Consider the following 60,948-nt stretch of genomic DNA (forward strand, 5'->3'; position numbering starts at 1 on the left):
TGTCAGTCATGGTTCAGACTTCTTTATATATCTTATTAGTCTCAAATACTAATACTTTAACACTGACTTTTACCTGTTGATTCAGTTGATTAACACAATTAACATGAACTGAAAAAATAATACGTCAAATAAAAATTACAATAGACATTTACAGAAGAAAAATAATAATATATTTTTCCAGTTAATAATTCTATTGTTTTCTTATATAGTCTTTAAGTATTGAATTATTAAATGAAAAATATATTTTTGAAGGATTTAAATAGTAGTAAAAGAACCAAATTATTGCACTAAAAGCCTCGTCAATCATCATTCAAAGACTCGTTGAACATTTAGAGTTTATAAGGAATCATTTTCAAATGTCAGACGTTACTATCTTTCATTGGTTCTTACAGTTTTTATTTGTGTCACAGCTGATGGACATGACAATAAATACAGAAACGTATTAATAATGGAAATAAATATTAAAATGTCTGTTGTAACAAATTGATTTGTGTTTTCATTCTCTTACAGTACCAGAAGATATTAGAGACCAAGACCTGTTAGTGAGTCATCCAGAGAATAATGTGATTCTAGTGACCTGTAAATATTATGGTGCACACAATGGACATAAGAAGGAATTCAGAGCACGTCTTAATAATGGTGTAATGTTTGAGAAGCGCGAATGTCATTTTGAATTCAGAGATCTGAGCTACTCTACGAGCTACACAGTGCAGGTTAGTTTAATATTACTGTTTGGTTTCAGTAGAATACGATCATTTCAGTCCTTTCCTTGAATGCTGTAATTATTAATGAGTGGACTTTCTGCTTTTTCAGGTGACTGTCTGGAATGGAGTCCATGAGAGCAATCCCAAAATACAAAAAGTGGACACTTACTGTACGTGCGACACAAATACCTCACATTTCATTAATACACTAATTTCTACACATTTTATCTTTGACATAAATTCTACTACTTTCCCCATTGTTTTCCAGATAACGACAAAGCTGTCATTGGGTTTCTGGTCTTCCTCATCATCCTCACTTCTGTGGCTCTGCTTTTGGTCCTGTACAAGATCTACGTTTTGAAACGCAGAAAGTCGCAGTAAGAATCCTTTGCCGTCGTCCGTTCACTGTACATTTGCTTTGATTGACGCAAATTAACCTGCATGGTTGTTTATTTATTTATTTATTTATTGATGAGGCAATATCTTTTCAAATGTACAAAGCAGAACTGCATTCATCTTCACTGTTTCTTTGCAGCGACCTGAGTGAACAAATGCAGCTCATTAATACAGGAAGTGAGTGAATTTTTATTCTAAATTAAAGACTGTGTTCTAAGTTTTTTCTTGGTTTTACGTGTGTGATATATGGGTGCAAGTTAGCGAGGTCCATCCACATATACACAATACATGTGATGTAATTTCAACCATGAACAACGTAACAGTGGTCACGTACATGTGAGCAAGACCAAAAGATAAAAGTGTAACTAACTACGTTACGAGAACATGAATATTTTGGCAAAAACCGCAACCAGAAATAAAACACTTGATCACACCGTGCATTATTATGGTTGATTTTTCCACCCTTTAAAAGGCCCGATTAGTTCTTCGTTGTTTCCTGTAGTCTTTTTCACTCCCACAGTATCCACATTTAACAGGAAGCAGTAAGATTGTGTGTCGTACTAACTCCATAAAAGACAATTACACTGCAAATCACAGGTGATGTTATGAAATATAACTATAAGTCTTTGTACGCTGTAAAAAAAAAAAAAAAAAGAGGTTGACTTAAATAAAACAATTGTTATACTAGATTTAGGATTAATAACTTGTTAATTTTAAGATCAACTTAATTAATGCTGCTTGAATACGTAGTAAAATTAATATTAACTTATTAAATTTGTGTAACTGGAATGCTTAGCTCTGTGATAGCTGATTTTTTTTCCATTTTGTGTCCCACTGCTTGACACAAATTGAACTCTACTTTAATCAGTCACTAACCACAGCTTCAGATTTAGTCATACTCTCTCTATTATTCAGGTCCACTTAGTCAATTCAAATCACATTTTTTTTTTTTTTTAACACCAAAATTCAGGTTAAATCTTGAACACAGTTGGAGGTTTTCCTTTGTTTGTCTTTTAGTTGCGACCAGGAACATTTTACATGTTTAGTACATCGGCGTCTATTTTCAATGCAAATATTTTCCAGCCCTGAGTATTGCACGGACCAGGGCTGGACAATAAAAAGGTGGCATATTGTAATTATTTTAATAAATGATCCCAATATTATTGTTAACATTCAAATCAGCTTAAGATAAGATAATATAATCCTTTAATTTACCCCACGGTGTGTTGCACTAATCAACAATATACAATGCTGATGTTTTGTTTTTTAAAAAGAAATAACATTTAAACTGAATCATATATGCATGCAAACCACAGCTGATGGTGATGAGAATCCTTAGTTTAAACTGATGTTTAAAGAACTTTCCTGTTGTTTGTTGAGTGTCTGTAGATGATGAAGAAAACCTGCTGCAAGTTGAACCGATCGCAGCAGAGGTCCTCCTGGAAGCCTACAAGCGGAAGCTGGCTGATGAGGGAAGACTGTTCCTGGCTGAGTTCCAGGTAAACTCCCTCCTTGGCCTCTTATTACTATTTCTCTTGTTATGTGTTTGAAAGGCTTAGCTGAACTCTTTGCAGTGTAGAATGAGTGTGACACAGTTTGTTCTTGCTTCCAGAGCATCCCCAGAATCTTCTCCAGATACACGGTGAAGGAGGCCAAAAAGGCCTGCAACAGCATCAAGAACCGCTACGTGGACATCCTGCCATGTGAGTCTGACCAGCAACACGCACACACAAAAAAGAAATAAAGAAAACACAGTGAAAAGCACATAATTAGGTCAAAGTGAAATTGTGTTGCTCTAAGATCTACGGTGCAACAACTTAGATGCTAAACTAGAAATATAAACATCTGAGATTAGTGGGACCTAGGTGCCGTAACCTACGTACGTAGCCTACGGCGGTGAGAGGCATTTATACTTGTGAGCTCGTCAGTCTGGCTCGCTCTGTAAAAACACCACCCAAACACTAGTAGGTGCTGTGGCTTTTTGGCCTGTCGGGTTACTTTTTGTTTCTACTTCCTGCTTCACTTTCAACAACGGTGACTGACTCTTTCGCCAAAATTTTGCCGAAGACGAATCGTACAAATGTCTGTATCTCCAAACCTCCCCAGTTAACCTTTCCTTGATGTCTTCCATCTTTATTCATCCAAAACAATCAATTTGAAAATTATGGAGATGGAGAAGCAGCCGGAAATACTAAAGCGGAAACACGCTACTACCATTCGGACCAATCACAGTTCTTGCGGTCTGCATTGCCACGGCATGTAGTTAAATTTCTGCGTAGGTATCTGCGTCGTCACCGTAGCTTTTACGTCAACTTAACGCAGAAGTCTAAACCGCCTGTAAGACACATAACAGACTGAAGTGAGTACAAAGTGGCAAAAAGTAATTAAAATGAACCTGCAATCAGTATATCTGAACGTCAGCTAATATTATATAAGTGAGATAAGGCACAATGATGCATGTTTCCATATCCTTTATGAGTAATAGGCAGTTTATACTTCTGAGTTAAGCTGAAGCAGAGCCTGACACGTGCCTCCCCAGAAACGTGGTGACGCAGAGCACAAGAGCTGTGATTGGTCCGCTTGGTAGAAGCGTGTTTCCGCTTTAGTATTTCCAGCTCCTTCTCCATCTCTGCTTTTTTCGAATTGATTGTTTCGGATCAATAAAGAATCGAAATTCTGGCGAAAGTTTCAGTCGGCATTGTGGCAAGTGAAACAGGAAGTGAAACAAAATGGGTGGCGTTGTCACAGAGCGAGCCAGACGTAAACATGGCTCCCACCGGCGTTGGCTACGTGCGTAGGTTACGCAGTCAAGGTCCCGCAGTACTATATAAGCGCCTTTACATTTTAACTTTCTTAATAAAAGTTCCAGAGAAATTACACACACTTAATATTTAAGGATGTTCAGGGTTTAAATGTTCTCTCTCTCTCTCTCTCTCTCTCTCTCTGTCTGTCTAGACGATTATAACCGCGTCCCACTGACCACAGGGAATGGAGAGGCAGGATGTGACTACATCAATGCCAGCTTCATTGATGTACGTGTAGTTTACACTTGTATATGATTGCTGCTGTTGCAATTCTGTTGAATTAGACAAACAGTTTATTATTAACTTCCTGCAAACGTGCAAATTAAAAGAGTAATTGCAGGGAATGTCTGCTGCAGCATATCATTTAGCATCAAACATTTAACTGATCATCACCTCTTTGCTCCCTGCAGGGATACAATGAGCCCAAAAAGTACATTGCAGCTCAAGGTAAAATCAGGTTTTAATTTCTTTACTCAATCAGTGCACATGCATTACTTCATATAACTCAATATGTATGTGATGTGTGTGTGTTGTAGGGCCGAAGGAGGAGACAGTCAGTGACTTCTGGAGGATGATCTGGGAGCAGAAGTCCTCCATTATCGTCATGGTAACACGCTGTGAGGAGGGAAACAGGGTGAGGATTTTTTTTTTAACTGTCAACATGTTCCCCTATGAACTAAGGAGCTAATTTTACAACAAATGACCGACTTCATTTATTATCTTTAACCCAAGTCTGACACCCAGACAGGATCAAACGAAGACAAGCCCCAAATTCAACACTTGTGAGCACGCTGTGTGCAAAATGGAGTCGTCACTGACCGAGCCCTCTCACCTGTTCTCTCTGCAGGTCAAGTGTGCACAGTACTGGCCGTCTCCCGAGAGAGAAACTGAGATCTATGAGGAGTTCATAGTGAAGCTGGCCTCAGAGGACCACTGTCCAGACTACACCATTCGCCACCTCACCCTAACTAATGTGAGTCTCCTTCCAAGCTTTGACAGACACACAGTTGTAGCTTAATCATCCATATGCAGCATGTTTGCTTTATTAAATATTAACACATGTGAATAGGTGTTTTTATATCATGTTTTTGTGTCTGTAACTATCTCTGTGTGTGTTTGTGAATGTGTGCAGAAGAGGGACAAGAACTCTGAGAGGGAGGTGACCCACATCCAGTTCATGAGTTGGCCGGACCACGGCGTCCCGGGAGAGCCGCACCTCCTCCTGAAGCTGAGGCGGCGGGTCAACACTTTCAAAAATTTCTTCAGCGGCCCCATCGTTGTTCACTGCAGGTAAATGGTCCCATTCTTCAGCCAGTCCCTATTCTCCATTTAGTCATGCAGTAAAGACGCGTTTTATCTTCTTTTCCATCACTTCCTGGTTGGTTCATTGTTGTTTATATTTATCTACATGTTCCGGACTCTTTCCACTTTCTTGTTAGATGTCAGCTTCCGTATCAAAGTGCATGTTCATACGTCACATGTTATGTGTTAAATGACAGGAAAAGTCCAAACCCCAATTTGTAATTCTCTGTCGTGTAGCGCGGGAGTCGGAAGGACGGGCACCTACATCGGCATTGACGCCATGATGGAGGGTCTGGAGGCCGAGGGCAGAGTGGACATCTACGGTTATGTCGTCAGGCTGCGCAAACAGAGATGCCTCATGGTTCAAGTGGAGGTAAAACACCATATCATGTTCATCTGTTTGTGGTTTATGTCTTACACGTATTAATCAGAGTTAGGTTTGGTGGTTGAATATGCTGGCACATACAAATGATAAACCGTATATACTGATAGAGAGAAAGAAATGAAAAGATATATTGTTTATGTTCACGGTTTACGTAGAACTGTGATTTCCTTGATAACTAAAAGTCTGAGAATAATTCGTTGTGTTGCAGCACAGGGGCGTGGTGGTTAGCACTGATGCCTCGCAGCAAGAAGGTTCTGGGTTTGAATTTCTGTGTGGAGATTGCATGTTCTCTCTGCGTGTGTGTGGGTTATAGAAAACAAATGAATGAATATGTGGTTGATTAATGAGTCTCCACGTTAGATAAATACAAGAAGCTATTGCACAATAGTTTCTGCATGCGTTATATCATCATGTAGTCTGTTGAGGCGAAGAAATCATTTTGTTTTGAGATTATTTGCTATTTTATTTTAGAGAAACCGTGCGTCGCCCTCAGACGGCTGGTTTAACTATTCTTATGTCGAATGGTGTGTGGGAAGCGTCTGACTGTGGTGGCTCACGGTGCCAGAAATAAGAACCAAGAATAATTTATGCACAGTGCGTGCATAAACTATTGCATGCGTGCATGTGCAGTGTATTTTTAATTAGGTCAAACGTGGTCTGTAACCTCCACCTCTGCATGAACGCCGAGTGTAACTGCTTTATTAGGTACAACAAAGAAGAGGCCCAGTGTTGTCTAATGTGATAATGTGTATTCTTAACACATTTCTGCTCGTGTGCACGCTGATTGCACAACACATTAACAAAGCAAACTTCTTCTTTTAATTTTTCTTTAAGATGGTGAGATTGATAGAGCACATGCGCACTACTTCCTGGATTTAATCTCTGCCTCAAATCACAAAACACATACAACAGCAGTTTGTCTCTTGTGAAATTAAAAAGCGCGTTTGTCCTCCCGTAGGCCCAGTACATCCTGATTCACCAGGCGCTGCTGGAGCACAACCAGTTTGGAGAGACGGAGATCGCTCTGTCCGAGCTTCACAGCACGCTGAGCACGCTCAAGCAGCAGAACTCAGGCAACGAGCCCACCTTAATGGAGGATGAGTTTGATGTATGGTGCCTCATTATTTAGGTTATTGTTCATAAAGAGCAATTTTTAAGTAGAGGCACTTAAATAAACCGATGGATGATTTCTCGTATTTCAGAGACTTCCCACCTTTAAAAACTGGAGGACCTTCAACTCAGGGCTCACAGAAGAAAACAAGAAGAAGAATCGCTCTTCCTCTGTCATCCCATGTGAGTATCAGCTCAAAACTACACCTGCCTGTCCCCGTGTGTTTGTGCTCGATGCACGTCTTCATGTACAAGATTAAATGCTTTTAATTCCACAACCAATCCGCCCTCCCCTCCGTCCCTCCCTCCCCCAGACGACTACAACCGAGTGTTGCTGAAGCTGGACGAAGGACGCAGCCAAGATAGTGACCCAGATGAAGATGAGGAGGAGGAGTCATCGGATGAAGAGGATGAAGACTCCACTAAATACATCAACGCTTCTCATATTGATGTATGTTAGTTTACCAATGCGTTCAGATTAAAGCGTGACAAAGTGCAAACAACCTAGATGTGTTTTCTTTCCTTCACAGGGTTACTGGGGCCCACGCGCCCTCATCGCAGCACAGACGCCGCTGTCCGACACCTCGGCCGACTTCTGGTCGATGGTTTATCAGAAGAAAGCTTCTACTGTTGTCATGCTTTCAGACAGCAGTGAGGGAGATACGGTACCTGCAGTACACTTCTAACACAATACTGTACACCTGCTCTTGGTGCATATGTGGTAAACGTGCTCTCGCCTCCTCCTCCTCACTGACAGGATTCTGACTCCGTGTACTGGGACAAAGAAAAGAAGACGTATGGGGAAATTGAGGTGGAGGTGGTGAGCACAGACTCCTCCCCAGCTTTCATCAGCCGCAGCATGCTGATCCGCCACGTCAAGGTAACGCTGCAGCTCCCTGGTCTTTTTTATTCCCACATTTATCTGCTCAGTTCATCATCGTGAGGTGTTTTGAGCCAACGACTCTTCTGTCAACAGCGGAAAGAGAGCCGCCCGGTCAAACATTTCCAGTTCCTGAAGTGGGGGAGCACAGACCTGCCGGAAAAACCTCAAGATCTCACAGACATGATGAAGGAAATTAAAAGCCACGGCGGCGGCAAATCACATAGGGGCGTGCCCGTCGTGGTCCACTGCAAGTGAGTCAAAGTCCAGCTTCGTGATGAAATTTAGTGATGAGATAATCGTTTTCCTTTTGTTGCATGAGTCATTTTTCAGATATTTTTAAAGATCTGGTTTAGGCCTCTAACGTCCTTCGCATGAAACAAGCTCCCCACTTCCTGCTTCCTGCATTACGTCAGGTCAAAGAGGTTCAAGGTCGTTCGACTTAAAGCAGCAACTAAGCACATAGAAAGACTCTTAGATTTTTACTGTCAAGTCTGATAGAACATTTTGAAAAACACCAGATATGTTGGATTTGAATTAGTCAATGAAAGATGTGAAGTGAAATAATAATTTAGAGTAGAAATTAGGATTAAGTACCTTGCTGAAAATATATTTTATAAGAGATACACTCAATACGGACATATTTGAGTGCATTGTTTTCCCTCTGGATGGACTGAACTGGAGACGTTAAATAAGTTTAATTATGAAGATTGTGATACAGCTGCACAACAGCTTCTGAGAATTACACATAAGAGTACAATTTAGGAGTACATTTATCAAGCTACTTGTACACTGGAGAACGTTACCTCTCAGCCAATCACATGATTATTCACAAGAGCAAAAAGAAAAAAGAGCGGTAAAGGTAAAAGCAGCACCAATTAAATGTAGGAAATGTAGGATATTCCTGCAAATGTTGGTTTATTCTAGTTAAAATTAAGTCTAATGTGTTAGCGAATGCCCAAGCTAGTATAATAAGGAAGTGGAAACCAAAGAAACTAAATTAGGTCATCATTGTGTCCTTGGCTCATGTTAAAAGTGTCACTTCAGGGGCCCGTGTTAAGTCTCTGTGTGCTCCATCTCCTCAGTGATGGCTCGTCCCGCTCGGGTATTTTCTGCGCGCTGTGGAACCTGCTGGACAGCGCTGAGACCGAGAAGCTGGTGGACGTCTTCCAAGTGACCAAAACTCTGCGCAAGGAGAGACAAGGCATGGTCTCCGGCCTGGTAAGAAAGAGGAACTACAAACATGGTGCCACACGCAGTTTCGCTGCTTTATTAAAGTATTACAGGACTGGGCTGGTCGGGGACAACGTTCTGCAGACATTGCGCTATTGAAATTAGAGAAGTAAACTCCTGTTACTGACTGACTGTGTAGGTCTATTTTGCGTACCGAGAGTTCCCATCACTGGTAGTAATTTTAGTTTTGCTGATGCTGTTGTGAAAGGATGAAAAGGAAAAAGATTATTTATAGTCGGTCTCGTTGTGGTAAAACCCAACAAGGCTTTCTTTAGGTTTACCCTAAATACTTTCTGACTTCTTTACCCTGTCCAGAGCTCATTAGTTTCTACTGAAGATGTAAATCACTTGAATAATGTTCTGTATCAGCTGGGCACTGTAGTTTTTTAGCAGACATGTGTAAAAATGTGTGCTTTAGTGAGCGTTTACAGCAGTAGGACTGTGTTTGTGTGACTTTAAATAAGCTATTGTGTTTTAAATCGTGGCCTACAGTGCATGAATCAACTAGTATGTCAACAGTTTTGATGTTCTTGGAAAAGAAAAGAAAGAAAACGCCTAAAGTGTCTCAAATCTGTGTTTTCTAACAGGAGCACTATGAGTTCCTGTACAGCGCTCTGGAGGGCGTCTTCCCCGTCCAGAACGGGGAAGCGAAAGCCGTTCAGGCCATCGCAGCCGACTCAGTCCAGATAGTCAATGAAACCAAAGCGGCAGAGAAGCCGGCAGAAGAGAAAGCTGAGCAGCCTGCCAGCACTACCAACACTGACCAGAAGGCGGCAGCAGCACCAGCAGCAGCGGCAGCAGCAGCACCAGCAGCAGCACCAGCACCAGCAGCAGCACCAGAGGCAGCAGAGAGCACCCCTCTGGTGGCTGATGGAGGGAAGGAAGACAAAAAGGAGGAGTCCAGCGCCCCCACAGAGACGACACCACTGGAGGACACCAGCAACGGGCCCACCGTCACCGTGGAGGCCTGAGAGAAGCAGCAGGTTTACATCTGCATCCTTTAATACGTAACTTTTTTTTTTGTTTTGTTTTTTTTGTTTGTTTGTTTTCAATAGTACTTCATGAATGTATAAAGTTTGTAAAGCTTTAACACGTGTGGTTTTGGTTAAAGTACTTTGAATTGGATCAATTTTATTTTATAGCCATTTGTCATCAACCTATAATAGAATATAATCTAAGTTATAAATATGTTTAGTGGGAAATGTCGAAGGATGCAAATAGTTACCGTGAGAAAAGTTTACAGCTGTTTTCAAACTGGAGAGGAAGGCATATCTAAAAACAAAACGTTCCAGATATGCAGGAAATACAAGGTTGTTTGATGTGTTTTCAGTTAATTAACGTATTTTTATTTTTATTATTATTATTTTTTTTTCCTGCTAAATAAACCAAAGCTGCAATTTATGAAGTCAACATTTATATATACAGTTCTGCATCCGGTCCAGCTAAATAATTACGTTGTTAATTTCAAAATGCATGTCATACTTTGGCTTTTCATTAAAAGATATTTACAATAACAGATGGGTTTTGTGCAGCTTTATTAGGCTTCATTTTTTTTTAATCTTCTGGAGACCACTAACAAACAGTTTTTCTTAGCTTAGCATCTTATTATAGGCACAAGGGGAGCATGTTGTTGTTTTTATAGAAGTTAGGACAGAATTGAATAGTTCACATGAGACACTGCAATGCTCTTCCCACTGCTTTGAAGATTTATAATATAACTATAGTAAATAACAATATATAACGACGTAACTATAGTACTATAGTAAATTTTATTGCCATAGAAAAATGCTGAACATTCATTCATTCATCTTCTGTAACCGCTTGTCCCCTGGGGGGTCTAGAGCCCATCCCAGGTGTCACTAGGCGAGATCAGGGTGGGGTACACCCTGGACAGGTCTCCAGTCTATCACGGGGCTAACACAGAGAGACAGACAACCATTCACACTCACACCTACGTGGCCGTACAAACAAACTCCACACAGAAAGGCCTCAGTCGACCGTTGGATTCAAACCCAGGACCTTCTTGCTGTGGTTTCTGCAAAGGTTAAATCTATTTGTGGAGGATATGCAACAATCATTTACATATTCAGACATATTCAATTTACAAGAAAGCTTAATCCCTTATAGGCAAGGAGCCACATTTGGTAACTTCAGTGCACAGTTTAAATTGCGCCCTCGTGCCTCTCTGTGAGGTCTAGAAGCATGTGGTTTTCACCCAGCCAATCAGAGAAGATCAAGGAAACGTTCACAGGTTAAATGTGGTCTGCGAGCTCCACTTCTGCACGAACGCTGAGCGTAACTGCTTTAATAGGTACTACGAAGAAGAAGTGTCCTAGTGTTGTCTAATGAGATAATGTGTATGTTGACAAGTGCCTGAATCAGCACTTATGTCCTAATGGTCTAAACACATGTTTATATTTGTTTATCACTAAAGGTCAAGGAACCATATATGGTAACTTCACTGACCTTGATTTTCTACATTTTAAAAAGTGTCCAAAATTTAAAAAGTCTTCCTATGTCCTACAATAACACTCCAGGGTTGTATTTTAATGAGTGCCCTATAAAGAGTTAATATACTGAACCATGTTAATGTCAAGAAGGATGTTTCTGTTCACGTCCAACCCACAATAACGGAATAAAAGTCTCTAAAAATGTGGAAAAATCAGGAGAAAAGATTTGTCGAACATTTCCCAACATATAATAGTTTACTCTGATAAATTGAACATGATTAAAACGGCGGTTTGTCATCGTCAAAGGCAAACAGATGCAAAATGTTAAGACACACGAGATATAAAGTAGACAGTTCTTCTTCAGTCCGGGACAGTCTATCTGCTGAATCTCCGTTTTCAACAGTGTCTATTACACCTGCACATGTCCATCACAAATAAAATGTATAAAAGTATATTCTACATATTGAAATAAATAAAGAAATAAATAAATAAAACATTAGAAACTATTGAATTGTGAGGAAGCTATCAATTCTGTGCTCATTCACGCCCTCTAGTGGTCGGACATAAAAGCTGCAAGAAGGTTGTGAACGGTACAAATACCTGAGCTACTGAAGCACTAACAGGAAGGTAGAGATTTACACAAGGTGTTTTAGCAGTCAAAGAGGAGTGATGGAGGATTTAATAGCTGGTAAAGCTGTCTGCTGACTTACACTCACAATAAACTGTCTGATAGATACAGAATGCTTTGATACGTCGAGGCTGTCAATGAGCTGCACAAAGAAACGTTTCTAAGATGAACTCTTGACCTCAGTCAGACCAAATCAGCATAATACTTGGATTATAGCGAAGGAAACATATTAAGTTTATATACTCATCAGCATATCTTTTAGCATGGAGATACACAATCTGTTTAACAGGAAGCACAGTAACCATTAAAACAAATTAATAAAAACATAGTTTATTGTATTGAGGAAATTTCTCAAGCGTTCAAATTCATTGTCCTGCACTGTCAGCTGGTGGGTTGCATTTACGCCCCTCTTGTATTTTCCAGATGCGTCACCCTACAGGCTTTCTTCTCATGGTTTGTGTTGTTCACATGAGGTTATGACTCATTCCCGATCCCCGACTATTGCTAAACTCACCGGCGTACGCTTGACAGAATAACAATTCCCAGTATATTTTCTTTCACTTCTCTCCTGGTCAGCACTTCTTCATTCTTCCAAACACAATCACAATCATTAGACATTCATTTTAAAATTCCATAGCCACCACGAGCCGGAGGTATAGCTTGTAATTTTGTGAAAATTGAATGCACTGTGCAAAAAAACAATATATAATCGAGGTTTATGTCTACGAGGTGTCAAAGAACAGAAAAAATACACTAATTCTTAACCTATATACTGTTCGGTTATTTTGTGTATGGCAGCCACAAAATACACCCCAAACTATTTGATAGTAAACCTCAAGGGTGCTAACACATTAGATTCTTTTACTGTCCAGCTAAGTTTAGCTGTTGCGTCACATAGTGCAGAGTAACAACCACCAATCAGTTGTTTTGTGCAAAAACCGACAAGAGAAGTCAACATTTATCTCTTCTGCCACTTGGCAGCTGTTCATCTTCACCTTTGCCCTCATGGCTGCATGTGACTGTTTCCATTTCCTTGTCCCGCTTGGCTGTTAAGCATCCTCACAGCAAACCACTTCAAGGCACAACCGTATAGTCCCCTGATGTACGTACTGTATGTCCAGGACCGGGGGCTATGAGTGGCCCATCTTTGTCTTCTTACAATACTGGAGCTCCTTTTCCTTCAGCCTCGCAGTTAACTGACGTCTCTACAGCGTCCAACCTTCACATGTCCATCCGACACCAGCACTAGTTCAGATAAACTGGCCCTTCAGGCTCATCATTGTTAGCACAGACCCATTCAGTTCCTCGGGACGCATACGATTCATGAAAAAAAAAACCCACAGTTGCTTTAATCCTCAGTTATTTTGTGGCTTCTCCTCCGTATTGCCGTTTGATGAGGCCTGCTTTGCAGTCGCCGGCCGGACCTTGGCGGGCTCACATATCGTCTTGGTGTTGTCACTTGGAGCCTTGGCTGTCTCTGGGCGAGCTTTGTTATCTTTCTTTGACGGCGCAGGGGCGGCCGGTTCCCAGAGGAAGAACTCATGCAGGAGCGTGTTGACGGAGTCGGGACACTCCATCATGACCATGTGACTGCCGTCCTCCAAGACCTTCAGGAACGCCATGAGGAGGATCTGACAAAAAGAGTTCAGGGAGAAAACATAAGTTACAATTGTTTTATGGTATTAGCCGTGATGCGGTCCTCTGAGCTGCTATGTGTCAGATAAAACTGAAATGGAAGTGCAATTCAGTCAGATGACTTATTTGTTCAGTCTGAGAGGACCCTCTATAGTTTTAGTGAGATGTGATCCTCCAAAACATCCTGGTAAGTTCACTGAAAGGTGAAGTGATCTGGGCTTCGTTCATTTTCTGTCTCTTCTCAGAGAATGATTCTACACAGACGTCCTATCAGACAGATGGGACATTTTGACAGCTACATAGATCAGGCATAACATTATGACCACCTTCCTAATATTGTGTAGGTCTCCCTTGTGCCTCCAAAACAGTTGTGACTCATCAGAGAATGGACATGGGCCTTCTGAGGGTGTCCTGTGGTGTCTGGCAACAGGATGTTGTTAGTGGGGGACCTTTGAGGGGAGGGGATCTCACAGATACTTGATCAGTTTGGGATCTAGTGAATTTTGGAGGCCAGGTCAACACCTTGTGCTGTTCTTCATGTTTTTTTAGTTGTTCCTAAAGTGTTTTTGTGTGTGTGCCTAGTAGAGCAGTTAAAAAACAGGCCATATAAAAAAATTTTACTAAAATGCTCTATAGGCAGTATAAGTACAGGAGCAGTGATGTAGCTAAGGTTGACCTGTTTCACATTAATATTATGTGACCTTCTTAAATGAGATTCCTAGACTATATATGCGTGCTTTAGGACCTTTAAACGTGTTTTCTTGCTTCCACAGAACGATCTGAAGGAGCTCCATTACCTCGGCCATGCGCTGGTCCTCCTCCACGGGGACAAACTTGTCGTGCATGCCATGAACCAGCAGGATGGGCACCGTGAGCTCAGCGTGGTAGACCTCGTCCCCCTCCGGCCAGTACTGCCCACTCATCATGGCGCGCAGCACAAATGACGACACGTTGAAGGCGTTGTTCTCTTTCAGCAGCTGCTTCTCTTTGGCACCCTGCCGAGCAAAGCCAGCCCTGTAGGAGGCAGAGCAGAGGAGATTCACGACGAGTTACAAGCGGCATTAGAATAAAATCTGGTGACGTTAAACATCAATTTAAAAGGTGAATTAAAAACACAGCATACATATTACACTGGCTTGAATATCTCCTTTGCAGCAGCTTGTGTTAATTTCATTAAAGCTTCAGCAGGTTAAAATTCCCACCTCAACTCTTCAGCCTCACTGACAGAGCTGTGTTATATTTACTCTTCTCATTTTTTTTTTGCAGCCTTACTTGAGAAAGCTCCAGGCTAGCAGAGGAGAGAGGCAGTGAAGCACGCAGGTGGGCAGGTTGAAGATGGAGCAGAGGCTGGGCTCCAGAGCTGTGGGACCACCGCCGTTGATCATCACCATCTTATGGATCTGATCCGGATACTCGTGGGCCAGGAACGTGCAGAACGACACACTGGACGAGCAGAACAGAAGGCCGGTCAGAGGAAAGGCCGGCAGAAGCAAGGTAATCATGTTGACTTTTAGCATGAGTTACTGCAGAGTGTATTTATTCTTCAAAAGATCTGCAGGCAGATGCAGCAGTAGAAACAATAACACATATTTTAATGAGCAACAAATCAGGACATCGAGCAGGAATTACCTTGATTGGCTTTTAATCCTAATTTGATAAATTATTCTACACATTGTGAATAGAAATAGTGACGCTTGTTCATAATCGAAAGAATAAAAAAAACAGTAGATGCTGACATTTGAGAGGCCGAAGAGAGAAAATGTGTTTTGAGTATTTTCCGTGCAAATAGCTCAAATAAATATGCACTGAGTACATTAAACTTTTCATTAATCTTCTGTTGAGATAAAGTCAGAGAGGCCGGGTTGAGATGGAGATTGTTTGGACATGTTCGGAGGAGGGACAGTGATTATATTGGTCGAGGGATATAGGCCTAGGCTGCTGGGGGATGATGCACCGAGCACATGTCCTCTTCTCTCTTCTCTCTCCTGTCTTGCGTCCTCCACTTTCTTTTCTCTGGCACAGAGCTCTTGTCCTCTAACTTCTTATCTACTCATGCAATTCTGTGCTGTTACCGTATAGCATGTTAACTGCTGTGTGTCCTCCTCCCCCTACATTCTACATGTATGCTTTAGTCAGATATCTATGTATCTATGACAGATGTATGTTTATCTTGTTTCTCCTGCTGTTCTCTTCTCTCTCTTGTCTGTCTCTACCCAGCTGGCCATAGGCAGATGGGTCCCTCCATATGAGTTGGGTTCTGCTCAAGGTTTCTTCCTGTTAAAAGGGAGTTTTTCCTTGCTACCGTCGCCTTCAGGCTTGCTCTGGGGGTTTTAGGCCGGGTTTTGTAAAGCGTCTTGAGACAATTTGTATTGTTACTGACGCCATATAAATAAAACTGAATTGAACTGAATTGAATTGAGGGAAGCGGAGGTTAGAGCTGCCGGGTAGGAAGGAGGAGGTCTAGAGGAAGACCAGAGGAGAAGGAGGTTTATGGATGTGGTGAAGGAGGACATGAAGGTAGCTGGTGTGAGAGAAGAGGAAGAGGATTCCCTGAAGGGAACAGTCGAAAAGAAAAGAAGAAGAAGAACTAATTGATTAAACACCTACTTGTTTCAGGGCTGTAATGCATCTTTAACAATGTTTAGTTAATGTATACTTCATGTCATTATTGCACCAATGGGATTCTTCTACTATCATAAAGAACCAAACAGCGATAAGGACTTATAAAACCAATAGGTGATCTTCTTTCTGTGGAAAATTCTGCAGCTTAAGAGTTTTAAAATGCTTTTGAGATTTAAATTTTTGCTGATGAGACTTCCTGAACCCTCCTGGATTTCCTTCCCACTGTGTGAGTGTATTGATCTTAATTTACCCATAAGAATGTCCTATGAGAATATTCCTCTTCCGTGCATATCTCTTAAAGATGAGCCTCATGTCCTCGGCCAGGGCGTAGAAAGTGTACGCTGCAGATATCTGTGGTGCTGAGCTCGCTCCGTGGCCTGCCAGGTCCGGGGCGATCACCTCGTAGCCCAGCCGAGAAAAGAAGTCCAGCTGGCTCCCCCAAATATCCAGCGAGCCTCCTACACCGTGGATGAAGAACAGAGCCAAGTCTGAATGTGTCCCCTTGCAGGCTGATATCTTCCTCTCGCAGTCGATCACCACGGTGCGCTTTGGCTTCCGCCTACGCTTCCTGGGCTGCTGTGACTGATCAGCGTGTCCAGCAGCAGGTGCATCTCCTGCTGCTCCCGTTTCTGACGTCCCGTTGTTTCCAGCCGTGACAGAGTCCGACCTGGCCTCCGGGATGCTGACGGGCGGCGAGGAGTTACAGTCTGTAAGTTCAACCTCGACAGTGCTGTTGGGTGCAGTGTCTCCATTCTGGCAGGTTTTCAGCTCAGCGCTCGCCCTGTCACCCAAGTTCTCGATGAACAGCTGTCCGTTGCGGTAAACCGTGATCTTTCGTTTGCAGCTCACACTCCCACCCTGCCCGCTGGGTTCCTCCGCCACCGGCCGGTCGGGGATGATATGTCGAACCCGGAGGACGCGGCCCGGTTTTACCTCCACAAACTCGTAGCCATCGGCAGGTTCTGAGGTTTCCACGGGAGCCACGACGTTGGCTGACTTTGAGGTGAGGCAGCACAGTATACCCTCCATGAAGCTGGTCAGCATGGCTGCCAGGCTGGAGGGAGCACAGTCACATAAAAACACCTGGAAAGCAGCACACAAAGAAACAAGACTGGTCAGTGCACACATGCACGCACTAACATGAATCAAAACAACATGAATATCTGAGCGATAGCATTATGAATTGAATAAGACTCATTTATCACAAATACAAAGAATGTCTTGATATATATAGAAAATAACATCATTCATTCATTATCTATTTCCGCTGGTCTTCTAGATGGTCGCAGGGAGGGTGGGAGGGAGTCTATCCCAGCTATCATAGGGCGACCTGCCCCAACGTGCATGTCTTCATCGTGGACTGTGGGAGGAAGCCAGAGCAGGACAAAGACGTACAAACTTTCAAGAGACATGTGGTTTGAACCAAGAACTTTCTCGCTGTGATGTGTCAGTAGTGACCACTAAACGTCTGCGCCGCCCTAACTCACAGCAGTTAAAGCAAATTTAGATTCAAGACCAAGCAGACAGTTTAAATAACAGTAAGCATTTACAACATATACCATTAAAATAAGGAAAATATGTTTTAAAAACACACAGATAAGAACTGTTAAATACACCCATCAGCCAAAACATTATGAGGAGAAGTGAATCACATTGATCATCTTGTGGCAATTCAGTGTTCTGTCGGGAAACTTTAGGACCTGGCATTCACTGGTGTGGATATTACTTAGACATGTAGGACCCACCTAGACCAGACCAGGCATCCCCACCCCATAGCAATGACACTCCTTGATGGCAGCAGCCATCCCCAGCAACACAAGGTGTTGACCTGGCCTATAAAATTCACTAGATCTCAAACTGATCAAGTATCTGTGGGATGATCCACAGAGGCCCCTCCCGTCAAAGGCCCCCCACTAACAACATTCTGTTGCCAGACACCACAGGACACCCTCAGAAGACCCATGTCCATTCTCGGATGAGTCACTGTTTTGGAGGCACAAGGGACACCTACACAATATTGAGAAGGTGGTCATAATGTTATGGTTGATCGGTGTATACTGTTTATGCAAAACTAAGAAGATGATAGAAACTTCAGATGAAAATAACTATAAGATGATGCATATGCATATGTATACTGCAGACACTTATTTAATTTAAAGTATTATATTGTTCATTACATCATTATATTTATGTTCCCTGTAATCATCTGCCCCTAAATCACATTCATTCTTGTCAATCATCTGCATCAACAGGTATCTGGGGGAACTTAAGTCTGCCATTCAAAGAGGTAAACAAGGTCTTGTGTCTTTTCAATCCTTTAATCCCTTACAAAATTTATCTACGATACTTAAGTCTGCCATTCAACGAGGTAAACATGTTCTTGTGCCTTTACAATCCGCCATCCAATTACACCTTAAACCGCCGGTCAGACGTAACTCTGCAGCATCTTTCCACGGCGCCGCCTTTAGGGGTTATTATTAGACGTGGACGGTAATAGCTGCCTGAGTTAAAGCTGTCCACCATGTGATCGCTGTGCAGCAGCAGCAGCAGCACACTGCTATACAGGCAGCCAAACCACAGGATGACCAGTCAGTGGTTAAAGATATTTTTTCAGCATCTCAGAGCAAGAGAGTTGGTTGATGTCAATAAAGCTAATAGAGACAGCACACACGCACATACTCCAAACAGAACTCCAAACAGTTTCTTTGGAAAACCTTTTGAGAAAAGTAAACAAAGAGGGATGTGGCTGTACAGTTCAGGCCTCACACTCAATATGAGTAAAGTACAGTGTATCAGCTGTCAGTTGATTATCAGCCATGGCAACGGCAGAGCAGCCGAGCAGGGTCTGCAAGTCTCTCTACTGTTAGCATTATCCTGCTCCCCTCCCCACTGGAGGGGATTATACACTCTGTCTCTCTGTCTAAGTCCACACCACACAATCTGTCTATCGTCCACGGCAATGAAAACTGTCACACTGCACAGAAACCGTTTCATCCTCCGTGTGATTCGTCACATAATTCAATAAACTTGCTTCCCATCGGCTGCTGCTTTCATCTGGGGATTATGGACACAATGCAACACGGCGTTTCCCGCTTGGCCGGCTGTTTTCACGCCCCTTTCTGCTCACACTCGCACGCCCTCTATCCAAACGGCGCTTTAATATCGGCGAGGGTGACACATTCACCTCCAACAATATTCTCACGTCAAAGTCTGCAACCAGTTTATGTTGAAGGTTTATTTCTTAGTGAGTATTTATTTTAAAATCAGGGACATAATCTCTAATAGAAATTCCAAAACCATGTCCTGCCCTCACAGACACACAATATTACATTCATTCATTATGACCCCCTAGATAGCCCGATGTCCCTCATCCACCTCCGATATTAGAATCGATATCTTTGCCTGACTGTAGTTTTTCACTGCCTCTATCTGTCAAACTAACCAACTCTGTGTGCACTGTATAATTCAATAAGCAGCCTAATTCTATTTTTTTGTCCAAGTGTTTGAGAGAAAACAGCAGTGAAAGACTCTTGGTACATGGTAATAAAATCTAAACTGACTCTACATGGAGCATGATGCATGAAGTGCATGTTGAGTCTCTTAACTCACTTGTATTGCATATCTTTAATCTATTATACCTGGAGTGAATGCAAAGAATGTCTGTAAACACATCTGTGATGTTGTGACTAGGCCTCATCCTTATAAACTAGACTCTATTTGGTACAAGACACCTAGATTGGCACCTTATCTCCTCTACCGCCACATTTTTTTTTTTTATGGTCACTGGAGGATGAAGAGGAAGATGGATAGATATATAAACCAGCCAACACATGATCCCAACTTATAAGTTAAATACAAATTAAATACAGTTTGATAATGTCTAGCCCTGCGATAGACTGGAGACCTGTCCACGGTGTACCCCGCCACTCGCCCGATGACAGCTGGGATAGGCTCCAGCCCAACTCGTGACCCTTCACAGGACAAGCGGTTACAGAAGATGAATGAATGAATGACTGAAAATGTCTATAAACCATTATCTCTTCCAGCAATATCTCAGAGACTGGACTCCATGGTATTTTCCATTTACGCATTCAAAGCTGCTGTGATAAATATCTGTGAATTTGCTTCTTAGATGTTATATAACAGTCCACACCAGTCTAACACATACACAGAAAAGAGCAACGACTGTAATAGGTATTTCAAACAACCACAGCACGACCACAGTTTGATTATAAGCTTCATCTTTTTGAAGGAGTAGAATTTATTCAAATATAAACATATTCTACATCATTTGTGCAAAACCGAATGGATAATTAGACAAATGCATAAAGTTACAGGTGAGAACAGTTTGAACAAAAAGGGGAAACAACAACAGGGTTGTACCTGCTGGCCCCATCTATTCACTACAGACAATAACATCGAGTTGACCAGACTGCTTACCAGTGTCTGGTGCAGCAAGCCAGGCAAGTGCCAGATTGTTTTTCTCTTTCAGGTTTCAACTAATAACAATTTGACATCAGAATCCTACACTAAGAAACCTGATTGTCTCGGATGACTGCAGCTCATCTACAGCGACCTTTCTCTTGCCCCCTGCTCCAAATGCTGTTTCTATTTTTTTTTATCATTTACAGTTCAAGAAAAACTAAAAAAAAACTAAAATACAAAAAAATGCTTTACCTGTATTTCTTAAAACTCCTCGTATGATCAGAATTGTTGCGGTTTTCCTATGAAGCATCGAGGAAGTAGGAGAGCTATAATCTGTTGTTGTCAATCCAGTAATCTAATTTATCTGGATTTTGTCGTCCTGCAGGTAGCCTCCACATGGCGCACAGTGTCGGCCTACAGACAGCGAATCTCTCCGCGGGTCAAAGGTAGATCCAAATGTCTGCGCCCTCCAGCTCTCCACGTCCATGGCAGGACATCGGTGGCGGCGCTCGGGGAGCCCCCTCCGGAGGTGTCGGGGTGTTTTTAATCCACCAAGAGTTGGTGCGACTGAGCACTCCTGGATCGAGTCTGCGTGTCCGTGTGTGGAGCTGCCCCCTGCTGCTGTGTGGCGTGGGATTACAGTGGATGCGTTAATGGAAAGAGGCTTGTTTGGTTAATTAAAAAATAATAATGGTGACAATGCATTTTGATTAATTTATTTGGAAAATATATTTTAGAAGGCAGGGCAAAAAAATGCGAAGTTCCTTATCAATAATAATAATGCGCAACTAATAATTGGAAGAAGAAGAAGAAGAAGGTTAAAATTAAGAGTTACGCACATCTGGCCACACTTATACGTATTCATGTTCCTTCTGTCTTAAATCTTTGCTATTTTATTGCCTTTTTCAATGTGAATCAATATCTGCTGATCTTTTAAAAACTGTCTGTGTTTCATTCTTACTGTAATATTTTCCCTCATGAAAATATTGCCTGAAATAATACATTTTACTTGTTTATGTGTGCAGCGTTGCGTGAAAGACTTACATGGCGTCCTCTCCTAATCCAATAATTTATTTTTTTAAATATTTGAAATGTTTTGAAAAAGAATATCCCCTCTCCATCATATCAGCATCAGAGGGAGCATGGTGCTGTGGCAGTTGCCATGGCTGTTGTTGCTATGAAACAGTTTTGCAAGGAGGCGAGGGAGGCAGGTGCCAGCGATTTGAGAGAAGGCACAGAAATCAGGATTCAGCAAACCCACTCAGCCAGTTATAGTTTGGGTCTACCTTTCATTCTTTCTTTTCTTTTTTTGCAACAGATTACGTTTATTTATATGTTTATTTTTGTGATTATTCTAAACCAGGATAGAAAGAGTGTAAGGGTTGCACATTAGGGACACAAAAAAAACCCTGTTCATAGCCACAAATCAACTTTAAGACGTTAATTCAAACCAATAGTGAGAAACTCAATTGATTAATTCATTCATTCATCTTCTGTAACCGCTTGTCCTGTGAAGAGTCGATAGAAAAGTCCAGCAATGTCTCTAAATATTTTTTTCCTTGTTAAGCTATCATTAACTGTTTTCATCTATTTGAATCTCCTAGTTTAAATACTTAAACTATTCTGATTTCAGTGCCTGTCATGCCGCATCCATAGAAGAGCACAGAGCCTGGTCAATGTGTTAGGGAGGGGCTACATTTTGTTGTGCTCAGTGATTGGCTGTTTACCCAAGCTACTACCACGTGGTAGCAAGCGTTAGCCAATGGGTGCTCTCGGGGCGTGACCAAGGAAGCATCGCTACCATCCAGCCGTCATGCTAGCTGAAAAAGTCCTGTGTTAACTAGCTTTGTGAACTCAGGCAATGCGAACCTGGGTTATTTTTTGATGAGTGTGGTTTCGTATTTTATTCGCGGACACTGGGATATAGGATGGAAGCAACAACCTGTTTGTGAAGGTCGCTGTTTTCGCCGTTTGTTTACCCCAACCGACCGGCTAGGGCAGCTGTTTCGGTGAACTAGCCTGTAAGCTAGCGCGGCCATCACGACTAGCACAACAGACACCAAGTCAAGTCCACAAGTCGGCGTTTCGACGTTGGAAATTTCACCCGTCATCATGGAGAAGGTACAGTTCATACACTAAACATACAACTTTAATTTATGCCGCACAGCAGTTCTCAGAGGACGTGTGACAACGACGAGCTAGCTGACTATGGATAACCGCTAGCTAGCTGCTAGCCGCACCTGCTTCTCCTGTTGGCATTCATCTGCCAAGGCCAAGCCGGCATCCATTTGTGCTCTGAGCTGGTCACCTCTGTCTTGCTAATTTGAAACCACTTGCCGGACACTGACTTGATATCACATCCACTTGGGAGGTGACTGGGGACGTTGCAGGGAGAGCGGCAGGCCTGTTAGCCAGCGAGGGTTGATAAGATGGGAACGCCCAGCACCGGTTCACTGCTAACCTGTTTCCATTGTCATTTATAGGAACTCACCTCACTGTAATAAGGAAATCATGAAAAAATTCTGTCATAATCTGTACGTCTAATATCATTATGAGATGTCTGTAGTAAATATCAATAGCCTGCCTACGAAAGGGAAGGGTTTTCATGGGTAAAAGAGCCAAGATGACTCCACAGTTGCAATCTTAAGGGTCATTTTAAAAGCAGCATGATTGAAAGTACAAACCAGAGATGTAGGCACTAACAATCACTTCACTGTTTTCCCTCAGGCTGATTTCCTGAAAGGACTCCCTGTCTACAACAAGAGCAACTTCAGCAGGTTTCATGCAGACTCTGTTTGTAAAGCATCTGTAAGTATCCTCTAATAACGTTTATGATTTGACGGCTGACGCAAAATACTTGCTCATACTGTGAAAGGCACGCAGACACTCATCATAAATGCTGGGACTGTTCTGCAATTGAATTACACAAATAAAGCACGCACGAGGAGCAGGCACAGCTAATATTATAACCTCTTTCTGACTGTACAGAACCGCAGGCCCTCTGTGTACCTTCCAACACGTGAATACCCATCTGAACAGAGTAAGTACAGGAAATGTCTCGGAGAACAGTCTTTCATTTGCATAACAGGGAAAGATTCATTAGAAAATGGTTTGGTTCTAGTTTATCTTGGAACGTTTTCACTATGTCCCTATTACCAAAGGTTTAACTGAAGTTATTTATCCTTAACTGACAAGCTTTAAACATTGTCAGTAATATGTCGGCTGTGTTTGCTTGCAGTTATTGTAACAGAGAAAACCAACATCCTCCTGCGTTACCTCCATCAGCAGTGGGACAAGAAGGTCAGTGTAAGAAAACGTCTTTTTAATGAGTTTTTATTAGATCTCAGCAACAAAATAAACTGTGTGACTTAACTGACGGATGTGTAATCCTTTGTTTCCAAGCAGAATGCAGCAAAGAAAAGGGAACAGGAACAAGGTGAGGGGGACAGCCCAGCGCCCCCGAGGAAGATCGCCAGGACAGATAGCCAAGAGATGAATGAGGACTCATAAGTGTGTGTGGGTGCGTGCAAGAGAATGTGTGTGTTTGCAGACGCAGGTTATAGCCAACATAAGCCCCAACAAAAACAAAGGATAATCCTACCTGAATTAAGACTTCTGGCCATTCTGCAGCGTGGCACGTTGTCTATGCTGGCATGAAATGAAAGGGACATTTTTTGCCACTTTTCTGTGACTAGAAGAAACAGAAAACAAGCAGCGCCCGTAACTTTTAAGCTGTCGTCCAGTACATGACATAAATAACATTACTCACTCAGTGGCGCTCTCACTACTGCTTGTCTTGGTTCAATTTGTCTTTGGGAATTTGAAGATCATCTCCAACACACAGTCTGTCACGGCGAGTAGTAAAACAGTGTTCCCTCAGGGCTGGCGTCAGTCATGGCATCCAACCAAAACAGGGTGAAATTGGTGGCGTTTGATTTTTGTTGGCAACTTTAAGCCTAGACATCATCTTGCAAGGCTAATGCAGCTGCAGCCTCTAGCTCTCTCCACTGGATTGTTTCTTCTTCTTCTCCTTTGCATAAAACAAATACCCCGGCTGTGAATCAGAGTTAACCAACACAATGTAAAAAGGTATCCTCGCCCACAGCACCCTGTGCACTCCTGTTAGATGCATAACTTCCATTTTTGCTGTTGGAGTTTGTCAGAAAACATATTTTGAGTGGGGTCTAGTGCAAGCCCCCTGGACTTACAGTGGCTGAGACTTGAAATTCAAGCTTAAAAAGGTTTTATATATTGAAGCTGAGATGCAGAACGTTAAAAAAAAAAAACCCTGATTCTTATAAAGTCTGGACGTTGCTATTTTCAGTCTGCTTTAGAGAGTTCGGGAAATTCCCCATCAACAAAACAGCCATTGACTGTGTAAAGATCATGCGCATAGAAAGGATGACAGAGCACGGTCATTGTCAGGGAGGAAACCATATCCTGGTGTTTTTATTATGCTGGCTATTCCCCGTGGGTGTTAGTATACTAGTATATGTGTGTATGCATGCTGAGCCGTGAGTGTGTGTTGTACTGTGTGTGTGTGTGTGTGTGTGTGTGTGTGTGTGTGTTTACGAGGTAAATGAATAGTAATAAAAAAAAAAAATAAAAAAAAAAGGACAGACGTGGCAGACGAAGTCAGACGCTACTCGTAAAAAAACGTAACTGGTTCATGACCTGTGTAGCCTTCTGTCGCCCGGAGAGTCTGAATTCGTGTGAGCATTTTGTTACTGTTTTAATTTTATTATAACTAATATTGGTTGTGTATGGCGATGAGCTTCCTGCCAGCCACAGTGCCCACCCACTCAGTTTCACTGCCCACTTTGCAACCACATGGGGGCAATGCAGCATTTCTCCTTGGTTCGGTAGAAACCAAGGGTGCACTGTGAAGAACAGCACAAAGTAGAAACCACTCTTCCTGAATCCCCCCCCCCCCCCCCCCTTTAGATGTTTATGGTGAACATTCATATCTGCTTTCTATTCTGGGACGTAGGATAAACATCTCGTCTGTGAGAAGTGTTTTTACATCTAGCACCACCTTCTGGCTATTTGAGGCTAGTGAAAATGGGATTTTCTCTTTAATTTTTTTTTTTGCTGTTTTTTTTTCACCAAAAGATGTTTAAAAAAAAAAAAAGATTATGAAAATATAAAACGTAGGAATGCATTTTTCAGTTGCACAACTTTGTTAACAGCACATATAGTGAAGAAAAAAAATATCTATGTGTGGAAAAGGGAAAAGAATGCATTATGTTTTGTGTAAATAATTACCAGTACCAGAATTAGTTTATCCAATGGAGTATCTTTGTGTCTGCCTTTTTGTAAAATAGTACATGTACATGGATAGAAAATGACCCATGTGAAAGTAAAGAGAAGAGCCCCAGTGCAGAGTGGATGCTATCTCAACATGCATGTTGCTTGTTTTAAAAACTGTTTTCGGGTGTTGGGGCGTTATCTGCGGAAGGTATTAGCCTAGAGGCCTTACAGTTTGTCACCATTGTTCGGACCCTTTAGCTCCCCTAGCTCAGTGTCCCGGGTTAGCGGTCCACGTGACGGCCCAGGATGTTTTTTTTTTTTGTCCGAGAAATGATTTAGATGCTCACGTGGGGAGGTCGTGAAGGGGTGTTATATTTTCAGCCCTAGAATGCACAATAAGCATGCACGGCAAAGTGCAGTCGCCATCCTGCCTTGTTCTTAAGGTTCAGTGTTTATTGGTGTCATATACTGTGCAACACTGAATTAAGCTACTTTTTTTTTTTTTTTTTTTTTTAAACGTCTGAGCCTCCTATGAGTTGACGCTGCAGTGTGGGTTTACAGTGTGGTCAGTCATCTTCCTACCGACAGTGTAAATACCGTTTTTGTTTTTTTAAAATAAGCGTAAAAACCACTTTATGCTTCAGCTCAGATAGACTGTTCTACATGTTCGACACCCAAAGCCTTGCCCCGTCTCATGTGTGTTAGATCAGATATGTTCTCTTTTTAGCTTTGCTCAAATAAAAACCGGATTGGAACTGTTTATTTATTTATTTTTTGTGATGTGGTACTGTGATTATTTTGTCTAATACCGAGTATAATATTAGTGAGGGAGGAGGAAAAAAAACCCAAAAACATGCAAAGTGTTGGATTGTCAAGAACAAACTCATCACAACTCATGAAATGCATTTGAAATAGTTTTATTAACTATTTTCCAGGTCTTACAAAAATATGACAAAATAAATTAAAAGAAATAAATAGTCCCATTTCCCAGTATTTTTCTTTAAAAGATTTTTTTTTTGTTTTGTTTTTTTTTGTACAGTGGTACATTGGAAGAGCGTATGATGTCCTGTTAAGTGAGGCTTCCATGGAAATGTCTTAATTTTGAGGTTAGGGTCGGGTTTTTAATGTAGCTGAGGTGAGAATCTCATCTGTTCACGGTAAAACTCTTCAAATCCAGACCTTTTACTGACTCGGCTCCTTTCCACCGACTTCACATTAGACTCATATTCCTAAAGTAAGCGAAGATAAGCCCGGACTCTTTTCTGGTAGTGGATTTAGAGGTGTGTGATGAGCCTCAGCCGTCTGAGCTGCTGTCCTAGTACGAGGGATGCCTGTGCTTGGCCCGGTAAAAACAGTGATGCTGCTGTTTCTGCCATGTTTTCAGTGAAACACAAAGCTGTGCAAGATATGTTACTTCTACTAATGCTTATTCAAAGACCTCTACTATTTTTTTTTGTTTGTTTTTGTTTTTTTAAGCATGCCAAATATTTCTGCTGCTGCCACGAGTGCAAGGATGAAAGAAGTGACCTGCTCAATAAAGTTCAGTTTGAATGAGGAACTACACACACTGAGGCATGAAGGCCATCTTCCTGCTCATCCTCTCTTGCTCTCGTTTTCCAGTGATGACTAATTGACCGTATTGCATCATGAAGTCATTCATCCCTGAAATCCAAACGCAAGAATAAAAGGGTTTCTTGAGACTACGCTCGGCTACGTTTGCACCGTCTTGATCTCGGCCGCGCCGCTTCCCTTTGACAATGATCAGCCTGTGAGGACGATACACGAAGACACTGATGATATTACATTTCTTTCAGCCTTGCACTTCTCATTTTGACCCTTAAAAGGAACAGACTTCCAAATATATATATATAAAAAAGAACAAACTGAGGCAGTAAAATGAAGCCATGACCACACAAATTGACGTCCTGTCTTTTTTTCCTTATTGCATTTAATATCAGATGTGAGATCTTTTTGCCTGTCTGTGAAAGTACATTGTTGTTTGTTTGTTTTTTGTCTGTAGGCAGGTAACTAAAAATAAAAAAAACATAAAATCAGCTATAAAATAAAACAAAAAAACATGTCTGACTCCTGCAAATTCTGCAACCACAAAGCAGCCGATGGAGTTATTATTTTCATTGCAGACTCTAGATCTCAATGAGCGGACTGTAAAAACTGAAGGGACGTAAAGAAAGGATGCATAGAGTCTAGGTGAGCTGGATGCACTAGAGGATGGGGAGGTTGCTATTAGATCTTCAACTCTTATTGCCAAAACCTTTGCCAGAGGTGAAAGTATGGAAATGCATAGTTAATGTTTCTGTCTCTTCACTACGATACAGTGCAATGGCCTCTGGAACCTTTTTTTATTTTTATTTTTAAGTCTAATCTAATGCATTTCTCTTTCTAAACGCACCTAAACCACAGCCAAACACTTCAAACTCCGCCGCCCTGCCTCGGCTGTATTCCCATGACTAGTAACGGATGCGATGGGTCAAATGTTCAGTCATGAATATTTCTGATGCGGGTGAACTGGCGCCACCTTCTGGGGACCGTGCAGAAGTGAAATATTGCGTGAATGGTACATGATGTGCTCGAATACTTGAGGAACGTGCTAAGGGGTTTTGAAGTAAAACAGAATATAAAGACTATATGCAGTACTGTGCAAAAGTATAAGGCACTTCGAGATGTTTAGATTCATATTTCAAAATCATCCTGGAGGGAAAAGACGCCAGAGTTGATGCAAGATGCAACATGAACGCAAGAGCAGAGATCTCAGCATCAAGAACTGGTGCCAGTTGTTTTTATTTTTGGTGGCCACATCAGAAATGCATTTGTCCAAATAAAAAGTCATCGTGACTTGTCGGTTTGGGTCCAGTTGAATTTGTTTAACTTCATTTTTTTTGGACATCCCATGACCTTATAACCTTCACAGAAACAGATTTTTGTTTTACGAAATGTTTCCTTTAGTGCCTTAACTTTTTGTAGAGTACTGTATGCACATCTTGGGTAAAAATAGTAAAAAAAAAAAAGACATTTCCATCGTCAGCGTAATGAAAGAAGAGATCATTATAAAAACCTGCACGCACAGAATGAAAGGACAAAAAAAATAAATCAGAAATCCAGCTTTTGCATAATGTAATGAGACAGGCTGGTGTCAGCGCTCTCTCCCGAGCAGAGAGAGGGAGGGAGGGGTGCGTTTTTTTATGCGGGACGTCAGGGTTTAGTGCAAATGTTACTTCTTAAACTCGATGCTCGTTTGCCAAGTCTGGCTCTTGAGCGTGCGGAACGAAGCACCATCTGTGTTTACAAGGCGCTCCACGGGCTTGGATGGAGAACAGCGCGCAACAGGCATCCATGCTCCAGTTTCTCAAAATCACCTTCATCTGCTTTTATTTATTTTATTTTTTATTTTTTTTCTTCTACCGTCGACTTGGCTTACTTCTCTTTCAAAGCCAATCTGCCAACGGGACGGGAGGAGGTGCACAGAGCTCGGACAGATCACCTCTGCTTTGAAAATAAAGCTGGTGATGTATATATATTTATATATTGGGGACGATTATTAAGGGCGGGGCTTCGTGTGATGACTGATATTAAAACACTGATTGATATTGCTTTTTCTAGTTTTCCGCTTCAGTAGAAAAGTGAAGGGGCCGAGAGTTCCTCGCAGTTAAAAATGAGACAGATATCTAATGATCACTTGTGTTGTGACGGCTAAAAACACTCTCATGTACAGTCTGTAATCCTTTCATACCACCATGTATGTTTTTTTTTTTTGTTTTTTTTAATCTATTTCCTCCACAGCAGGTTGTTATGTCCTAGCAGGAGGCCACCGATGCTTACAATTGCACACTAGAAGAAATCAAGAAACACAGCTCTCTGTTTTAAAGGCTTAAAAATATTAGAAACGCAGCTCATGCATTTCTTTATGTATTGCAGACAAGGAAGAATTTGTGTGTGTGTGTGTGTGTGTGTGTGTGTGTAAGGGAGTGTGTGTTTTTATCCGTTCATGATAGAGGGGCTTTTTTTTTTTTTATGTCTCTCTGCAAAATAGCAAACCAAAACAACCGCCATCTCTCATCACTTTCACATTTCCCTCTCTCCGCTTCGAGTGCTTTGACATCACATCACCTCTTCAGATGAGACGTAACCAAAGACCAAAGGTTTTTGTTTTTTTTCTTTCCCTCTCTCTCTCCGGAGCCGCTAGATTTTAGAACCACTCCCGTCCAAGTCTGTTGAATGTCCGTTCTCGGCCCCGTCCCCTCCGGGCGAGGGGATCTCGTCTGGAACGCCATTCAAGTCAGACCGCGACGGCTGCCTTTCGGATGTCTGTGATGATGAGCCCTCTCCGGACCTGGGCGGCGGAGCCCCGTTCACGCACGCTCCCCCCTCAGACTTCCCAAAGTTAAACAGTTTCCCAGGGTTGAAGGCTTTACTGGGTGACTGAGAACGCTCCTGAGAGCTGCTACCTGATGATGAAGAAGATGACGATGAGGATGCCGTCGATGTGGTGTTGGTGGATGTCGTGGAAGCCGCGGAGGCCGCAGCACCTTCCTTCTTGTTCTCGGGCGACTTGAGGAATTTGAAGCTCAGGAACCCGGGCAGCTTCGGCTCGCTGCCAGTGGGGGACTGAGGGGAGCGGGCCCCACCCGAGGAGAACTTACTCTGCAGCGGGATGATCTGTTTCAGCTTCATCACATTATTATTGGCCAACAGGGAGCTGGGCCTCTTGGGCTTGTCCGACCCGCTGCCCCCTCCTCCTCCTCCTCCTCCTCCTCCTCCTCCTCCCCCTCCCCCAGAACGTGATTTGCTGCCGTGACTTTTGTCGTGGTGGTGATCCCCGGATGAGTCACCTTTGCTGTCGTCCCGCTCCCTCTCTCTGCGGGCCATATGCTCCGCCTGCCTCTGCCTCTCCTCCTCCTCCCTCTTCCTCCTCTGCAGCTGCTGGTAATGCTGCTGCGCCTGCCGCTCATGCTTCTGCAGAGGAGGAGAAACATTCCCACAATGTGTTTACTAGACTCAGCACTGGAGGAGCTAACTATTACAACTCTGCAGCGCTGCCCACCTAACAAATCCCTTACTACAGTCCAAATCTGCAGGGGCCAAGCTTTCTGTCTTGTGCAGTATTTATTGTTATTACTGTAACACGGTTATCACAAAATCTATTAATCTCCTGAACAAATTTGCATTGCTGCACTATAGCAGAAAGTTACTGAGGCGGTCTTTTCTCGGCTTTTTTAAACTGCCTGGAAATTTTTATCATGATCTACATCTGCTGCGTCTCCACGATGATTCGCTGTACAGTATGCAGCCACATCCCTTACCTTAAAAGCCTCCCGCCGCTGATAATCCAGTTTGGCCATCTCTTCACTGACCCATGTAGGAACGTCAGGAATAGCCACGTGGATGATGTACTTCAGGAAGATAGCAAAGTGCTGCAAACAGACAGACAGGTAGAAAAGGGTTAACAATAATTATGACATTAAATTATTCATGTACAATGCAATCGAAATCAGAAAATCAGAATTAGGCCACAGGGTTGCTCCAGAATACGTTTCACCTGAAGTAATTCTTGCACAAAAACATTTGGCCTGTAAAATTCTCCTTCAGATAAGCTTGACTTCTTTACCAGGCCAAGACAGGGCTGCGGGCTGTTTACCTCTTTCTGAATATAGACAGCCACAGAGTGCGGCGCTAACAGGACCAGTATCTAAATATGTTACAGGCAGAGGGAGCTTCAGTTCTTCTGTTCACGCTCCTCTAAAAGACTGAAGAGTTGGAAACTAAAGTATGTATTATTCTCAACAGAACAGGATGTTGTGAGACACATTTTTGTTTGGGTGTCTTGTCACCACTAGAATATTACCCCTATACGTATATAAAAACTAGGGGTGGGACTTTAATGTGTTAATTGCGATTAAAAAGAAAAAATTATGACGTTAAAAAAGTTAACACATTTAATCGCAGTTTGTATTCCAAACAACGTGGAACATTTGTCAGTGCACGATTTCCTGGTACACCGATTACACTGATGCACATGTTAGAGCTCGGCTAACTGCTACCAAAACAGAGGAATCAGATGAAAGTATGTTGCTAGGAATGATGGAAGGCAAATTTCATTTCAAAAAACTACCTGATGGAAGCCTTGATAAAAGTGTGGTTTTGTGCAAATTGTGCAAAAAAGAGTTTGCATACCACCTAAATGCAAAGCATGTTGCAGCGAGCACAGAAACCGATGCAGCTGTCCCGGTCCAAGTACGAACAAGAGGTGTCAGCTACCCAAACAAATATTAACAATATTCATGTCTGTGTCTATTATTTGATTTAATAAAATCCATTTAACTTAAGAAATGTTGCTTTTGGGGGCAAATATTGTTATGTGATTAAAATGCGATTAATTCATTACAAAGCATCTAATTAATTAGATTCATTTTTTTAATCGAGTCCCATCCGTAATAAGAACAAAACAGTTGTGACTCGTCAGAGAATGGACATGGGCCTTCTGAGGGTGTCCTGTGGTGTCTGGTAACAGGATGTTGTTAGTGGGGGGGCTTTGAGGGGAGGGGCCTCTGTGGATCATCCCACAGATACTTGATCAGTTTGGGATCTAGTGAATTTAGAGGCCAGGTCAACACCTTGTGCTGTTCTTCATGTTTTTTTTAGTTGTTCCTAAAGCGTTTTTGTGTGTGTGTCTGTGTCAGGCTGCATCCTGCTGGGGATGGCTGCTGCCATCAAGGAGTGTCATTGCTATGGGGTGGGGGTGCCTGGTCTGGTCTAGGTGGGTGCTACATGTCTAAGTAACATCCATATGAATGAATGAATACCAGGTCCAAAAGTTTCCCAGCAGAATATTGAATTGTCACAAGATGATCAAAGTTATTTACTTCTCCTGTCAGTGGTCATAATGTTATGCCTGATCCATACATATTCACTCCCAGTCTTTGCAGGTAGACAAAAATCACAAAACCTGTCCCTACACCTGGACACGTTGCCTGATTAGCATATACTTTCTGCTGGCTCATAAGAAAACATCGATTCTTAAAATGCTGGAGCCCAGAGAATAAGTTTTTTAAAAAGGCCAGCTCAGCGCAGCGCTCTGCAGACCGACAAGCGACAAGGAACGGGCTGTCGTACCTCGAGGATGACGATGGAGATGATGGCCATCTCAGGGCTGAGCCACGGAAAGAGACGCTGCAGCTGACCGCACTGACCGAGCAGGTAACAGTTCACTATGATGGCGATCAGGCCCATGGCTTCCATCGCAGTCTGTGAGGGAGAAAAATAAAAGCGTCACCAGAGTGAATGAATAAATTAATGAATGAATTCACAAGCCCGTGTTGGCTGCGCTGGGCGTATTTCTGACCTGCCACTGGCCGATGCTCTCCACTCGGATTCCAAAGGGTCTCTGCAGGCCGGTGCAGAGCTTGAAGGCATCGCTGCGGATCTCGATGATGTTGTTGATGAGCGCGCACATGGCGGCCAGAGGGAAGGCGGAGGAGAAGAGCACCACGTAGCCAAACTGGACAAACATCTCTTGGTAGTCCTGGAAGGTGTCCTAAGAGGGACGAGGTGGAGCATTAAGCCACAGCTCGACGTAACTACAGACTTGTTACTACAAAACTTATACAGATTTGTTAGATAGAAGACTGTATTTCTGTATGTGTGCAGAGAAGTAGCAGCAAGTGAGATGTTGTAGTGAATGCGTTAATGCAAAAACAAAACAATAAGACACACATTGCACTGTTTTCTTTGACAGCCACTACGTAATACATTCAGATTTCAACTGTGCAGAGTGCACACAGGTTAAGATCAGTCTACAGTTCTTACGGCATATGTCTGCATGCAGCTCTCCATCTCGGCCTGCGTGAGCGTGGTGCTCTCTCGCTCCGCAGGAGGATCTATCCACGACTCTCTTTTCGTTTTAGGCTCGACCCTCTCTACGCTCCGGCCTCTTCTTCTGTGGCGCACCGAGGTGCTGCTCTCTGACCCAGAAGGCGGCGGGGCAGAGCTACCACCAGCAGCAGTGGCACCGCCGCCAGCAGCAGCAGCAGCAGCAGCAGTAATTGCTTCAGCCGTGCCCCCAGTTGAGTCCTTCACATCGTGGATGCCGTTATCATCGTCCTCATCGCACATTTCAAACATAGAAGCGGGGTCCATGCCCTTTTCCACCATAGTGGGACTCCCCTCCTCCAGGAAACTGTGGTCCATGGGGGGTCCACTACACACTGGCCTTCTGTCCACCTTAACAACACCACCAAACAACATACCATTACCACTAATAACAACTGTTTTAATATATATACACTTTCTTAAACTAACAAAGTCCCACAGGCTGCTGCCACATAATGTACCTTCTCGATGAAGCTGACTTTCCTCAGCTTCAAGCCACAGTCGATCAAACTTTCCTCCTCCGTCTCTCCTTCGCTGAACCTCCCGCTGTCGGCCTCGTCCCTCTCACCACCCTCCTCCTCGTCAGGCACTCCGCATCCCCCGTTCAAACACTTCTTTTCCCTGAGAGGAGAAGGAGAAGGAGACAAAAGCCAGCAGTTAGCAGACTTTGCAGAGCATGCAGTGTGCAGACAGTGGTTAAGGAAGATAAAGTGGCTTTCTATTTGAGTGGCTCTGTTGGTGTGAAGGACAACTAAATACACAGATATCATTGTTCATCTGCAAGAGACACTGTGAGTTTCTCTATGACACCTCCAGCCCTGCAGCACATTGTTTTTACTAGAGTTTAAATATTGACCTTCTCTCTGGCTGCCCCACTCCGGGCCTGGTGCCCCTCAGTCCAGGTCCCGGCACGGCCTGGTCAGTGGGAGAGGCCTGGGCTTTTCCAGCTGCCAGCCGGGCGTATTTTAGCAGCACCGAGAGCAGCAGGTCCCACACGGCTCTCAGTGTGAGATCTCCCAGCTTGTGGCGCTCGTACAGGTAAGGCTGCAGCACTTCCTTCACATTTTGAAGGAACTGGCGTATGATGAGAAGAGTGGCCAGCATCTGAAAAAGACGGAGGAGGACGCAGTCACAAGACCAAGAGAACACAGCAAGAAAAAAAAAAAAAGAGAAAACATTTTAAAACACAGGCGGTTAGTTAAAGGTGGATAGAGACAGGAGGAAGAGAGAGGGAGGACTTAATCACAAGACCACGATTCACCCTCACAGAAATAATCCATCAAATCTGTGAAGACTCCATCCCCAACCAAATCACACATTTAATCTGTTAGAGACGTCCAGAAGTTTGACATGTTTCAAAGAGCTAGCAAAGAGAGACGGACACAGTTTTAAGCTGTACGTCTAAAACTAACGCAGCTGTTTCTGTTTGAGATGTTTCACCATCAAGCTAGAGGCTCTAAATGACTGGTGGGCAGTTTATTTTAGGGCGATGCACACCTGAAACTCAGCGATGGGACTACTTCTCACAAGTAAAACAAATTGTCAAAGTCAGTAGAGACGTCGGCCTAAACTATGAAAAAGGAAATAAGTTGTGCAAAAGCAGAACTGAGATGGATTCAAATAAGTCCACAGCTCCAACAGTCTGCTGTAAACATCCATGAGTTAGCATTTTTGACCTGGATGACTGAGAATATTCACAGACATTATATTCTGCGTCTGATTTACTCCGTGAAAACTTATTTTGAGAGCATTTGCAGCAGCAAGGTCATCGATACTCTCCTTGGCAGAACAAATGTAGATGAACCATTTGTAATAACCTTATAGTGAATTAGATATTTGCAGAGAATACGAACTGTCAGGTCTTCGAATCGGTTTTAAACAAACCCCTCGGGCTTTCAAAACTGGAAAAATGATCGTCCAACAGTCTGCTGGTTCAGCTTTGACCTACTGTAGTAGTAGTGTCAGGTATTCTTACATTAACCTGTGCAATGAGGGATCAGTTCCTACATTTGGGTGAGATATTTTGATTAAACCTGGACATTTATAACTACTTGAGTGATGTGACTACTTCTCACGAGTAAAATAACTTTCAAAGTCGGCGGAGACGTCAGCCTGAACTATGAAAAAGGAAATAAGTTGTGCAAAAGCAGAATTGTCATGTAACATTCAAAACTTCTGCAGCATCTCAACGCTTACAATTCATTACTCGTTTTAATGCAAAAGCGATTTTCTTCAAGTCACAAAATGCTGACACAATATTCCACGCCGTAGCTGACACCTACGACACTGAATGCAAATGCAAAACCACAACAAATGGTCAGCGTTAGCAGCGGTCAATGACGGGAGACCACCGAGAGAAGGAGATATTGTTTCCTCCACCGCTACCTGGAGCAGTCGGCACCCATACGTCGCACACGTAACCAAGCTGACAACGCCAGATGGTTTCATTTTAGTCACTTAAGAGCGAATTAAGAGTTAATTGAAATGCTGATTAAAGGTTTTCCAACAGACAGCTTTTTTAACTTAATTAGTTTCTCTCTAATTAACAAGAAACAAGGTCATGTTTGCTCATCTTCTGCCCAGCAGCTCTAACAAGTTGACTGAATGACTTAGCGAAAGGTAAATATACTCTGACAAATATTTGGAGACGCTGGACTCCACTGGCTGAAAGTCAGACGTGGTGGTGGTTGGGGGAGGGGGCTTTGAAGTCAGGCGATGTTAACGGATTATGACAACAAGCTCAATGAGGTGGCACTACGGCCGAGAGCGTAACAGAAACTGACAGACGGCGGGTTCTGGAGGTGCTAGTGAAAGATTAATTGAAGAAAAAATCCGATCCAATCCACACGGAAGGAACAGGCCGATAGAAAAATGCACACTGACCTCATATCGCCTTGTTGAAGGAACATTTGGCAGAACAATGTAGATTTTAAACACAGAATGATGTTCATATGCAAAGATGGAAGGATGACACCATGATTTAAATAGGCATTAGATTGTGACAGCTACAAAACCATAAGAGAGGTAGGAAAAACAGCGTTGATGGATGCATCTGAAGTTCACCATGCAATCAACAAGCAACCCAGGATATGTCATTGGCAAAGCAAGCTGGTAGTTAGATTTGTAGCGGCATGCAAAGTGATGACGGAGGTGGACAGAAGTGGGCCGACGATCTTTCACTCAGACTGGACTTAGCGGTCATACTTTGGATTTGAGTAAAGCACTGAAGAACCAGGGGACAGAGACCACAAACATCTGGATCTTGACGGAGATGTAAGGCAGCACATTGACTCGGACCTGCCGCTGCAGACTCCGCAACAGAGACAACACCAGCAGCATCTTCCCCCATGTGGACAAATGGATGGATGAGTGGATAAAAAGCGAATGGAAATGAATGTGAGCAGACGGTGCGAAGCATTTTGAGGATGGCAGGCTACGATGGGCGCACGATGGAAGCCACAATCACTGACGAGTCTCTTACCTCTTTCAGACGCTCCATGTCTTTGAGGTAGAATCCAATGTAAAAAAGGCTGAGATAAGAATTTACAAACTGAAACTGCAAGAGAGAGAAAAACAGGCTGTCATTAAGCCGAAGACTGTGAGGCGATGATGAAATGAGGAGCGCCACTTACAAGAACCATTTTGATGATGAGATTTTTCTCATAGGCACTCTGGAGTCTATAGTTTTCTGTGGAAACAAGACATACAGTAAAACATCTGTTATTTTTAATTCACTGAACCACCTGAGAAAGTAAAATTAAAGGTCGTTACCGATCAGCGTTTAGGGGCAGTAGATCCACCAATATATCGATCAGGCATAACATTATGACCACAGACAGGAGAAGAGAATGACACTGATCATCTTGTGACAGTTCAGTGTTCTGCTGGGAAACTTTTGGACCTGGCATTCATTCAGGTGGATGTTACTTAGACATGTAGCACCCACCTAGACCAGACCAGGCACCCCCACCCCATAGCAATGACACTCCTTAATGGCAGCAGCCATCCCCAGCAGGACGCAACCACAAAAACGCTTTAGGAGCAACTCAAAAAAACATGAAGAACAGCACAAGGTGTTGACCTGGCCTCCAAATTCACTAGATCCCAAACTGATCAAGTATCTGTGGAATGATCCATAAAGCCCCCTGCCCCCCCCACTAACAACATTCTGTTGCCAGACACCACAGGACACCCTCAGAAGGCCCATGTCTGTTCTCTGATGAGTCACAACTGTTTTGGAGACTTACATAATACTGGGCAAGGTGGACATAATGTTATGCCTGATCGGTGGAAATCACAAATGAAAGCCGTGTTCTGCTCTGACTGTAGATTTAGATGACTCTCACCCATGTCATTGAGCCAGCAGGCAATTTTCCTGTACACCTCGTCACATGCAGTCACAGTGATAGCTAGCATGATTTTGGGGATGAAGCGAGCTAGCCGAGGCATTTCCTTGATCCCCATCACAAACTCCTGCAGAGACAAAAATGCAGCGTTTTACTGGAAAAAAAAAAAACAGGGCCTGCAAGTGGTTCAGAGGAAAGAGTTCCTCCTGCTCTTGCAAAGACTCCTAAGCATTTCTATGTGTAATTGTTTCTTGGCACAGAACATCAGACATATAACAAAACTAAGGATGGTTTTTAGCATTAAACCTACTACTGCTACATCATAAAACCAGATGCTGACAGCTGACTGACCTGCAGCTCAAAGCAGATGAGCATGACCAGGAAGACAAAACAGAGACAGAGGATACAGATGGGCAGGCTGACCAGCCATCTGAATAGACGCCTCCGCCACGGAGGATAGTAGAACTCCTCACATCCTGTTATGGGACTGCATCGCTTGACTCCCTGCAGACGCACAGAGACAGAGAGAGAAAGCGTGAAACAACATAAAAGAGCCGAGGAGAGGAAAGAAATTTGGAAGGAATCCGAGCTTTAGTCTTCCTCACCCGGAACTGAGGCCGTGGTTCCTCCAGGGATTCAGCAGGTGTGTCCAGCGTCCCCCACTTGTACGCCAGCTCAGCCCCTCTCCTCTTCCACCGCTCCAGAAACAGAGTGGCCCACACCACGTTGAACAGTGCAAACACCACGCAGCAGATGTCGCGGCTCGTCTGGGGACGTCCCAAACGCGGACATGCACAAGGTCATGACTTAAATTAGGAGATTTTTCAGTGGATAGTTGTTTCATGCTACAACTGGGTCTCTGCTCACCTGATCCGACTCGGTGAGCATCCAAAGCACGAAGCCGATCACAGCAGGATATAACATAGAAGTGGTGTAGAAACCCAGCCAGGCAAAGTACATGGCAATCTTCACCCCAAAGTAGTCACAGATATCATCTGTGTATAATACAAGTCAGAATAGACTCATTTACATTTCTATTTATTTAATGTAGAACAGAGTGTAAAACACAAAGTGCAAACATCCAGGAGCAACGTGCTTTGCATATATTTGTTATTATGATTATATTGCTTTATATTTGCTTTCGGCCCTGCAATAGACTGGTGACCTGTCCAGGGTGTACCCCCGCCTCTCGCCCGATGACAGCTGGGATAGGCTCCAGCAGATCCCCGCGACCCTTAACAGGATTAAGCGGGTATAGAAGATGAATGAATGAATGAATATTTGCTTTCATCGACTGACCTAAGGGCTGTTTCTCACAAACAGCCTGAACCCAAGACTTCATCAGCTGACTGAGGATCCTCTGCTCATGGAGAGGAAAGACCTGCTGGATCACACCTCTCGCACTCAGCTCTGGGACTGCAGAGGAGAATAAAGAATAAAACAGAAGCAAATCAATCATTTATCAGAGACAAACATACAGGGCTGCTTTAAAGTGTTTGCAGACTCATTTTCTACATTTCTGCATCGAAATGACTCAAAACATCAGCAGATGTTCACACAAGCGCAGGAAATATTATGCTTCTGTTTATTCGGGAAAATGAGCCAATATTACATATCTGTAAGATGCAAAAGCAGGTGCACCTCCAGGATTATAAGTTAATTTCAAGGCCCATCTGTTCAGAAGTGTTTCCATTCAACGTAATGGGACTCAGGTGTTGAGACATTTGTCACAGTCTGATCTTCACAACATATGGAAGTGTGGAAGTGTATAATGGCATGGACAAATGAGGGTTTCTGATGAGCTCGGAAAAAAGTTGTTGTTGTTGTTGCTCATCAGGCTGGAAAAGGTTACAAAACTATCTCTATAGAGTTTGGAATCCACAAATCCACAGTTCAGATAGATTGAGAACAAATGGAGGAAATTTAAGACGACTGTTAAGGCTCATTTATGGTACTGCGGGACAGACACTGCATGTAGTCTATGCCGATGCGAGCCATTTATACTTGAGCGATCGTCAGTCTGGCAGTAGTCAGAGCTGTGTCTTTTTTGCCAGTCGGGTTAAATCTTGTTTCTACTTCCTGCTTCACTTTCAACAGTGGCGACTGAAAAATGAAGACGAGTCGTACAGTTGTTCATATCTCTGATCTCTTCAGTTAACCTTTCCTTGATATGTTCCATCTTTATTAATGATGACTGCAGAGATGGAGAAGCAGCCGGAAATACTAAAGCGGAAACATGCTACTACCAAGCGGACCAATCACAGCTCTTACGGTCTGCGTCGCTGCAAAGCGTAGTTCCATTTCTGGGGAGGTGCACATCAGGCTACGACGCTAGGCTCTGCGTAGGATCCAGAACTATTACCCTCCACAGGAGAGGTCCACCAACAAAGATCACTCCAGAAAGCAGACACGTGATAGTCAAAGAGGTCACAAAGAAACCCAGGGTAACTTCTAATCATTGGGTAAGAAGTTTGATTGGGTTCTCTTTGTCCTCTGTCTGGAAATTCACTGAAGTTGAGTCATTTTTATGCAGAAATGTAGAAAACTCAGGGGTGCAAATACTCTTAATACTTTTTACTGTGGATAAAGTTAAGACTATGAACTGTGTTAAATAATAAGATCAACCAAAAACAAAAACCTATAAAAAGATTATTTCCAAACCTACCTTAAAAAAGATAAATAAGTTTGTTTTAGCTACACCACGCTGATTATGAATCCTGCTTACTGATTGGCTGGCCTTCTAGGAAGGTGATATTATGGAGCACCTCCCCATGTTTGGCACGTAGATTGTCCAGCCAGTATTTGATGATGCTCTGCCTCTCCTGTAGTAAACAAGATAAGCAGAAAGCAATGTCAGTAAGTTGAAATATTTACCTGCATATAAACCGTATACGTGCGACACTGACCTGTGAGGTGAAGAAGCACAGCTCGCTCTCTATGTTCTCGTAGATGTAGTCCTCCTCGCAGGAGAAGCTCCGCGTTCCTCCGCCGAACTCGGGCTTCACCGCCTTCCTCAGTCCCATTTCCTCAGCTCCGCGCAGCAAGCTGCAGGACGACATGAACGAATCATCGGCCTGCTCTGATCGCGTCTCTGTTTGTTACCGGCTGCCTACACATCGCAGAACGCGCAGACAGTGACCCTTGGGCCGCTGCATTCTGCTGACAATTACGCAGCACAACATGTAGGCGGAGGAGAGAGCAGAACGGAGAGTCATGTCTTACGCAGTGAACACCGATGCGAGGTGGTTTGCTCTGGATCTTGGAGGGGGGTTTAATTGTTTCATTTATCCAGCAAAATGCCAAACATGTCCCGGTCTGAAGTTCTCAAATATGAGGATTTGCCTCCAATTTGGGACTTTTCATTGGACAGATGAGGAAATCTGAACTTTACCTTGTGCTCAGATGATTTCTATCTGCACAAGACACTTTTCAACATAATACCGCAACACCAGAATTAGCAGATCATCCTTCTCCTTCTCTGATGTCTTAACCTCATCTCATTTGCCATCAACCCCCTCCTCCACATCGTTATCTCCTTCCTCCTCTTTCTTTTCTTCCTCTCCCCCCGCCATTGTCCACTCCCGTCACATCTATCACAGTCCTCACCCCCCTCCTCCTTCATCCCATCATCCTTTTCTTGTCTCTTTCTGTCCTTCCCAGCGGCCTTGCGCTGAAATCGCAATAATAATGCAGCACTACAGTCTGCGTTCCCAGCAGACCGTCAGTTCACCTCGCTCTCACATGTACATGTATATATATAGTCCACACACACACACACACACATATATAGGAGTACAGCCGTGGTGGGTCTCTGCAACATCCATCCATCCTGCAGCTTCATGTTCTTGTAGGGACAGTACGGTGAAGAACGCACAGCACCGTGATAGATTACAGCAGAAAAGTGAGGTGTAAGCTACTGTATCACCGCCGAATACTGCTTAGTGCGCAGCGGCATCACAACAAAGCTCTGAGGAGGAAACAAAGCTGCATCTATTTAAACCAGCGGTTTGGCAGTCTGAGCCAATAACTGGAAAGCCTTTCAGATGGTGTGCAGCCAGGAATCTTAATAAGATCCCCTCTCTTTTATTTAATCAAGCCGTTTATCACCTTTTCCCTCTCTCCGTCCCCAAATACAAGGAGGTCTTTAATGTGGAGGTGGAGGTGCAGGCAACGGCAATGTGTGGACCAAGCTAACCTTGTGAAAGAGCGTGATACTGCTGAGAGGGAGGGCGCTGCGAGTTTGGGTTTATGCAATTTAGCAAATACCTATCAGACCTAATATAGAAACTCAGCAGAACAGGAAGGCGTAATGTAAATTGCCCAGTCAGAGCTGAGGAATGAGTAATGGATGGTACGTCAGGTAGGAAAAGAGCACACGGATATTTATGTCGCACTGAGTAATTAATGGAGGCTTTTTAAAAAATAAAAAGCAAACGGCCGCTGAACCCAGATGTTCGGAGGCTGATCTCACACCCAGAACTTCAATATTCACAAAAATACAGCTGATATGATAATCTGAAACAAGTGGGAGGTGACATACCCGCAGGAAGTTAATAAAACGGGGAAAGAAAGGTGAACTCTCCGTACTTCACTATGCAAAGTGAATGACTATTCAAGGAGGAAATCTTGAGGATGGAATACTTTCTGCATTATCGTTTCTATCACGTAAAATGTAGGTCAACCTATCTGACAGCAGGTGCGTATGTGACTGTGTGTAGCCGCAGAGAAAGGGAAGGATAGGAGAGGACAGAGCGACTGGGTCACACAGCAATCATTTTCCCTCAGCATTTCCTTCTAAAACCCACTGGCACACTTTCAGAAAGCACTCTATCCATCCTCCCCCTCCACATTACCTTTCCTCACTCCTTCTCCTTATCTATCTGCCCCTGTCTCTCTCCATCACTTCCGCTGTTTCTTTCTTCTCTCCTCCTGGCCATCTGTCCATTCCCATCCCATTCATGGGGTAAAAGCTGTTTTCCAGAGGCCCATTGTTAAATGCACAGTCAGCAAATAGAGGTGAAATGCGGTACGGTACGACTGCCAGCCTGATCTTCAGGATTGTATTTCTCAGTATTTATACACCAAAGTCATCGCCGGGATTAAAATGACCCCGAGCTCATCCCCTGTTCCCCTTGAGGAATCTTTTTTTTTTCAAAAGAAGAGCTGTGTAACCTGAGTGTAAAGTCCACACAGCTTAGCCCGGCTCTGAACCATATGCAAAACTTTAAATAACCTGCAGCACTGCAGCCACAAGCAGAGGAGCAGTGCTGATCCACCCGGCATCAAGGCAGATTCACCAATGATTCACCGCGTATGCGCTAAACTGCTGCGCCTACTATAGCTGCAGCTAAATATAAAACCATGATAAATGAAAGTACTATTTCACGCGAACACAGAACAGCAAGGATATTTCTGTCTTTTACCTCCCAACTCCAGTAGTAGCATTTAAAAATAACTACTCCTCATATTACTTGAGGAAGACGAAATATAGTGCATGAGTCATTAGGCAGCTCTTGTTTTTGTTCATTTCTGTCCAGGGCGGTGAGGTGATTAATTTACAGAGTCAGAGTTAAAACAGTGGTAACAACAGGTTATGACAGAAGATCTGATATACGGCGAGGTTGGAACACTGAAGCCGACAGTAAAAACATTAACTTTTAATTAAAAAAAATCAGTATTTGCTTTCCAGCTGAAAGTTTCTTGAGAATATACTTACTCTGCAAAGCTATGAACTACATATAGTTATAGCCAGAAGTGTGTTAGCTTAGCCCTGCATTAACCAAATGAACAAATGATTAAACAAATGAGACTGAATATGTTGACCAGTGAGTGTCTGTCAGAGGCATATTTTGTTGCCTGTGGACAGAGCTAAGCTGGTGTTTGCTATGCTAAGCTAAGCTAATGCATCTTATATTTAACGTGTGGTACCAGTTTTCTCGATTAGTTCTTGACAAATCAGAGGAGGAACAAGCACATAGACATTTACCATTACAGCCACGACAATAACCAATACCGTGATTACATCTGACAGTTAGATTCTGGTTTTGATTCTTATTTATTTGTGGTTTAAAGGACCAGCGTGTAGCATGTAGTGGCACCTAGTGGTGAAGTTGCAGACTACAGCTAACTATCACTCTATTCACCCACACCTGCCACATGACCATTAAAGACCCTCTCTAGAGCCTGTGTTTGGTTCGTGCTACTGTAGAAACATGGAGGCACACAACGGCGAACCTGATCGATGTATGAAGGGCTAATTTTGAGCTAACAAAAGCTAACAAAAGCTAACAAAAATGACTGTATTTACAGGTGATTGTGCATTAATGAAAACAAAATTATTACTATTACATGCAATGTCAGATTTTGCCGCATTTAGCCCCATTTGTGCAGGGATTAGTTTTGATTTTTTTAATCATGTGATTAAAAAATTACCCTACGTCTGTGTTTCGTGTGGCGCATATAAGCAAACTCTGTGTTTTACTCAAATTTACTGTCTATTGGTTATGGACCTTCAACTTCACTACACACATGTCAGAGGACATTTTATACCTCAACTTTGCAAATTTGGTTTAATAATACATAATATGTTCTAAAATCTAAAACAAACGTTTGTCCAATGGTTTTGAGCTTTTATCTGTGAATGGCTCAGCGACTTCTCAACTTTGCGCCCTGACAGCGGTTTAAAGTCTTATTTATAACACAACCTTCATAATTCTTAAGTGACAAGAAGCGGAAAAAAAGCCACGAATCAAACAAAACTCCAATAATAACAATAAAAAAACATATCACAGAGATGCCATTTCGTACTCAGCTAGTTTTATCACAAGACCTCTGTGTTTGCTAATTTGTTGTGTAGTTTTTAACTTTACAAATTATGGGTATGGACGATTCGCACGGGATTAAGATCACAGACGACGTCCACAATTATTACAAATTACTGAAGGCCTCTACGTAAATCTGGTTCTAGTTGTCTTTGTGTGCTGGTCAGGCAAAACAAGTCTGTATTTTCAGTATTTTCCCACATATATATAACAAGAGGGAATGATCAATAATGAAAATACTCATTAGCTGCAGCTCTACTGTCAATAAGTTCAAGCCCACAAGCAAAGAATGAGGGAATACAGTCTTGCTGAATGCATTACCCACAAAAGACAACGTCTGCAGATTCTCTTCTCTCGGCAGATTTCTTACTTTTCATACGTAGCGGTGACAAAGAACGCGTAGACTCGTGTGTGCTTATGATGTCGGATCTGGATGATGAGCTCTGGGATTCCCAGCCGGATGTGGTTCAGTAGCCATAGTAACGTGTGGTCATCTGTGGTGTCTGTGAAAGGAAATGAAAAAAAAAAAAAAAAATACAAGCACATTTTTCAACCATTCCCACGCACTGCTGTATGCAGCGGCTGCCGAGGACTCCCACAGTCTTCTACTATTTATTCCTGAGCAGCAGCTGGAGGTCGAGTGTCATACTACCAAACACTCAAGAGTCACTTTACTTCTCCGCTCCATTCTGCTGCGGATTATAGTTAAAGGAAGAAGTAACGTGCAATTGCTTTCTTATTTGCTTGCAGCTAAACTGTAAATGAAACTATGCATTAGGATAAAAATTTACAGTTTGTAGCGCTGCAGTGAATTTCTACAGCTTAAAAGTAAAAGAGTGCACTATTTGGCAAATTTGTATTTAATTGTGTGTGCTCTTACACTTTCATATTTATATTTAGAGCTTAATAGTGAATATAATGGGGAATCATATCCAGCCCTCACTTTCTCTAAACGGGCTGTTGGAGTTTTAATGCTCGTTCTTTGGGTTTTAGTACCGCTAAAACAATTAGTCGATTAACTCAGGAGATCAAGAGAAATTACACTCTAATTGCTGATAATCTTAATTATTTTTAAAGCAAACATGCCAACTATTTGCAGGTTCCCGCTTCTCGAATACGAGGATAAGCAGCTTTATCTGATACAATAGTTTGTGGGCACAGCAAATGTTCCTTTTCTCTCTGCGTTTTTAATTAACTGGCAGTTTAAAATGCATCAGGAATAATGAGCAGTGGAAGCCCCAAGTTAAGGAGGGACTTCTTGTGTCATCCAGTTAAGGTCTGGGGATTCATTTTGTCATTGACGGTACTTAACACGTTATAGAAATACAAACATGCAGTATGTGTGTGTTTTAGTGCCTGACCTGCAAATGTCATGAGGACATCACAGTTCTCTGTGGGCACCGTTTTCATCCAGGACTTATGAGACATGATGTGTCTCCCAGCCTGCAGGAGCCGCTTTCCAAACAACTTATCTGAGAGACGGAGAGAAGGACAGAGAGACGGAGAGAGAGAGACAGACAGAGTGGGGGGAGAGAAAGTAGGAGAGTCACCTTTTCAAAGTGAATCCGTGTAAGAAGCAATGACATTCTAACATTTTCAGCAAACCAACCCCCTCCCCTCCTCAAAAAACTCTTACCCCTACTGCCCCAACCCACACACAAGCAAAACAAATACACCAAAACCGTCCTTCTCGAGGGGACGGATTTAAATGTCACGCCCCCTTCCCCTCTCAACACGAGGCTGACAGAAATAATCCTGCCATGCCAAGGCAAGAGGCCACACATTGTCTCCACTCTCCGAATGCTCACACGGAGACGCTCAGCTCGTTTCGCCGCAGCTGTTTCTCACTGTTGCAATGAGCCCTGGGTCTAATGCTCAATATTTACTCTTTAAGATTTATGACACAACAGGTAGAGATCCTAACGATGTCAAATAAATTCAGCTTTGGAGTAGAATTACACCAAATTCAACAGCGCACTAAAAATAGCTCTACTCTACTGATGTGACACTATGACACAGAGACCTTAATGCAGCAGTCTGGAAGATAATACACCTATCAGGCATAACATTATGACCACCTTTCTAGTATTGTGTAGGTCTCCCTTGTGCCTCCAAAACAGTTGTGACTCATCAGAGAATGGACATGGGTCTTCTGAGGGTGTCCTGTGGTGTCTGGCAACAGGATGTTGTTAGTGGGGGGCCTTTGGGTCCTGTGGGATGAGGGGAGGGGCCTCTGTGGATCATCCCACAGATACTTGATCAGTTTGGGATCTAGTGAATTTGGAGGCCAGGTCAACACCTTGTGCTGTTCCTCATGTTTTTTGGAGATGTTCCTAAACCGTGTCAGGCTGCATCCTGCTGGGGATGGCTGCTGCCATCAAGGAGTGTCATTGTTATGGGGTGGGGGTGCCTGGTCTGGTCTAGGTGGGTGCTACATGTCTAAGTAACATCCACATGAATCAATGCCAGGTCCAAAAGTTTCCCAGCAGAACACTGCATTGTCACAAGATGATCAATGTTATTTTCTTGTCATTTCAGTGGTTTTAATGTTATGGTATGATCGGTGTATTTCCTCTCATGTCTACACTGTAACATCATGGAAAAAATACCTTCTCCTGACACCTCCTCCACCAGCTTCATCAATCACCTGAGCCTCCAGAGTCTCATATTCCCACTGATCTGTCAGTACAAATACCAAGTGATCTGTAACCAGGGTCTGGGCATTAACACCCAAGACCCTGCTCAGCCGTCACAGGACAAGTTTGTGAAAACTTGTTTATCTGGTCCTGAATAATAATGACAGCAGCCCGGAGAGAATGTCCGTCCCTCGTCAGGACAGGAATCAGTGAGGCGTGGGCTGACAGAGGAGCCAGAAAGTGGGGCACTTTCACAAGATCACATGCAAACACATTCAGTAACACGGCATTCATCAAGTAATATAATACTTGTTTCTTTTGTCTATTTAAATCAGCAGAATGTGTGGGCATGTATACAAATACGACCGAAATACAAACACTAACATATTTTACACAAGTTCACAGTCCATCCCATCTCTTTAAATACTGCATACATGGTTAAAAAAAAATAGCTTCACACACACACACAAGTCCACTGCAGCCTATAAATCTGACAATGATATCACGACTATTAACACAACGCTGTAAATCACACGTGTCGCTCTGTGGTCTGCGGATCCAATACACATTTGTCACATAAAAACATCTTTGTGATGCCGCACCGAGCGTCCTTCCACTTCCTGGAACAGCAGGACAAAGTGGAGCTTCGGAGAAAAGAGACGCAGCCTTTTCCAGTGAAGACATTTGCTTTTCATATTTACCTTATGTGAGCACACAATTAAATCCCTATTCCATTGTAGTAAACTAGCACTGTTTTGCATTTGCCTTCGAACCTAAGCTTATTTCGGGAAAAACTGGCTTTACAAACAAAAGGGCAAATGAGTTACTTTTACAGTTGTGCCATTGTTGTGCCTTCTGTTATACCAAAGCTTTGTTCAGCCTCCTGCTTTAAATGCTCTCTGTCACAGATAGTCAGGTCTCCCCCACACCAAACATATCAGAACTCAGTAAAACAAAAAATGACCATCAGATGCATTGAAACTAAAATAGCGCAGAACTCTCATACACCGATCAGGCATAACATTATGACCACCTTCCTAATATTGTGTAGGTCTCCTCTTGTGCATCCAAAACAGTTGTGACTCATCAGAGAATGGACATGGGCCTTCTGAGGGTGTCCTGTGGTGTCTGGCAACAGAATGCTTTTAGTGGGGGCCTTTCAGGGGAGGAGCCTCTGTGGATCATCCCACAGCTACTTGATCAGTTTGGGATCTAGTGAATTTGGAGACCAGGTCAACACCTTGTGCTGTTTTTTTTTGTTGTTCCTAAAGCGTTTATGTGTGTGTCTGTGTCAGGCTGCATCCTGCTGGGGATGGCTGCTGCCATTAAGGAGTGTCATTGCTACGGGGTGGCAGTGGGGCTCATCCGGTCTAGGTGGGTGGTACATGTCTAAGTAACATCCACATCAATGCCAAAAGCAGAAACTTCATGTTGTGGCTGATAGGTGTAACTACTTAAATCACCACTTCGCTGTCCTGCCCTCTGAGCGCAGGTACCCTCAGGTGCAGAAGGGCTCACTTGGTACCTGCAGCTTTATTAACACTTAACAGAATGAACTTCTGGGGAAGCACATGCTTTTCACTTCCGTTATGTTGTACCTTTTGTGTCTCTGATTGTTTTTTGACATGCTAATCTCGATGTACAGTTTGGGAAAAAGTATTTCCCCCTGGGGACGGTACAGTCTAACTGTCTAACTAGTCTAAGTAGACAACAACAGCAGAACTGTTGCCCAGGGAGACAATGTTAGCAACTAGCTGATCAACACAGTGAAGATTTTTGCAGCTTAAGAGTTAGATAATGTCTTTAAGAGCTGGTGGAGACCAAAACAGAGCTAGACTGAGAGAAACCCGATTTTATACATAGATGTTTGGTTTTTTTACCTGTAATTAATTAACTTACTTTTGCAGTTTATTATTATTTATGTCATTTTAACATCCTCTCTCTAGTGGTAGTGGTCTCTGTGCCTCTTTTGAAAAGCACGATGTTTCTTACCCAAAATATCCTTTACAAAGATAATATGGCAAGAAATAAATGAGAGCTATTAGAGACACAGAGATGCCAGTAAAATAAAAAAGCTCTCTCAGGACTCATCCTGCTTTTCTTACATATATCTCGCCAAAGATGTTCTGTCACGATAAATCAGTTCAGAACTTGTATCAAACAGAATTACACTTGCAGATAGCATTACTATTTAAAGAATCTCTTGAATACTCACAAAGAGGCTGCGACAACTTTATCTGGTTCCACGCCGCTTTCCCCCTCTGAAGAACATTTTCAAACATGGCAACAGGCTGAAGAGTAAACACTGGAAGGTATTTTTGACCTTTTAATCTTGAGTGGTTCTCCTAGATACTAAAATCTGACTGAGGCTGCTCCACTGTGCTTCAAGATGAAACGCTGTTGGCAGTGCTGCGACATGACGGCAATTCTAATGAGTCCTGTATTCATCACGGAGGGCAACACACACACACACACACACACACACACACACACACACACACATACACACACAGTCCTGGGAGAGGCAGCAGATTGGTTTCAACACTTCCACAAAGCTTCAGTTGATGCCTCTCAGTACTGGATATGTGTGCAGATAGTTGTGTGAATTTCTGAATTTATTGCTTGTTTGAACATGAACATTGGCTCCACCAGACCAAGCTTGTCTGGCAGGTTTGTGTATAAGAGTGTGTTTTTGCACAATATAAAACAACTCCCCTGTCACCAAAGAGGAAAATACTTTTATACACAGTCAAATTTAACAAGTGCAACGATGGTTTCTTATACATTTTTGTTTTTCAAATCTGTATTTGATTAGCAGTAGTTGATTTTGGGCCATTTGTAGGCAGCCGAAACAAAAAGCAAACACCTTTGCATACACCGATCGGGCACAACATTACAACCACCTTCCAAATATTGTGTAGGTCTCCTTTGTGCCTCCAAAACAGTTGTGACTCATCAGTGAATGGACATGAGCCTTCTGAGGGTGTCCTGTGGTGTCTGGCAACAGGACGTTGTTAGCGGGGGGCCTTTGGGTCCTATGGGTTGAGGGGAGGGGAGTCTGATACTTGATCAACTTGGGATCTAGCGAATGTGGAGGCCAGATCAACACCTTGTGCTGTTCTTCATGTTTTTTTGAGTTCCTAAAGCGTTTTTGTGTGTGTGCCTGTGTCAGGTTGCATCCTGGCTGCTGCCATCAAGGAGTGTCATTGCTATGTGGTGGGGGTGCCTGGTCTGGTCTAGGTGGGGGTGCTACATGTCTACGCAACATCCACACCAATGAATGCCAGGTCCAAAAGTTTCCCAGCAGAGCAATGAACTGTCACAAGACGGTCAATGTTATTCACTCCTCCTGTCCTTTTAATGTTATGGCTGTATTTTCACATTTTAAGTTGACATGTCTTTTTTTGTGTGTGGCAAATATTCCAAGTGACTCTGGGGCATCATTATATTGCTTTTCATTATTTTCAGTCCCTTTTCTGTGTTGGATTTAGCGAGAGTAATCACTTAGTGCTGGTCTCTTATATCTCATCAGTGTTCTTCATGAAAAAGTTCAACAGCTCATTTGTGCGTGAATAAGGAAAACGTGCAGTGAATATCACACATTTGACTGTGTCTGGTTTATTAAAAGCAGACTCAAACATTTATTTAGAAAACACTTTTAAAATCTTTTAAAATGACTGACAAGTAGCAAATCGATCTGAAAGATCGTCTCAAATTTCATTTACGTTGACAAAAATAAGATCACGTCTGAGTTTGAAAGTCGGCCTGGCACAAGCTGTGACACAGATTAAACCTTGCATTACCTGCGGCCTTCGCGGTGAGACGACTGCTCCGGGGCTAGCGCTTATCAGGCAGCAGCCAGGCGCGCATAACAAGCATGGTGTCTTTCTGTGATCGCCGTGGCTCTGTGAAGCATTTCTGTGAGATGTTTGTGTGCGTTCGTGTCTATGTGGACGTGTGAGCCTGAGATATGATGTATCAAGTGAACAGGGTGTAAGTCAAACTCAGGGAAAGCACTAAAATGAAGGTCAGAGACACTTAAAGAAATACGTTGATGCTGCAGTCACTGCATTCAAAGGCCATGTGAGTCTGTTTGATAAAAGGATGAGTGGCTGCAGAGGAACTTTGGATATTTTACTCTGTGAGGTGGATATTTTGTTGGGCCAACAATCTGTCAATAGTTAATCACCAGATGAGGCTTCACTAATCCAGGCAAATGTGTTATTCATTCATTCATTCATTCATTCATTCATTCATCTTCTGTAACCACTAGTCCTATGAAGGGTTGCGAGGGGGCTGGAGCCTATTTAAGTTAAGCTGCTCACTTGTGCCTTAAATTGCCCCCCAGGGACAAATAAAGTTTTCTGAATCTGAATCTGAATCTATTTCAGCATTAAATGACAAAGTCCCATTTTAATCTCAGATTAATTGCCGTATGTTCTGACTCTGTTGGTCTTTAACCCCTTAACATGCACTTAAAAATCGTTTCTTTCTGTTGGACAGCCACACAAAGGTTTGCAAAAAGATCATAGTGTGTGTGTGAAGGTTCTCAGTCATCCAGGTGATGGTATATCCAAAAAGCGTTTGAAAAAAAGGCAACTGGACTTGTAGAGTTTGTCGAGAAGGCGTTTCACCACTCAACTGAGTAGCTTCTTCAGTTCTAAGGGGCTGGTGGGAAGTGAGGTTAAATTTACTTCTACTGCCAGTGGTTTTAATGTTGTGGCTGATCGGTATAGATTATAAAATTATATTAAAAAGTACGACATGTATGTTTTTATTAGGTATGGTACATGTAAGAAACCCTGTTATCTTCCTGTTTAGGATATACACTATACAACGTGTGTTTGTGTTACCAAGGATCCAATCCAAAGACAACATGTTTGCTGAGTCACCACTAGTTGTCTATAATTACAGGTGTGATCAGGTGATCACTTTACCTGATGAACACCTTACTTGGGTGTAAACATTAAGATAAAGCCGACAAGAATAGAAGAGGCAAAGATGTATGTAGACAGAACATCAAATGTGGAAGAGGTTTAACTTTTCACTTTTCTTTGTTGAACAGCTGTTAGTAGTAGTAGAAGTCGTATTTTGGAATAATTTCAGAGACATATTGTTCGACTTCTCAAACGCACCTTGAGAAAAAAAAAAAAAAGCCAGTTGTTAAATATGCCTGGCAACAGGGTGTAAATCCCGTGAGGGTGGGGGCTGGAGCAGGATCTTCTCAGCAGAAGTCGGGCTCTCGTTCAGCCAATCTAATAGAGAGCCAGACGTAATGCAATAAAGGAGAAGAGACTGACAGAACTCCCAGCGGACACAGATGGAGGAGAGCAGACGATAAGACAGCAACTATTTCCATTGTCACATCTACTGAGTCGTGAATTGAACAAATGACCCCATAACATCAGTAAGTGGGACGGACAGCATAATCAGGTTTAAACACCCGGCAATTTCCTTTATTAGGATCCGCTCCATCCCTGACTATGCGTCGCCATCCTGTACAAACAGGTCCACATACAACAGACTAATAGACAGTATAAAGATGGACGGAGAACAGCTGCTTAAAAGTGAAGCCAAAGCAAGTAGAGCTCCCCCTGGTGACTGACTGCAGTATAGGTCATAAGCTCCACCCCCTCCATGTTAGTGGGTGGGACTTGGGCCAAACGAAAACACTAAAATACATGTAAAATTATTTGTTTTCAAGGATTGTTTCTGTCATTTTAGGTAGTTAATATAATACTGATGTATTTTCAAGTGTCCATTTGTTTCTGAGAGGTTTCATTTATATAAACGGGATGTGACATCATAATCACTACAAGTTGCCGTTGCAACCGCTCCACGAAGCGGTCCCGAGTTGGAAAAATAAATAAAATAAAGTAGTGCAGTGTATAATCCAACATTTCCTTGTAACTTGTGGAGATAGAGCAGAGCACGGTATTACATAAACAAAAAGTTTGGCCAGTGCAAGAAAGTGGGGACGCATTGTCCATATTTATATACAGTCTATACAGTCTATGGTACAGACTAATAGGCAGTGGCCTTTCAAATTCACATTCAACACATTTTGCAACAACAACCATTTTATCCTGAGTCACCAAATCAAATCATGACGTTAGAAATAAATAAAACGTTGCACTATTCCACCTGTGAATGTAACTGCAGCCATGTCTTGAGTAAGAGAAGCTCAAACTGTCCCTTTCTGCTTCCCTCCTGTCTCACTTTACTGCTTCTTGCAGCGGCCACCTCACTGCACCCTCCCAGTGGAAGGTACACAGTCTGCATCCATTTACATACATACAAAATCAACAATCATTCCCAATTCCGCGCCCTCCTTGTCGGTGGCAGCTGCGCACACAGATGTGCAGATATGTTTTAGAGGTTATGAAAGCCCCTCTTCCCGTTGCAGCAGAGCCATCCTCCCGTCTCGCTTCAGTTTCTTTCACCTCAGCCTGCACCACATCTCTCTCTCTGTCTCCGCTGTGTATATCTATTTGCCACTACCATCTCTGCCTCTTTCTCTCATCCAAATCCTCCCTCTCAGCCCCCTCTGGGCAGAATCTATCAGTCCCTCCTTCTCTCCATGCCTTTTTTTTTTTAAATCTCTTTCTCCCTCTCAGCTCTCCTGGCTTCTCTCTCAGCGAAGCAGTTTCAAGAGGTATTTGTCATCACTGTGTACATAGAGCTACGATGGATGGTGTGCTCAGACTAGGCAGTGTGAAGAAAGAGAGAGATGCTTCACAGTGATACAAATAAACTCCACTTGGCTGCTCCAAGTATTAACACAGCGTGTTTCCTGCAAATTGCTTATTTTTTTTTTGCCATTAGCAGAATCACCATTTTTCATCACTAAAGAGAAATCAAAAAAGATCAGGCAACGTTGAATATCAGCACAATGTAATCAAAACCAGTTTCCTGTATTGCAATCAGTCTGCAATCAGGATGCCAATTAACCATCTCAGTACTCTAGCCATTAGTAAATTATGCTTAGATAATCTTTGCATGACATTTCCCCAATCAGAAGCAAACTAAACTGTATTATAAAAGATAACAGAACTGATGAAAAAAAATAAACAAGGCTCTAATAATCTACAGCCACATTAGCAGCTCTGCAAGGCTGCAGCGACGCACAGCAGTACTGTGAGATAAGTCCTAATATCAGTATGCAACTAAGAATTAGAAATGTCCAGTCGGAATAAAAAAGCCTCATAAAGCCACTTCAGAATAATAAATCAGGTACACTGCTATACACCGATCAGGCATAACATTATGACCACCTTCCTAATATTGTGTAGGTCTCCCTTGTGCCTCCAAAACAGTTGTGACTCATCAGAGAATGGACATGGGTCTTCTGAGGGTGTCCTGTGGTGTCTGGCAACAGAATGTTGTTAGTGGGGGGCCTTTGAGGAGAGGGGCCTCTGTGGATCATCTCACAGATACTTGATCACTTTGGGATCTAGTGAATTTGGAGGCCAGGTCAACACCTTGTGTTTTTGTTTTCGTGTTTTTTTGAGTTGTTCCTAAAGTGTGTGTGTCTGTGTCAGACTGCATCCGGCTGCTGCCATCAAGGAGTGTCATTGCTATGGGGTGGGGGTGCCTGGTCTGGTCTAGGTGGGTGCTACTTGTCTTAGTAACATCCACATGAATGAATGCCAGGTCCAAAAGTTTCCCAGCAGAACAATGGATTGTCACAAGTTAGTCAATTGTCAGTGGTTTTAATGTTATGGCTGATCGGTGTAGATTATAAAATTATATTTAACAGTATGATATGTATGTTTTTTTATGACATATTATACATGTAAGAACATCTGTTATTAAAAACTGCAGAAATTTTAATTGTCGCAAGATGGTCAATGTTATTTACTTCTCCTGTCAATGGTTATAATGTTGTGGCTTATTCTAATTAGCTTCCATTTAAACAGGTAAGCTGTTGCTTGATTGGGCTGAAGTAATATCGTCCATGTAGATGCAACAAATATGCGCATGGAGCTTGAGAAAAGTCCGGAGATCTTAAAGGTCTTCATCCTTTTTTAATAACTGTCTTTGCAAACTTTCGTGGTCACCCATTAAATAGTCATGGAGACATTTCAGTCGAGGCCAAAGTGGTGGAAGAACAGACTGATCTCAAGGATAAAAGCACCTGTATGGTGACGCGGCTCAGCTTAGGGTTTCCTTTCAACGGCAGAAAGGCAGGAGGTGTCCGTTCCACCTTTGCGACAAATGGGATGAAGATGTCAATGCCCGTGGATGTCAAGAACTCTGGTTTCCTCATTAACAGTCGCAGGGAGGATAATAGGGACTCGTCCTTGGCTTCGGAATAACAATGATTGCATGTGACACTGGAGCCGCCTGTGGCTGAGAGCCAAGAGGAAGACGAGGAAAGAGCCCGTCGGAAGAAAAGAGCCACAGTGCTCACGCAGCAGAATAGTTGAAGTATCACTTTTCCCCGTCCCATCTTCTTCCCTTTACATCACTTTTTGTCTCCCTAAACCGGCCTCCCTCATTGCCCCACTCTGTCTCCCTTTCTGCCAAGTAGGCTAATCGCTGGTTTATTCTAGGTGAGCTGGTTAATTTGAGGGAGATACCTCAGTGGAAGACGTCGTACTCGTTAAAAATCTGGGGTTAGATGAGGAAAATAACACTCTGCGCTGTTCAGGCAGGTCACAAGCATGAACGGAAGACAGCGCCGGGTCCCTCTCATGCCCAGTCGCCGTAGAGTACTCCCTCACACTACCACAGACTGGTTATCTAACTGGCTGAACTGAACATTGTCAAGAGGGGGATTACGAATTATGAATAAGCGAGTGGCGATGATGAATATAGTCGAGTGAATAGCGGGCTTTGTGGAGCAAACAGACCTCCTTGTTGAGCGGTGGGCAACTGCCAGTGTGGAGGAAGGGCTTTCTGAGGAACACACAGAGCAGAGGGACGGGGATTATACCAGGCAACAATGCAGACACACGAAAGGGGTCATTTCATTCTTCTATGGAGCCGGGTGAGGGTCCCTGCAGCATGGTGGTTTTTGGCTGGAAAGCTGGTTGGACAGTTATGATGAGGCATTGGTTATTACAATTATGGTCATTTGTTTTTTTTGTTTCTTCCCTAAAGTTTGATGGGAAAATCATTTTTTTTTTATCAGGAAGCAGATAGCCTGTCACTATTCAACAAGATAATATGTTAATTAATGAAAACCACGCCTCATGAAACCACATTTAAATACACCGACCAGGCATAAGATACCTTAATTACAGAAACCCTGTATGAAATGACGCGGAAGACATCAGGAATATTTCCATTTTTATAGAAATGGCAGAGCAGCAACTCCACTCAGTCTTGGATTTAAATACGCCAATCAGCCACAACATTATGACCACTGACAGGAGAAGTGAATAACACCGATCATCTTGTGACAATTCAATGTTCTGCTGGGAAATCTTTGGACCTGGCATTCATTCATGTGGATGTTACTTAGACATGTAGCCCCCACCTAGACCAAACCAGGCACCCCCACCCCATAGCAATGACACCCTCAGCCAAAATTCCAAATTCACTAGATCCCAAACTGATCAAGTATCTGCAGGATGATCCACAGAGGCCCCTCCCCTCAACCCAAAGGACCCAAAGGCCCTACAGGACACCCTCAGAAGGCCCATGTCCATTCTCTGATGAGTCACAACTGTTTTGGAGGTAAAGGGAGACCTACATGATATTAGGAAGGTGGTCATAATGTTATGCCTGATTGGTGTATAGCAGTGTATCTAACCCTCAGTCTCTCTCTTTGTCTCAGTTCTCCAGTTTCCCCACCGTCCCTCTCTTTTCTTTACTTCCCTCTTTCTTTGCAGGAACCAGAGGGACAAGGAGACAAATCTTGCTGAGACATGACACCTCGTTCCCTGTCTTCGTCTTAGTCTGAATATCATCTTCCAACTCCGCATTCGACGTCACTTGTCCCCTGACTTTGACCCCTCTCATCCCCGCACAAAGTTTCCCCTGGGACCTGTCAATTAATAAACTTCCTTCCGTCAGTGATGATAGTAAATTAGCTTTGGAGTCACAGTGGCAATTTCTCCCCCGTAACCAGTTTATGCTTCATGCTACCTCCAGACATGGGAGAGGCACCGAGGAGGCCTCCGGCACAACAGCTGAAAAGACAAACACTTTTTCGTATTCAGATCACACAGAGGACCGTATGGGGAACCTAAGAACTGAGGCGTTGAGAGAAAACAGACTCATACATTTTTAAGGAGCTTTAACAGCGTGCATTAGTGACTAATGTGGGCCTGTTACTGTACATCTGACCGACGGTACGACGCTCAAAATCATTTAATTGAGACGACTTTTGTGCGGTAGAGTTGCGCTCGCGACTATTTAGCGAAGGTTGATTGAGTTATTGCAAACGGTCTGTGAATGAGATTGCTTTCACCGAAACGGAGAGGATCTAGTTTGCGCCAGTGTCTCGGGAGGTCATTCAGAATCATAATCATTATAATCATTTGATAATCAGGCACTCCGGTGCAGTGAGACTTCCAGTAAACGCCTAGGCAAACAGGGTGTTTCTACTCACGCCAGATATTACGCTGAGCACTACAGCAGCTGAGGAGGATAATATAGGGAATGAATTTAGAGGAAAAAAATACTGCAGCACTGAGTCAGTCAGTCCGATGTCTGACTAACTGATCCCTACGATGGTATGATATTCTATTCCTGGACAGGAAAGATGGGAAGGAGGCTCCAAGTCGAGATCGATACCCCAGAGGAACCAGTGGTTATTGTGCATTACTAAACCGTTCCTCCCATTTCCTTTTCTACTCAATGAGAAGCAAAAGAGGAGCTCGTTTAATGACTCAGCTTTGATTTCTCGTGCCTTTCATAAAGGAGACTGAGATATATGTTAATCCTGATTCATTCAGTTTCTACAGAGGGATGTTAGTAAGGCCAGAGTCACGATTAAACCTGGAGTAAAAAAGAAAAAATTCATCTCAACCGCAGATGCATCTTTGATTTGGTGAATCCTCATTTAGCTGAAACAGGAGGCAGAGTCCCACTCACAGACCTCCACACAAACACCAGAAGGTTAACTTCTTATCCTTCAATAAACACTGATCAGGAGAAAAGTAAAAAGAAAAATGCAAATACGGGTGTTATAGCAGAGGCAATGCGGTCTATTTCCTTTGACGGCCAATTTTTTATTATTTTTTTCTCACGGAGCTTCTTTGCCAAGTGGAAACGAGCTGGAGTAAAAGCTGCAGCACTCCAATCATGACTTTATGACCGTACGACAAAACGAAGTGCGGTAAACCTGCAGAGGACACGCGGGGCTCACGTTCCATTTCATGTGATGTGGACTGAGCTGTAAGACAAAAAAAAAAAAAAAAAAAAAAAGGCACGGACAAAAAGCAACCATCGCCGGAGGATGGACGAGGACAAAGAAGTTCAATAAGAGCCTCTACTTTACCGTTGGAAGCTTTCTTAAGCCGGCAAACATGGTGTTCAAATATATGAACAGAATGTCCCTTTCAGCTGTTGACAGACTTGAGCCACATTCAAATTCTTATTAAAGGCAAGGGCCAGAGTCTGACTGGGGTTTTTAGACAAGGAAGGAAGATTCTAACTAAAATGAAAAGAAGGGAAACTACAGCATTACTAATTACACTCGAGATCTTCAACCTCACTATTATGTTGGTCAGTACAAACCTATGCTGTCCAGCTTTGTTAAACTCACAATGATTTTATTTTATAAAGTCCAGAAGAAGAAATGAAGCTTCCAAAGATTCCTAATTATAGAGATCTTATATGAAATTATGCATTAGACATCAGGAATATTTTCATATTTATAGAAACTGCACAGTAGCATCTTCACTCTATAACATTAAAACCACTGGTAGGAGAAGGAAATAACCGTGACCATCTTGTGACAATACAATGTTCTGCTGGGAAACGTTTGGACCTTCATGTGGATGTTACTTGGACATGTAGCACCCACCTAGACCAGACCAGGCAGCAGCCATCCCCAGCAGGATGCAGCCTGACACAGGCACACCACAGGCACACACACAAAAACGCTTTAGGAACAACTAAAAAAAAATAACATGAAAAACAGTACAAGGTGTTGACCTGGCCTCCAAATTCTTTAGTTCCCAAACTGATCAAGTATCTGTGGGATGATCCACAGAGGCCCCTCCCCTCAACCCATAGGACCCAAAGGCCCCCCACTAACAACATTCTGAGATCTACACAATATTAGGAAGGTGGTCATAATGTTATGCCTGATCGGTGTATGCACAACTCAGCAACCCAGCTGATTCAACAATGGTCAACGATGTGGAACATGAGTGGACCTGAAAACAGCAGATGACACCTGGGACTGCACGGACCAGTTTCTCCAAACGTCCACTCCCTTAATTATGCTTAAAACTGAAAGCAATGATATAATTGAAATGGTTGAGTTATAGTTGAGTTTTTGTAGCAGGTTGTAAAAATGTTTATTTTAACATGGAGGTCTTTGGGAGGCAGACTCAAGAGGCCATTCAAAGAACTGCTGTTTTTAGCATTAAATGTTGTCTTCATTTCGAAAAGGAGGTTGATCTGAATGGATTCATGGATTTATTTTTTACAGCTTGTAAACTACTTGGTTATAAAAAGAAGAACTGGATTATAAAAGACTAATGTAGAGTTTAGACAGATTCGTGACATGTTGACGTGTTACACCACCTGCATCGTCTGTATGTAAATTAATTATGAGCACATTGTTTTGCATTTGTTCTATGACTTTCTGCGACTTTTTTTTTTTACATTTTAATTTTTTTTTGCCCCAATCTACATGAGTTACAACTACGACTGTGGCTCCTTGGCTCCATAGCAGATTTCTGAAGGTTAATGGCACTTGCAATATGGAAAGGTGAACAAGGGCCCATAAAAATAACGCAGCGTGTTGATGACGCTTCTGCCAAGCAGAAGAATGATGAACATTGTCTGAGAAGTGATTCTGCTAAATCGATTATGTGTACCAACAAAGAAAGCTCATTTAAATATGAGGACACTTTAACAGAGGGAAAAGTCAAGGGGAGGACCCACAGACAAACTCGTACGTGTCATCTGCAGCTGTGGGCTTTATGCTAATATTCAGGCAGAAAGTTCTGTTTTCCTCATTACAGAGCCACCAGATAAAAACGATTAGGATGAGAATTAGCTAAAAAAGGAACAAGTGACAGAGGAACGACTCCTGAGATAACATCAGAGGAAGCTCAGACTACTTGCTGCTAAGGTTTAACTCTGGCCGGCTACACAGGGTAATGAGGAGAAGATGTTGAGGACTGATTGCACCTCTCTACCTACCAAACTAAAGTGCAGTGGCTAAAGACTCTCGGGAGAATATTAGCAGAAAAACAAGGACCTAGATTACGGACAGACTGTACTTCAAAGGTCCCTCGCTTCTTAGTG

The 60,948-nt window shown here is 42.9% G+C and overlaps 4 protein-coding genes across 9 annotated transcripts in view; 2 read left to right on the plus strand and 2 right to left on the minus strand.

Annotated features, from left to right (window-relative positions):
- The window catches only part of ptprc (protein tyrosine phosphatase receptor type C), a 20,286-nt gene extending 9,956 nt beyond the window's left edge, over positions 1–10,330 (plus strand). For 4 of the 5 annotated variants that reach the window (XM_084549077.1, XM_084549078.1, XM_084549079.1 and 1 more), the window contains 20 exons: positions 511–713; positions 814–874; positions 973–1,081; positions 1,240–1,277; positions 2,481–2,599; positions 2,713–2,803; positions 4,056–4,132; positions 4,315–4,351; positions 4,441–4,538; positions 4,752–4,877; positions 5,037–5,194; positions 5,444–5,579; positions 6,550–6,699; positions 6,794–6,884; positions 7,016–7,152; positions 7,232–7,366; positions 7,459–7,581; positions 7,678–7,835; positions 8,667–8,802; positions 9,402–10,330. In XM_084549077.1, the coding sequence (XP_084405203.1) occupies positions 511–713; positions 814–874; positions 973–1,081; positions 1,240–1,277; positions 2,481–2,599; positions 2,713–2,803; positions 4,056–4,132; positions 4,315–4,351; positions 4,441–4,538; positions 4,752–4,877; positions 5,037–5,194; positions 5,444–5,579; positions 6,550–6,699; positions 6,794–6,884; positions 7,016–7,152; positions 7,232–7,366; positions 7,459–7,581; positions 7,678–7,835; positions 8,667–8,802; positions 9,402–9,785 (2,567 nt within the window). In that variant the 3' untranslated portion in view covers positions 9,786–10,330. The remainder of the gene's footprint in view (positions 1–510; positions 714–813; positions 875–972; positions 1,082–1,239; positions 1,278–2,480; positions 2,600–2,712; positions 2,804–4,055; positions 4,133–4,314; positions 4,352–4,440; positions 4,539–4,751; positions 4,878–5,036; positions 5,195–5,443; positions 5,580–6,549; positions 6,700–6,793; positions 6,885–7,015; positions 7,153–7,231; positions 7,367–7,458; positions 7,582–7,677; positions 7,836–8,666; positions 8,803–9,401) is intronic. The other variant, XM_084549076.1, reaches the window with a different exon arrangement.
- A 2,335-nt stretch (positions 10,331–12,665) lies between these two features.
- Positions 12,666–17,196, minus strand: abhd8b (abhydrolase domain containing 8b). The gene is made up of 4 exons (XM_084549162.1): positions 16,400–17,196; positions 14,800–14,970; positions 14,325–14,541; positions 12,666–13,523 (listed from the first exon to the last, which is right to left on the minus strand). The coding sequence occupies exons 1-4, from the start codon at positions 17,191–17,193 to the stop codon at positions 13,248–13,250; spliced, it is 1,458 nt and encodes a 485-aa protein (XP_084405288.1). The 5' UTR covers positions 17,194–17,196; the 3' UTR covers positions 12,666–13,247.
- A 4,876-nt stretch (positions 17,197–22,072) lies between these two features.
- dda1 (DET1 and DDB1 associated 1) lies at positions 22,073–25,188 on the plus strand. 2 transcript variants are annotated; one of them, XM_084548346.1, is made up of 5 exons: positions 22,073–22,695; positions 23,302–23,382; positions 23,563–23,614; positions 23,813–23,880; positions 23,980–25,188. In XM_084548346.1, exons 1-5 carry the CDS (start codon positions 22,687–22,689, stop codon positions 24,082–24,084), a joined length of 315 nt encoding a protein of 104 aa, XP_084404472.1. In that variant the 5' UTR covers positions 22,073–22,686; the 3' UTR covers positions 24,085–25,188. The 2 variants fall into 2 exon arrangements, with proteins under 2 accessions (XP_084404472.1, XP_084404473.1); XM_084548347.1 differs by having other exon boundaries at positions 22,078–22,695; positions 23,813–23,874.
- Positions 25,189–25,342: 154 nt separating this feature from the next.
- On the minus strand, positions 25,343–49,884 carry ano8b (anoctamin 8b). The gene is made up of 19 exons (XM_084548345.1): positions 49,727–49,884; positions 46,237–46,347; positions 45,246–45,378; positions 40,961–41,099; positions 40,780–40,876; positions 39,354–39,470; positions 38,922–39,049; positions 38,660–38,821; positions 38,406–38,558; positions 38,055–38,181; positions 37,341–37,396; positions 37,190–37,264; positions 34,565–34,812; positions 34,170–34,329; positions 33,646–34,059; positions 33,182–33,373; positions 32,953–33,084; positions 31,143–31,253; positions 25,343–30,795 (listed from the first exon to the last, which is right to left on the minus strand). The coding sequence occupies exons 1-19, from the start codon at positions 49,791–49,793 to the stop codon at positions 30,022–30,024; spliced, it is 3,396 nt and encodes a 1,131-aa protein (XP_084404471.1). The 5' UTR covers positions 49,794–49,884; the 3' UTR covers positions 25,343–30,021.
- Positions 49,885–60,948: the final 11,064 nt, after the last annotated feature.

The sequence above is a fragment of the Chelon labrosus genome (assembly GCF_963514085.1).
Source record: "Chelon labrosus genome assembly, chromosome: 7".
Taxonomy (NCBI): Eukaryota; Metazoa; Chordata; class Actinopteri; order Mugiliformes; family Mugilidae; genus Chelon; species Chelon labrosus.

Bases quoted from the DNA above. Each gene is read 5' to 3' on its own strand.
- dda1 (XM_084548346.1), top strand. The intron at 23,615-23,812 runs GTAAGTACAGGA...GTTTGCTTGCAG, and splicing joins TGAATACCCATCTGAACAGA to TTATTGTAACAGAGAAAACC. The intron at 23,881-23,979 runs GTAAGAAAACGT...GTTTCCAAGCAG, and splicing joins AGTGGGACAAGAAGGTCAGT to AATGCAGCAAAGAAAAGGGA.
- abhd8b (XM_084549162.1), bottom strand. From the start codon at position 17,193: ATGCTGACCAGCTTCATGGAGGGTATACTGTGCTGCCTCACCTCAAAG. The intron at 14,542-14,799 runs GTAAGGCTGCAA...TGCCTCCTACAG, and splicing joins CTAGCCTGGAGCTTTCTCAA to GGCTGGCTTTGCTCGGCAGG. The intron at 13,524-14,324 runs GTAATGGAGCTC...TCTTTTTGTCAG, and splicing joins AGGACCAGCGCATGGCCGAG to ATCCTCCTCATGGCGTTCCT.
- ano8b (XM_084548345.1), bottom strand. From the start codon at position 49,793: ATGTTTGAAAATGTTCTTCAGAGGGGGAAAGCGGCGTGGAACCAGATA. The intron at 38,182-38,405 runs GTCAGTCAGCTG...TTGTCTCTGCAG, and splicing joins TCATCTGCTTTGAGCTGCAG to GAGTTTGTGATGGGGATCAA. The intron at 34,060-34,169 runs GTACATTATGTG...GGTGTTGTTAAG, and splicing joins AAGTCAGCTTCATCGAGAAG to GTGGACAGAAGGCCAGTGTG.